Genomic DNA, 72,089 nt, shown 5'->3' on the forward strand with positions numbered 1-72,089 from the left:
TCTCCTCGACTTATGATAATAAATTACATAGGAAAAATAGAGTAATACCATACATTATGGGAACTTGGAAAGGGTTTATTGATGTCTGTTAATAATAATGATACAGTAATAGCCTACCAACAACGCAATACAAGTTACAGTTAAATGTTTGCCATCGAGTAAGTTTAACCTGTCCTCAGTGATAGATGAACTATGAAAGGTTACGTCAGGATTTGGGAGACTGAAGAGGAAAATAAATGTAAACACTGTCTGCTCCAAAACTGATTAGGCAACGTGGTCACTCACTACAATGGGCATTTTATAGGTATTTAAGATAAAGAAGGTAAATATACACTGGAATATTTCTGTACAGGCATTTTACATATTTACAAACATTGATAATAATATTTATATGCCTGTTAAGGTTGAAAATAAGCAACTTATATCAAAATAGCATATTTGCCCCCCAGGGTTACGCTGTAGAGTCATCTGATGTTGGTCTCCAACATGGCGCCCATGATTTGAGTTGGCCAAACCGGGCCAAACTCAACTTTGCTCCTTCTCTCTACAGTTTTGTTATAATCCTCACCTGTGACTTATTGATAGTTTTCAAGCTTTGATTGCTCAGAGAACGTGACATCTATGATTGTTTTAACATTATGTCAATGTAGGAAGACCATAGGCAAAACAGTGTAAATAGTAGACACCAATGTTTTCTGTTTTCTTTGAAGTGTATTATTAAATTGCAAACTGAGGGTAAAGCAGTGAGTTGTGTTTACAGTTGTTAAAATAAGGGTCTACAAAATAAAATTAAAAATGACAAAATGTAAAGCAGTAAATGTGCATTCAGTTTGGCAAACTTGGTGAGTGGATTGGCTACAAGTATTAATGGTTTCAGAAATTTTGCTTTAGGAATAACTGTCAGTGTTTAACATTCATAAGAAACTGTATAGGTAAATGCAGTGGATTAGTGCTGTGCTAATATACTGTACATTACTGCTGCTATGCTGAGTGTTGTACACAGATGAGCCACTAGAGGGAAGAGTTAGTACAGAAACAGCTGCATCAGACATGTACTTTATGGTCATGTCAGTGTCTCTCTCTAACACACACACACACACTAGCATGTACAGTATGTATTGGAAAGAAGCCCTTCATTGCCTGATACTGTCTAGAGTCACACTAGAGTGCCAAAGAAAAGAGTTTTGAGTGTGGAGTAGAAAACCTTCAGGGTGTGGACAGGCTATCTGGTTACTCCAAACTCCAAGAGGAAGAGAAGGTCAGAGAAAAACAAACTAACTGGTGTTGTGCGGCTGAGCGACAAGAGTCATAATGTAAGGCTAAGTGTCATGAGTCAACTGGACTGTGGACCTTCCAGTTATGGAGGAGTTTTGTGACATATCTATATATTATTAATATATCAATCTATTGGTCAACAAATAACATTTCTATAACATCAAAGGTTTTATTAAAGAAATGACTCCCTCGCAAGCATGCTGAGTCTCACTACACATAGTGAGAAGTTTTCATAAATGCAGCTAGTGTCTCTGATTACTAAAAGAATACAAAGGCTCAAAATCAACCAAGTTGTCTTTTTTATTTGAAAGTCCAGCATGAAAAAAAGCTACATAGATTGACTGCTTTACCAGTGTGAAAGTATTATTGTATAAAAAGGCAAGGAAAAAGCACACACCAATGCAGCCAAATCACACCACATTCTCCCCCACATAAAACTGCAGGCGTCGCAGCTAAAGTTAAAGTTCAATCTAACGAAGAAGGTGGGATTCTTGGGGTCAAAGTTCATGACTGTAATACCAATGAGAGCAAGTGTACTCATATGATCTCTGTCAGATCATAGAGGCGTTGAACTAAAACTCCCAAAGCACGTCCCGAACAGGAAACTCCCCCTTCCCACAGTACACACTCCCATGGTGTTCTCAAGCAGACTTACTCTTATGAGGAAACACACAGATATGCGCACACACACACACACACGCCTACACAGATTACACATACACACAGACACATAGTAGTCACACACACATGCACAGATGGTGTTCATGTATCTAATACAAATAGACAAATAGAGAAGAGTTGCATGACACACCCTCAAACACACAGACACAGACACACACACAAACACACAGACACACACACACACTCACTCACACACACAAGTTTTTTTGAATAGCTTTGAATGTTTGAGTAGATGATCATCTTGGGACTGAGTGACAATTATTTGATCATGATTTATTCCTTCACTTCTCTGGAGAAAGCACTAATAAAGAGTCATTAAAGTCAGTAAGTCACATAATATCATTCACATGGGGAAAAAAAAGAAACAGTGAAAAGTACACTCAAAACAACTTTATGCTCTCTTACGCTTTCTCTCTATCCTCTTGTTCATTGACTCTTACTCACACTTACAGATACACACACACACATACACACTCACACAAGCAAGTAGTTTGAGGAGGCAGCCTGTTGAATCCAGTGTGTGTCAGCATGTTGGTTAGAAAGCGTCCCGATATCTCACTCGCGGTGACAACACTCCTCTCTGACCTCTGCAGTCGTTTTCCGTGAAAACAGACGCCTCATCTGTTTCTCATCATCATGCACTCCCTCGTTCCCTTCCTCCAACTCATTCCCTCTGCTCCCTTCCTCCGACACCCTCTCTCCTCACTCTTCCTCCTCGTCGTCGGCCCTGCGCGTGCAGGCGTGTGCCAGAAGGCGGAACTTAGGACCCAGCGTGTCCAAGAAGTCCAGGGAGTCCTCCTCGATGCCCATCTGGCTCAAGCAGTCCAGCGACCCCACCGACGAGCCCTCCCCCTCGTACCCATAATCCTTCAGCAGATCATCCGCATACCGCCCGTCCGCCTCCTCATAGAAGTAGACCAGTTTCTGCCGGACAACATCAACAACAAAGACAAACATCAACAAAGACAGTCAACAAAACAGGGCATTTATTTAGGACTTTTTTGCCCATTGACCCAGTGTCGTTGTCCATGATTCATTTTTGTATATTTATTTACGTGAAAGGGGACCTATTTGCAAAAACAATAATGAACACTTTTAAATAGGATAATTAGAATTGACCCAGTCAGAGAAGATGGAATCTTGCCAAGTCAAAACTGTGTCCATTAGGGAATTGAAAGGTCAGTTTTGCCCTCTCAGGCATCATAGAGAGCAAAGAAAGACACTGTTATTGTCGACTTCATCAAACTTGTGACATCAGTCAGTCAACCTCTTATCAACTTTATCACAGTCTGTTTTAAAGGGGAAATCCGGTGTAAAATGGATTTTGGACATGCTTAGCATGATTAGCATCAGCTAAAAACATGCTAGTTTAGAAAGCATCGGATTAGTGTTTTATTGCTCCCCAATGAATGTTCAAACTTGTTATCCTGCTAAGCCCAAAATCCATTTTACATCGGATTTCCCTTTTAAATGAGTATGGGATGAGTATTTGTGTATTAACTGTACAAAATTGTTACTGGAGACTGCAACGTGCAGCACGTGAAAGTTTTGCTCACCTTGTCCAGGTAAAGCTCGTTGCTCCTCCACATATCAAGCGCCCCAGAGTAGTTGACGAAGCCTGCATCACCATAGAAACCCTGGCCATATTGTCCAGAGGTGTAGATGTTGGTATGTCCCTCGGTCACAAACTCCCGGTTGGAGGTCTGGAAAGCGTTCTCCTGGTACATGTGCTGCTGATCCAGACCCCCACCCATTCCTCCGCCCAGACCGCCACCCATACCTCCGCCTATTCCCCCGCCCAGGCCGACCCCCTGCCCCTTTAACTGGCTGTCCACCGCCTCCACGGGACTGGGGCACACCAGCAGAAATGGGTCTGTCTTCTGTTGAATGTGTAAACAACAACAACAGCACAGTTAACAGTCATCAGATAGAAGATAGTGAAGAAGTGATATGACAAAACAGAAAATGTTAATTGTTTTAAAGGATGCGCTTTCCCACATTTTGGTGCTAGACCCAAATTATGATTCCAGATTCTTTAACACCAATCACCTGTCAGTACCTACACCTACACCTTCCAGATTCTTTAAAACCAAGAATGTGTGTGTGTGTGTGTGTGTGTGTGTGTGAGTGTGAGTGTGTGTGTGTGAGTGTGTACGCGTGTGTGTGTGTTTGTGCATGTGTAAGTGCACGTGTGTGTGTGTGTGTGTGTGTGTGTGTGTGTGTGTGTGTGTGTGTGTGTGTGTTTGTGCATGTGTAAGTTCTCTCACCACTTCCTCTCCTGGGGCTTCTATGTTAGACTTTAGCAGCATGCCTCCGCTACCATCATCGATGTACAGCTTCTCCCTCTTAGTGGAACAGATGAAGACGAAGAGCAGGACTACAACATGGAACAATCACACTGATCATTTACAGTTTTTTTCAACTGCTTGTGATATAAATCTTTGCTTGTCACACAATTTTCTAAACATGTCTATCAAACATCATAACCCCACACCAAATCTGCAAAACCATACACTAATTCTCAGTGTTTGAATCAGTTTTCAATTTACTAAAAAACATTTTGCAAAACACCACACGCAATTTTCTACTTAACACACAAAAATCTAACAGGAAGTAACTTGATTTAATTTTTCAAACACAACCCATAAAAATGCCACACTAAATCACCAGTGCTTCACTCTCTCTCTTCACATGTGTAAACACTCATTACGCCATCCAATCATTGGCTTAGTATAGGTATGGACCCTTTCAATCTCCTCCTAGAAGATTTCCGGTTGAAATGTTCAGAACCAATGCTATACTTTGAAAGGAAAATTGCAGTAATCGGACTTTAGCTTACAGTAATGTTCTACAAAAAGTCGACTTTATGTAAAACATATCTTTTTTACTCTATTTTTGTTTCTCCCCAATTTACCATTAGCTCAATACATTTTTCTATAGACATACCCCGCCCCCATACACACACACAGACACACACACAGACACACACAGACACAAAGACACACACACACACACACACACACACTTTTCTTTGGAAGAAGCAAAGTAATTTGATAGTAGTCAGTCATTTCCGTCTTAGGCAAAATCAGCTTTTTCAAAACTCCATTTACATCTGGTGGTCATTGTATTTTGCTTTGTTTTTTTCTTGCTGGCTGTAAAATACTGTATTCGCAACAACAAATTATTTGGGGAAAATCACTATTTTTGGTTTCAATATTGCTTGCATTTTTACTGTATATTTCAACTTCTCTCTGTAGATACTATAACTTTCACTCTTCTATGGAAATACATATATAATGCCTATGAAAGACAGAATAGCTTTAGGTTTTGAGCAGTGTGTACATGATGTATCCAAAATGTCATATTATGACAAAAGTATTTATAATGTGAAGCGAATGTTTGCTTTAAAGATTTGCATTTCTGTGTTCATGTGTGTGTGTGTGTGTGTGTGCTTGTGGGTGCAATGCATTTCTGTGTTCATGTGTGTGTGTGTGTTTTGGTGGTGTATGTCTGTTTGAGTGGTGTGTGTGTGTTTGTGTGTGTGTGTGTGTGTGTGTGTGTGTGTGTATGTGTGTTAGGGGTGGGCGATATGGACAAAAAATAATATCTCGATATGTTTTGTGATTTTGACGATAACGATAATTAGTTGATATCCTTTAAAGAATTGTTTTTGTTAAAGTCTGAGTTACTTTACAGCCCATTCTTTATGAATAGCATCATTACAATAATAACCAATAACCAAACCTGTGACTTTTTAACCAAATCAACCAATGCATTGTCACTCTATGACACATTTCCAATTCTGCCCCCACTTGTGTGTGTGGCAATGACATGGTCTAGCCAGCTACATTAGAGAAGATGAATAGGCCTAACAGTTTCCCAAGAGAAAGTCTGAAGCTGAAGTTCCTTTCAAACCTTTGCATAGGATTCACTATAAAACTAAGCAGACCAACAGAGTAGGCTACATCTCAGTTATTTCCTTTGATGTTTAGTTTAAGAGCAATCATAGGCTAGCATTCCAATTTACAGAATAGAAACGAATGCGTTAGCTTATGGCTAATGTAAATGAGAAATCCCATAGAGATGCTAACGGTTAGCATAATCGGTAACCGTAGATATTTAGAGCGAACTTCAGTCCATTTACAAAAGAGTTACATAGTTCTTTGTTTACAACTGACTATTAAAATACTCAAAGGCTAATGTTTTCTCTCCATATAATACTGTGTAGGAAAAAACGTGACTGTCTCATTAATGCTACTTGAACAGAAGTAGCTGCATAAAATCCCAAGTATACTCTTGCTGCACAAAATAAACATTAGGGGCCCTATCATGACATTCTAAAGTGCATCGTCACTCGTCAAAATCCTATTCAAATTTAGTAGGATGTCCAGTTCACATTGGGAGGGGTTTCCTTATCAAAATTGGAGCGCATGGCGCAACAAGGTGTTCCTAGGTTTTGAGAACATCTGGCATTCCCTTTAACGGCGCAAAGCACGATATGTCAAATAAATGCATCGGTATTTTGGTATTCATCGGCGCATTTGAAGGAGGCTGCTTGCGAGACCGTATGGAATAGTCATTCTTAAACCATGCTTTACTAAAAACCTTGCATAGCCTTCACGCATTTGCACTCGTCTATTATTTGAACTCATTGGCAAAGTGAAACTAACTTCACCAAGGAGTCAGTCAACGACAAGACAGTTATATGCAGTTACTTTCACTATTCACTGACAATGGGTTACCACCGAAAACATAGGATGGAAAAAGCAACACTTACCCTGATGTTGCTCAAATGACTGAATAAAACAACATTTATCCTGCAGAGGAGTTGCTTATATCTTGTGACAGTGCGTCTTCAGCTGTGCTCCGTAGGCTACGTGTCTCTCGCCTCTCCCCTAATCACTTTTAACTGTTATTACAAGTTTGCAAATGATGGTGAATAACTACTCATCATGAGATGTACAGTATTTCGTAATATCTTTATTCTAATTATGTTTCCCATTGTAATTGTGCAATTTGTAATGCTTTGCATGGACGTGCGCTGGTGTGCGTTCATGAATGATAGAAGGATGGTGCGTGCACCTGCCAATATGACTGTTGACATGCGCTCTTAAAATAGCATATGAACAACTCGCCATTGACTTCTGACCAGGTTTAGGTGGTGTATGATAGCGCTCGTCCCCTCCCTAGGTTGTTAATTGGGCGCAATGCCTAAAAAATAAACGTGCAAAATACCAAATTCAACTTTCCGCGGGTAAATAACGAGTATTACGCCATGCGCTGGTGACCCAAAATACAGCCCTAGGCGTGCGTGTGACAACGTTGTGACCCACTAGTGATCACGTGACACTTGCTCTGCTGCAGCCAGGGGCTTTTCCCGCATACACCTCCTGGAAATGTATGAGTCTTCAATGCGTGATTTTGGGTGTTTTTCCCCCATAAGTAAATTTAAATACTCGATAATGTCAATTTGCACATTGTTAAAACAACAATCACGATATTATCGCAGACGATATATATCGCCCACCCCTAATGTGTGTGTGTTTGAGTGGGGTGTGTGTGTGTGTGTGTGTTTATGTTTGAGTGGTGTGTGTGTGTGTGTGTGTGTATGTGTGTGTGTGTGTGTGAGCTTGAGTACATGTCTCCTGCAAGAGTCACTCACCCAGCAGCAGCAGCAGTAGCAGGGCCAACAGCATGGCCAGCACTCCCCAGCTCCCCAAAACAGCCGACCGCTTCTGCGCTGCACACACCTCCTCTCCCGGCGTGTCTGTCACACACTCACACACTCTCACGTTGACCATCTGGACCTCCCCTACGCCCTGCAGGTCTCTGACCACCACAGGGACGTTGTAGAGGCCTAAGGGCAGAGCCACGGCCTGCTGAAGCACCACTGAAGTGCCTGAGAATGCAGAGAGAGGGAAACAGAGAAAGAGAGAGCGAGAGAAATAAAGAAAGAAAGAAAGAAAGAGGAGAGTGATTGATTATTTACAATCTGTCTTTCTATCCATCATGGTCACAATCTCAGTCCAAAAGACTGTCATCTGGTGAGGATGGTCAACTGTGGCCAACTGTTTTTATATGGAGGGCAACAAGGTCCCATGTTGGCACACTATATACTCTATTTCCCTGCAGTCACAGGAGACATAGAGTCTGTCTCAAATGGTGTACTTACGTGAGTACACTTTCGTGTAGTACACTATGTGCACTGTGTGCTTACTGGCGGAGTGCGCAAATTTTAACAAAATAGTATTGTCTCATATCAAACACTAACTCCGTGCACTTCACGGAAATGACGATCGCAAACATTTTAACATAACTTTGTTGGCGTCCTCAACTCGACAGTGACATGGTCATACTGTGTCAAAACATGAACCGTTTATGTTATAACTTGCTTGTACCTCCTTAAAGTCTGTTTTCCACTGCTGTTGCTTCAGCTTTCTCAACCGCGATTTCCACGAGTTTGAAAACGCTCCCTCCCCTTCCGCTATCTGGCCAAGATGGCGTCCGTTAAGGGCGAAAAGTGTCCAGCGTTGCACACTCAGCTTTTTGACCGTTATGAGTGCACCATCCGGGAACTTGCAGCGCCCTTCGTGTCGTTGGAATTGTCAGTGTGAACACCCTCATGCACTCAAATTAGGTATTGTAAGTGCAGAAGTACGCGATTTGAGACAGGCTCAAAGACTAGGGCTGTCACTTTACGTTCGAAAATCGATTGCACAATCGATTGGACCAAACAACACAAGTTTCGAAAACTAAAATAGGGAATCGATTTTAACCAAATATGAACACTATTAATTTTAAACGAATTAAACAAAATTCACAAACAAGAATATAAGAATATAAAAGAATTACGAAGTGCAGTAAGCATTGCGAAAGCTAAAAAGAAAATTCCCACCAATTTTACGCACCGGAAACAGCTGTTTCAATCAGCTGCTGTGCTGCTCAGGTTTTGCCAAAAATGGAGGACAACGCGATCAACCTGTGCGACATGAGAGAGAGGAGTGATAGGCCCTAATAACTTGAGGAGTTCGGTGTGGAAGTACTTCGGATTTTTGGTATATCAAACTATGGAGAAGAACAAAGCGGTAGGCTATGCAAACTGTGCAATGGAGTTCTACGTAGGCGAAATTTGTTTGACTTTTCTAATCGTAAACACGTACGTTGAAGCCTGCAGTAATGTTTGTCACTGATGTAATGGCAGGATACTCGGCTTATTGTTTTTCGAGAATGTAGCACTCCTGTTTGCCATTGTGCACGAATCTTCACGCCAATAAATCATCAGAAATATTGCTGGCTTGCGTCTACAAGCACCCTCTTTACGTTCGTCCTAATGCCTGTTATTTTTTTGTGGATTGGCCTATATTTGGCGTTGAAAATGGAAACGTCTTTAGACATGAAAAATCGATTTTACAATCGATTCCATGAACACTTATGTCTCAATAATCGAACAGGATTTTTTCACAAAAGTGACAGCCCTAACAAAGACAGCCAGCAACTTGCTGCTGACTGGGTGTTCCTAGATTATAAACAAGACTGTGCAGATAGATGGCAGATAGATCGTAGCCTGGCCACGCCTACCTACTCTCCTTTTAGGGAGATACTAGTCTGTACTAGTCTGGAACACAACAGTTCACTAATGCTTCCCTTAGGTCAGCAGACTACCTGCCCAATCAGCGACAAGAGGAGATGACGTTATAGATTCGAAACCGAAAGAGGCTGTAGTAAGAGGTAGTAGCAACGCCTGCAAACATCAAAAATTGCAGTGGGAAGAATGTGTACATTTATTTACAGCAAAGGTAGGCTCACATTGATTGTTTCCTGACTACCAATGGTGTTTTTTGTCTGTTTGTAAAGTTTAGGCAAAGTAGGAAGTAAAGTCAGGAATCCCTGATCGATGTGATTAGTATAGTATAGTATAGTATACTTTTTTGATCCCGTGAGGGAAATTTGGTCTCTGCATTTAACCCAATCGGTGAATTAGTGAAACACAAACAGCACACAGTGAACGTTCAAAGTAAACGATATGTCTACACCTGTCACCATGCTATTAAACGATTCGAAACGGTCCTCTACTGACCAGATTATACTGACCTCTATTCACTGAGTTTGGCTTGCCAGACTAGATAGATTGTACATCACGCCCAACATATTTTTTGTCATAGTGCTTCTTTCTCGCTAATTTCTACAAAATATAAGGGAACAAACCCTGAACATATTTGTTTTATATAGAAATGCCACCATCTATGAGCTGCTCCACCATCTTAGATCATTTTTTTGAGGTAAGTTTCAAGCAACGTACGTCATGTTGTCTTCACTTGGATTGGCTGTCGCATCGCTCAGCATTTGCATATAATACACTTCTTGAGATTATGGCCCTGCCTAGCTGGTGACATACACTTGTTGAGATTATGGCCCTGCCTGCCTAGCTGGTGACATTCATTTGTTGAGATTATGGCCCTGCCTAGCTGGTGACATACACTTGTTGAGATTATGGCCCTGCCTGCCTAGCTGGTGACATACATTTGTTGAGATTATGGCCCTGCCTAGCTGGTGACATACACTTGTTGAGATTATGGCCCTGCCTGCCTAGCTGGTGACATACACTTCTTGAGATTATGGCCCTGCCTGCCTAGCTGGTGACATACACTTGTTGAGATTATGGCCCTGCCTGCCTAGCTGGTGACATACACTTGTTGAGATTATGGCCCTGCCTAGCTGGTGACATACACTGGGCACACAACTGAAGCATTGTGTTTGCGGAGTGTTTGCTGTATGAATTAGTTTCAATTACAATCAATGAAACTGGCCACACCAGATGTGAGACCACTGCACACATTCAAAAACTATTTTTACGCTTCACAAATGAAATGCTTTTGGAATGTGAATGGAATTGAGTTGTATGCCCTGTGTAGCTTGTTCCAAATCATATGAAATGTAATGTCATTGTTGGACAACAAAAAATATGTGACCGAATGTAAAAGTCACAATGTCAAAGCTTCTCATCTGTTTGCCAGTTTGTCAAAAGGGCCTAAATCAAAACTTTGCTTCCATGGTAACCTGCAGCTTACCTTTGGCTTCCTTCAGTTTCCACTTGCCATCTGCCTCCTCTCCTAGTTCAAATGTGAAGGGCTCCCCGTATGGTTTGGCATCAGCATCCTCAGCGTGAAGCGTAATGGACCCGAGCTCACCCTCCTTCTCACATAGAATCTGGTCCGGGACTGTGATCTTCGGGTTGTTGTCGTTCACATCGTCAATCACAATCAGCACTGTCCCAATGCCTTGTTTTTTACCTGAGGGAGAGTGCATGGCACGTAAAGAACAGGGAGTCCCTTTACTCTTATCACTATGAAACAAAACCCTTTCATTTCACCCCTTATAAATGTCTTACTTTTGACCTTAAAGCCCTTCTATAATTAAGTAGTTTTTAAAGTAGAAATGTGCATAGATTAAGGGTGATTAAGGAGAAAAGCCTACTGAATTTACCCCTTACTTTTTTAATTTCCCCTTAATTTTCCCCCTTAATCAAGGAATCCCTGAATTAACATATACATCTTAAATTGTCCTTAATTACCCCCTTAACCAAAACAAATAAAGAGAACCCCTGACTTGATACCTTAAATATAAGATTAAGGGGTTTCACACTCACACTTTAAAATGGCATTTAAGGTAAAATTAAGGGCCTGTTTTACAAATAAGGACTTTGGTCCTGGTTTGGTATGTTTTCACAGGTAATTTAAGGTAAATTTGAGTACATCAATCTTCGTAGTGTGTTACAGGTGTGTCAGTAGGAGGTATCACTAAGTGGCATTATGTCAACACCCAACATAAACAGGAATAGCCAATCAAGAAGCTAAAATTATGCATGAGAAGATTCTTGAAAGATGCTGAACCTAATTTATTAAACAAAAAAACATTTGAAAGTTAAACGACTGCCCATGAGCATAATTTCAAAAAGGATAAATAATTACATAGAAAACGTTGCTTTTAGTGGCCCGCCTTCATCACCTGGAGGACAACTTGAACTAGCCAGCATTTTCAAATGTATTTCTCCACAAACAAATTAAATTGTTTTACAGCGACAACCACACCACACCTCTTAAACTCCTGACAGATTCCTGAAAGAAATGACACAGTCCCCTTTGTTTGTGCTCTGACAGTTTTACAAGGGGCTGACCCTTTTACACACATTCCTTACTCACTTGTGTCCACAGCTCGCACCGTGATGTTGTACATGCCGTTGGAGACAAATTTAGACTCTCGGTCGATCGTGTTTGTGGTCTTCAGCCCTCCTGTGTTCTCATCCACACTTATCCATGAGGCGGGATCGGTGTCTTCATAGTATCTGATTGGACAGGGAAATTAAATCACACCAGTAGTTAAGTGATGTTGACCTATAAAAAAGCATATGGTTGAAAATGTTCACAATTAAGTGATTTGTGTTCGGAGTATGTTGAAGGTTACACCAGAAGGTTACACCAGTACAACACATTCTAAAATGAATAGTTCCGGTCCTTAATTATGATTGGCTGAATCGCGTTCAATGCTGTTGTAAAACCCAGCACAACCCTTCACGTTGACCACATTTCATTCCATATTACTGCGCTACCACAAATTGATACAAAAGTTAGAGTGGCAGCATCTCGACATTGCTTGGCAGAAGAATGATTATCTATGAATACATTGTTACATTTCTCATTGCCATTCCCTTATTTTGTGAAATCTTGCCTGGTATATGTGGTATCCGTTTTAGAAAAGCAATAAGCCACTCGAGTCTGTAGGTTCCAGTGATTTTTAGAAAAGCTAAGGGGGGTTTTAGGTACTGACAAAGCCCCTTAGCTGTTTTAAAATCACTGTAACCTACGGCTTCTTGGGGCTTATTGCTTAAATAGAAGATAGAATATCATGATACGAATATCATGATCATGAATATTCCACAATGATTGATATTCTCTCCCCTCAAACACACACACAAACACACACACACACACACCAGAGTTTCCGCTAGAAAAAAATGGTGCCGGTGTTCCAGTTTAGATGGTGAGCAGTTTAACTGGTGATATTTGCATAAAATCAGTGAATATTCAACAAGACCCTGCCTACTTCTTAATCTGCTCTGCCTCCGATAGTGCAGGTTTAGGCTACATTTTCACGAAGTGTTTGCAAGTGAGACAATATAACGGATAGCCTATCGCTGAAAACATCACCAGTGTATGTCTAATACATGTCCGTTTAAGCATTATCCACAAATATGACACATACTGAATGAATGGAAAAAAAATAAAACTAGCGATTAGGCCTGTCACGATAACAAATTTTGCTGGACGATAAATTGTCTCAGAAATTATTGCGATAAGCGATAATATTGTCGTTCTGAGAATTCCTCGGGAAGAGGAAGACGGCCCACTTGTGTTTTTTTTTCCCCAACTGGGAAAACTGCAGCGGATGATTGTGTTTTAGATGCATATGCATGTTTGTTGTGTTGCCGCTTTTAATTGCGACTGTTTTCCAACAAATGCGACACACCGACTCGCACGCGTTCAGTGGTTCACCACGGGCATTCGGTTTAAATCCGAAATGCTCCCACACTGCAGCTGTCGCGTTTGGCTTAGAAACAATTCCATCTTTTTTGTCTTTATTAGGCGTAGCCTACTGGAACTCGCAACTAGCTTTCTCTCTGCCTAGTGCCTACCGGTATACTTCTCACGCGGCTTTTTAGCTGCACTCTGTGGTAGGATACGCCAGTAGTCCCGCCTCCCCACACACCATGCGACTGACAAGTGACTGACATGAGGGTTCACTCATCGTTACTCTAAGGACCCGAGAGAGGGAGAGAGAGAGACGAGGAAAACAAACAAGCAAATGGCATTTATCGCGGCCAGAAAAATTATCGAGCTAACTTTAATTATCATGCGATTAATTGATTTATTGAATATCGCGACAGGCCTACTAGCGATCCAGCTGGGATTCGAACCACGGATGGACAAGAAAGTTGATCAGATTAGCTTCCATATTGTCTATACCACGAGCTGTTGAAATTGATGCAGGATTTGTATGTATATATTGCACTTTTAGTCAAAGTTAACACAGGTTAACATATGTAAGAAATATATGCCCATGTTAACTGGTGCTATCACAATTTAACATGGGCATATGCAAGCCTCAAAACAACAAAGTAGGTTCATCTTTGCCTCACATACCAACACCTAACTGATGTACAACAAACTGGCATGTCCCCACTAACACTTTATTCCATTTTGGGGGTTAATAATATGAAACACGTCAGTCATGTGCAAATGTTATCATAACTTATTGTTATCTTAGTCTCGGTGAAGTTATGCAGTGAGCTGTGATTTGAAGTGAACATATGAAATTTATTTTCTCCGAGTTAGACTTTTATTATTTAATTTGTTGGTCCTAATTTGACGACAGAAAATGGTCATCATGGTAGCATATTTATGGATGACAAAACTTTGATGTAGCTACCGAGAGAGTTTGATGACAGATGATGCTGTTTCAGATTCCCACATAGCCTCAATTAGATAATAGTTTACCCTACTGCTCTTCAGCAGTCTGTTGCAAAACATTCACATAGCCTAGATGTGTTTGCTATAATGAATATCTTGATCGATTGACAAATAAGCTGTCACAACATAGGCGTACCCATTCAATTAATGGAAACTCCATGCTGTTGTAGAAATGCACAATTGACCTCTCCAAATCAGCGCGATTTACCCTTATAGGCTGGTAACGTTAGGCTACATGATCCCTACAGACACTTTCTTATTTTTAACCGTCAATAAGTATGAAAATTAGACCGGATCTGACTATTTGTGGTACGCTAGCTCTACCCGCCACAGTTTCTGTTAAGTTGACCAAATTCACCCGCCAGCGCACAAAACTACCCGCATTTGGCGGGGGGCGGGTGGTTAATTTCCATCCCTGTAGACCACCCTGCTAACCAGTTGCACCACTGGTTATAGACCTCTCCAGAATATATCCCGCCTCCTAACTTCCGTATCCATCCAACTTCCGGGCGTGGATTGTCTATGAGAAATAACATGGCGTTTCGAAATATCATACCGGTAAAACATCTGTAGGTAGCGAAGTTGAAAAAGCTGGTGGGCAGATTGGCCTACACACTTCTGCCATATAGTTTCCACTGGATTTGTTGATTGTCGGTGCCGTTTAAGTAGTATACTATAGACTATACTACTTAAACGGCACCGAAAATAAAAAAAATCCAGTAATTGGACCAGTAATCGCCTCGTCGAGGAGGCCCTAACCCTGCAGATCATAGACAGAGAACGCATAGGCCTACTGTATGCTAAAGAACACTTTGCATGTCCAGTGTACACGGAGAATGACAGTGTCTTGGAGCGGCCGCAGCCCCACGCAACTCCACTTCCAATGTCACTGATTCCGACAGATACGCCCGACTGCTTTTTATCTGGTGGTGGTGGAGTTGACCGGACATCTGAGGCTTCAGACGTTAACAATTTATCATCATCCATCGTGTCTGGCCTCTGAATTTTTTTAAGGCTAGTCTGCCTGGGCCTGGCCATGTTTGAACCGCCTCACTCATTTGTTCGTTGTTTAACATGGACGTTTTAAGCCGCGTGCGCTTCCTATTTGAAATGCAGCATACTGTAGGCTATGCGTGTTGTTTAATAGCTTACTTTTCAAACAGTAGAGCCTGTTCATTTAAAAACATAGCCAGAGGACGTATAATATAGGCTTACATAGTAAGGCTTATTCTCAAATTCAGATTGCGTTAGGGGACGGGATTATTAGCCAATTTCAATCGGACAATTTGACCGGAGAGATTTAATTTTGTCGGACATTTCATTTTTTTTCCAGCCAATGTCCGGTAATTACCGGACAACGGAAACCCTGACACACACACACACACACACACACCAGGGATGCAAACAGAGGTATAGTCAAAAAGGAGTGAGATTATCGAAGCCCACGCCCCCGCAGGAAATATCATATAATTACATTTTGCCACCACCTCTGCCATCCAGGGCTCACCCTATTCACACAAAAATGTTCTCTATATGAAAATACACTGTCCCAGTTCCTTGGCAGTGATGCAAACACATGTGAGGTGAAAAAAGAGAGAAACATGACCAAACCAACCCCCCCCCCTCGTAAAAAAAAAACAGTCTAAGATAGTTCCAGAAATGTATCTTTATGGATATATAAAACCATTATCATTGTTATGGTCTTGTTGTTACACAATTGAAACTAAAGCAGTAAGTGAAAACATGCACATCGGTGGACTGCTTTACTAATGCAAAATTGCAAACTATTACAATGATTTCATTGCATTACTCAGCATGGTTGCACAGTGCTTGCATGAGAAATACTTCCCAAAAACCTTCCCTAATTGTAAGGATGCCATATAGGGATGTAAATCACAAGTTTCATCACGATTCGATACAATTTTGATTCTTTAAGCCAATGATTGGATTATTTTCGATCCTTCAAATTTTTTAGCAATTCCATGTGTTACTGGGGTCTGTTGTTCATAGGAAATTATAGATTTTGATTAATTTTCATGGATTCAAAAATGCCAAATATTATAGGCCTAATTATAGGCCAAATACTGAACATTGACTGTGGAATCAGGTAACACACTTTTTTCTCTTTTCCTCCCCTAAAACCTCCTGTCACTTGCCAGATGCTTTTAAATTTAACATGGTTTAACTCATATGTTGCAGTCGAAGTGAAAGGACACTAGCCTATTTGGAATATTCTGCAGGCCTGCTGTTCCTTTTATGAGAGCAATTTAACTGACTGAACAAGTTTTCATCAGGCTATTGAATGCTATATGTGAATGTTATATAGCCTACTTAATTTACCATTAGCTAGATTAGAATGGTTCTACACGCAGTTGTCATATAAATGCAGTGTTTTGTAGTAGGCTATTCAAAGCATTTCACGTTCATCACTCGTGGTGTAGGCCTATGTCTTAAGTAAAGGAGACATATTATACCTCTTTTTAAACAAGTTAGAATAGGTCTATGGGCCATACAAAACATGTTCATAAAGTTTTTTGCACAAAATCAATCTCACATAAAGAGATCTCTGCAGCCTAATTCTTGCCAGCTTCAGTCCCTTTCAGAATGAGCCGTTTTAGGGCTCCGTCACTTTTATGCAAATAAGCTATTGCTGGCCACGCCCCACCTGTCAGATGTTTACCCTGCTCGTTTTCTTCACGTGAAAACCTCCACCACTCGGGTGAAATTGACGGATTACAGAGGCGCACTCCAGCCCAACATGTTCGACCCAGAGTCTGACCCAGATCAAGATGAAGAGGAGCCACCTGCAGAAACACCTCCACGAATGCTGCAAGCAGTTGCTGAATGGTTTGTTAACTTTTTAAATCAATGTATTTATCCTCCATCTGTGCTATGTGTCATATTAGGCTTGGCTATTAGCCTTGACCCTTTTCAGCCTGTTACGAAGTAAACGTAATGTAATTTTTAGTGACATAAAGCCAGTCTTTTCACAATATTTAACATTTGCTTGCATTTAAAAACTTCACTAGATTCACAGCACTTGATTAGCTTATATTAGTGTGGTGAAACTGACCCGAGGGGATTATTGGATTATTGAATGATTGACTGCTGTGGAATGATTGACTGTTTGATTGACATGTGCTGGATGTAATTGCGCTCACCTGAGAGCAAGGGTACAAGAAGGGGTGGAAGACGTGCGGGCGAGAGAGACTGGGGAGACTGTTTGTGACGGGCACTCGGGGTGGGTGCTGTTAGTGGCTTTTAGTGTCACCGGCAGTGAAGCAAGGGGACGTGGGATTTAGTAAGTGCCTTACGGTCTGGTCTCCGCGGCCAAAGACTGGGCCTTTGCTCCGCGGCCAAAGACTGTTTTGTTCCGATTGGGTTCTGCTACCTCTTCCGACAAAGACTGTTGCTCCGTTTGTTATCTGCTACGGCTATAAGGACTATTTGCTACTTCCTCTGCCAAGGACTATTTCGCTCCGTTTGCTATCTGCTACTTCCTCTGCCAAGGACTATTTCGCTCCGTTTGCTATCTGCTATTTCCTGGGCCAAAGACTGTGGCGCGCCGCTTACTATTGGCTACTCTACCAAATATTCTGCTGGACGTCTGCTCGTTCTGGGCTGCTCAGTGGAACGTTTCCTTGGCGGGACTTACCAAGCCAGACCCTACAGGGGGGTCTTGTCATCAGAAGGGGGAAGTCTATTTTTATACAAACATTGTGTGTATGTGTGTGTGTGTGTGTGTGTGTGTGTGTGACTGAAGAGCTCTTTTCTATTTTATTTTAGTATTAAAGCCTGTGACCAGATTGGCCGACCTGCAAGTATAGCCATTAGAACTAAGCAAATATTTTCCCTCTCCTCTATTGGTTTTGACCAGCCGGTCCTATGTGGTGTGCTGTGTGTCATGTTTTGCCTGCTGAGTGTGGAGATGTGTAGCATGTAGTGGGGAATGCTCCTGTTCATTTGGTGTCGTGCAGTAACTTATTTGCAGTGTTGTGGGTTGGGGGGGGGGGACATGGTGTTTGCTGAGTGAGGGTGGTTATATTTATTGGGGAGGTATCAGTCCGGGTAGGCCTATACAGTTTTAATGAATTGTACTCGTTAATAAATATTCCCTTTGGTACTGTACAACCTGCATCCCTGTGCCTCTCCCTTTACATTACACCGGACCATACCGGAGGAACAAAGGTGGTGGCAGCGCCTAAAATATACCTAGAGCAAATAAATATTACACTGGTGGCAGCGGTGGGATTGTTGCTTTAATATGGATGAGGTGCAGGGAGGAGGTGATGACGGTGGCCGTCAGGCCCAGGCCATATCCCGCCCTGTGTTCATGCCAGAAGTTTATACTGGGGTGGGCCGGGAATGGTCGGATTGGATAGAACAGTTCGAACTGGCATCTACAGTGAATGGTTGGGATGAAACTGTGAAATTGAAATTTTTAGCATTGTTGCTGTCTGGTCGTGCTCGAGAAATGTATAATGGTCTTTCTGTTGTAGCAAAGGCTAGCTATGCCACATTGAAAGCAGCAATGACTCGTTCTCTAGATCCCTATAGTGACGAGTGGAGCAGGGTAGCCTTTGCAGATAGAAGGAGGTTGCCTAATGAGACTCCTCAGGAGTTTGGTAATGCTTTGCGCAGGCTTGTAGTTAAGGCCTACCCCTCTTTAGATGACCAGACTCGAGATCTTCTTGCGAGGGACCACTTTGTTACTCATGTTGCTTCTGGAGATTTTCGCATTATCCTTCGAGCAGCAAAACCACAAACTTTAGAGTTAGCAATACAAAAGGCGACTGAAATGGAAATTCTCCGAAAACTTGAACAAACCGGTGTAGCGCCTGATGCTCGGGTGAGAGAAGTGACTGAAAATAAAAATAAAATGGAGGCACGGTTAGAGGCCTTGGTAGGAGTAGTAGAGGGCCTTTGCCAGGAGGTTAAAACAATACAGTCATCTGTGCAAGCCTTACACCGGACACCTAACACCACTTCGCCCGGCTTACCACCAAACAAACCACGGGCGTCCAATGCTGATAGGGGGGCATTCTCCAGCAACCGGTTAGGTCGTGGGGCTACAAAGCAACACGAAGGGTGCTGGGAATGTGGGTGCAATCGGCATCTGCGCCGCGATTGCCCGTATGTCCAGGGAAACTGAAGGGGGCGGGTATAGCGGCCCAAGTGCCCGCCCCTTTTCTTGTTACTCAAACAGTGGCCTGTAATAAGACCAAGGGAAGCCATGTCGCCGCCAAGGTGGCAGGCGTGGAGTCCCTGGTGTTGGTGGACAGTGGGGCTGATCGGTCCATAATTCCCAAAGCACTGTGGCTGAATTTCACTAACGGGGGTTGTGGGTTGGAAGAGTATCGGGGTAATGTGTCCGCTGCTAATGGGGGCGGGATGCATATATTGGGGTTGTGGCAGACTACTTGCCAATTTGATTCCCTGGCCTTGGTTGCTGATTTTTTGGTGGCTGATATCCCCTCCTGTGATGTTTTGTTAGGTTTTGATTTTCTGTCTAAATATGGGGCCACGATCGACTACAAAGACCGGGTGTTTCGCCTGATGGGGAAGATTTTACCGCTGCTGGTCCCTGATGACCCTGCTATGCCCCGTACGGTGGTCATAAAAGCGGACACTGCTGTTCCACCCCGAAGTGAAGCTGTGCTTCCTGGCATGGTCCTGAGTTCGATCAGCAGTGGTATGCAAGGTATGTTAGAGCCATCTGCCTCCTTGTCTGATCACTGTGACGTGTTGGTGGCCCGGGTTGTTTGTAAAGTAGAAAATAATGTTGTTCCAGTCCGCGTCATCAATGTCACTGATGAGGAATTAGTTTTGAAAAGGGGTATGAGGGTTGGCACCTTACACACAGATATTGAGGTTGGGGGAGGTGTTGATGTCAATGCTAGCAATCGAGTTGCCTCTGTGCCTACTTGGTCTGTAGAGACTTTGGTTAAACAGCTGGGGTTAAATCAAAAGGAGTTGGGCGTCTCAGAGCAACAAGCTGTTTGCCAACTGCTGTCCAAGCATTTGTCTGTTTTTAGTACAGGGGATACAGATCTGGGAAGGACCCCTCTTACAAAGCACACCATTGATACTGGAGATGCTAAGCCTGTTAAATTACACCCACGTCGCGTCCCACTCCACTTGCAGGGCGAATGTGCAGAACACATAAAGCAGATGCAGGCGAGTGGTATTATACAGCCCTCTTGTAGTCCATGGGGCGCTCCGGTGGTTCTTGTTAGGAAGCGGGATGGGGGGCTTCGCTTCTGCGTTGACTACCGGAGGCTTAATGACCTGACAAAGAAAGATGCGTATCCCCTACCTAGGATTGATGACGCCCTTGACAGTTTACACAAGGACTGCTGGTTCTCGACCCTTGACCTGGCCAGCGGGTACTGGCAGCTAGAAATTGACCCCAAAGATAAACCAAAGACCGCTTTCATCACCCGCCAGGGCTTATTTGAGTTTAATGTACTAAGTTTTGAATTGTGTAATGCCCCCAGCACATTCCAAAGGCTAATGGATGTAGTTCTAGCAGATTTACAGTGGACCACGTGTTTGGTTTATCTTGATGACATCATAGTTTTTGGCCGTACATTCTCTGAGCATTTGGCACGTCTTGATGAAGTGTTGTTTAAGTTGCAACAAGCCAATCTTAAGGTTAAGCCCTCAAAATGCAATTTGTTTTCTAAACAGGTGCAACATTTGGGGCACATAATTTCTGCTGAGGGGGTAAGGGCCGATCCAGCCAAAGTACAGGCTGTTGAAGATTGGCCTGTTCCTAAGAACCAGACAGAGGTTCGGAGTTTTGTTGGCTTGGCATCTTATTATAGACGTTTTATAAAAGGATTTGCTGAGATTGCTCGCCCCCTACATCAGCTGACCGAAAAGGGCAGGCGGTTTAAATGGTCGGAGGCATGTTGTGATGCTTTTGAACATCTTAAGGTGAAACTAACATCTTCCCCTGTATTGGCTTATCCTGACCCCTCGCGACCCTTTGTACTGGATACTGATGCCAGTGATGCTGGCATTGGGGCTGTCTTATCACAGGAGTATGACGGTACTGAGCATGTTGTAGCCTATGCTAGCCGAGCATTAACAAAACAGGAGAGGAAGTATGCCACTACTAAAAAGGAGCTACTGAGTATGGTGACGTTCACAAAATATTTTAAACATTATTTGCTGGGGAAGGAGTTTATTTTGCGTACGGACCACAATTCTCTTAGGTGGCTCCATAATTTCCAGGGTCTGGAAGGGCAGCTAGCTAGGTGGGTGGAACAGCTGGCAAATTTTCAATATAAAATTGTCCATAGGCCTGGGAAATTGCATGCTAACGCAGACGCCCTCTCTAGGCTACCTGCGTTTGGGGGCGATGGCCTTGATACCCCCGGACTGGTTCCCACCCCTAGCATGCAGTTCTCCCAGGTTCATAATGTGTGTGTTGTTCAGGAAGGTACTAGAGGTAAAATAACTCAGGGATGTGGTGGTGGTGATGAGTTGGTGAAGGCCCAAGATGAGGATCCAGAGTTACGGCTCTTGATTGAGTTGAAACAAAAAAAAAAACAGGATCTTCCTGGTGATGTAGCCCTACAAAAGTATGCCCCCGTGTGGTCACAGTTGCACATTATGGACTCTCGTTTGGTCCGGATACCCCCAGCCAACTCTGATGCAGCATCTCAGGTACAGGTTGTACTCCCGCGGGCCCTTGTCCCTCAAGTTTTGGCACAATTGCATAATGCCCTCACTGGGGGTCACTTAGGAGTGCAGAAGTTGCAGTGTAAAGTCAAAGACCGCTTTTACTGGCCGGGGTGGTTCAATGATGTCAAGCAGTGGTGTAGGCAGTGTGCAGACTGTGCCTCCCGGAAAACACAGGGACGTGTACCCTGCGCTCCTTTACAGACAGTAGCTGCGACAAGGCCATATGAAAGAATTGCACTTGATATTTTGGGCCCACTGCCAGAAGCTGTGAATAAGAACAAGTATGTCTTGGTTGTCGGGGACTATTTTTCTAAATGGACAGAGGCCTTCGCATTACCCAATCAGGAAGCTGGCACTATTGCTAAGGTGTTGGTGCAGGAGTGGGTTTGTAGGTTCGGGGCACCTCGTACTGTTCATTCGGACCAGGGAAGGGCGTTTGAGTCTAATCTGTTCAGGGAGTTATGTCGACTCTTGAACATTCATAAGACAAGAACTACTCCATATCATCCCCAATCAGACGGCCTCATTGAAAGGTTTAATCGGACGCTGCTAACAATGTTGTCTTTGTTTGTGGAAGACAATCAGTCTAATTGGGATGAGCTCCTTCCCTATGTGATGATGGCGTATCGCAGTAGTGTGCATGCAACTACGGGTTTTAGCCCACACAAGGTGCTGTTTGGGCGAGAGATGGTTCTTCCCGTGGATATCATGTTAGATGTGCGTGTGGGAGAATCATTTTCCTCAGCCAGTGAATATGTGACTCGGTTAGCTGAGACCTTATCATCAGTGGCGGACGCTGTGAAGCGACATCAGGCTAAAGCTTCGTGTCAACAAAAAGCCAATTTTGATCTGAAAGCCAATTTCCAGTATTATTCGGGTGGGGAGCTAGTATGGGTGTTAGATAAAGCACGGAGTAGGGGAGTGTGCCCAAAATTGCAAAGGCGCTTTAAAGGGCCTTTTAAAATTCTTGAGAGGGTCACTGAGGTCTTGTACCGGGTCTCACCAATTGGGGGTGGGGGGTCAGAAAAGGTGATACATTTCAATCGTCTCAAACCCTATCTGTCTCCCTATCCAGAGCTAATGTTGACCCCAGGTGACTCGGGCTGCCCAATGCCATCGGGCCAGAGCTCTAGCGGTGACAGAGTTGTTCAGGAGATGGCAGTCCCCGGCAAGCAGATGCCTCCAGTTGTTCAGCCTCGGGGCTCGGGAGTGGCTGCAACATCCACAAGGAGTGAGCAACAAGCTGTGGAGGCAGTTCCAGGGCCGAGCCTTGGGGTATTCAACTCGCCAAACTACACGACTGGTACAGATGCTGGTGTTGGCCTCGAGCACTTGCAGGTTCGACATCAATCCCACCCAGCAACGGGCCATGGGCAGAGGGACTCCGTTCAACAGGGGCGCACCCAGCGAGAAAGGAGGGCGCCTGTGTGGTCAACGGACTATGACTTCAGTAACTGACTCGGGGGCGAGTCTCTTCCTTCAGGGGGGGGAAGAGTGTGGTGAAACTGACCCGAGGGGATTATTGGATTATTGAATGATTGACTGCTGTGGAATGATTGACTGTTTGATTGACATGTGCTGGATGTAATTGCGCTCACCTGAGAGCAAGGGTACAAGAAGGGGTGGAAGACGTGCGGGCGAGAGAGACTGGGGAGACTGTTTGTGACGGGCACTCGGGGTGGGTGCTGTTAGTGGCTTTTAGTGTCACCGGCAGTGAAGCAAGGGGACGTGGGATTTAGTAAGTGCCTTACGGTCTGGTCTCCGCGGCCAAAGACTGGGCCTTTGCTCCGCGGCTATCTGCTACTTCCTCAGCCAAAGACTGTTTTGTTCCGATTGGGTTCTGCTACCTCTTCCGACAAAGACTGTTGCTCCGTTTGTTATCTGCTACGGCTATAAGGACTATTTGCTACTTCCTCTGCCAAGGACTATTTCGCTCCGTTTGCTATCTGCTACTTCCTCTGCCAAGGACTATTTCGCTCCGTTTGCTATCTGCTATTTCCTGGGCCAAAGACTGTGGCGCGCCGCTTACTATTGGCTACTCTACCAAATATTCTGCTGGACGTCTGCTCGTTCTGGGCTGCTCAGTGGAACGTTTCCTTGGCGGGACTTACCAAGCCAGACCCTACAGGGGGGTCTTGTCATCAGAAGGGGGAAGTCTATTTTTATACGAACATTGTGTGTATGTGTGTGTGTGTGTGTGTGTGACTGAAGAGCTCTTTTCTATTTTATTTTAGTATTAAAGCCTGTGACCGGATTGGCCGACCTGCAAGTATAGCCATTAGAACTAAGCAAATATTTTCCCTCTCCTCTATTGGTTTTGACCAGCCGGTCCTATGTGGTGTGCTGTGTATCATGTTTTGCCTGCTGAGTGTGGAGATGTGTAGCATGTAGTGGGGAATGCTCCTGTTCATTTGGTGTCGTGCAGTAACTTATTTGCAGTGTTGTGGGTTGGGGGGGGGGGACATGGTGTTTGCTGAGTGAGGGTGGTTATATTTATTGGGGAGGTATCAGTCCGGGTAGGCCTATACAGTTTTAATGAATTGTACTCGTTAATAAATATTCCCTTTGGTACTGTACAACCTGCATCCCTGTGCCTCTCCCTTTACATTACACCGGACCATACCGGAGGAACAAAGGTGGTGGCAGCGCCTAAAATATACCTAGAGCAAATAAATATTACACTATTAATTATAAAGGTGTGCGTGTGGAAATTGTGGGGCATTGCCAACTGAGGCAGAGTATATGCTGCCAGGAGATTCCACAGGTAACATTTCTAAGCTACAGAAAGGCCTGTAGATATGTCACCGTGTTACTAACTTATTTACAAATGAGCTAGCGAGTATGCCATATTACTCACTCATTTACGAATAATGCTAGCGACTGTGCTAGCATAGCACTCACCTTACCTTACCATTATAGATCACACAACGTCTGCAGCAGCTGGAGGAGATCCCTCAATGCATAATTGATCATCCATGTTTATACCCGGTGTGCCTGAATGTTTATTCTCTTCAGAACGCACTGAACATCTACAGAGCTGACCATGGGGCCTTACGGCTCCGGGGAATAGAGCAGTACGTGTTATTTATTAGGCTACTTATTAGTTTTTCCCAGTGTTCATGAGAAGTGATAGGCTACCGTTTTTATCAGCAAAAGCAGATGTTAGTCTATGTTCATAGGTCACTAATGGCTAGGCTTGGGTATCGAATATCGAGTATTGGTTGGAACCGGGACTATCTTTGCGATTTTCCCGGAATCGTTCAAAAGTTAAAATTTCGATTCCTAGTTTCGATTCCCAGTCTGCCGACCTTCATGAAGAAGAAACGGCTGAACACCAACGAAGAAGCGCATAGTTTAATAGAATTAAAATTCATGGAGAAGGTCAGACTATTTCATTCAGAAAGCAGGGTTCCCGCGGATCCTTAAATAGTCTTAAATACAACTGAATTTTCGAAAGAGAGGTATTAAATGTGCGTATGGGACCGCCAGCGAGTGCAAGAGAGCGAGTGATGTCTCAATCCAGTTTCGTGTATTTAAAACGCAATTGTATAAGTGACTAGGCTATTAGGCTACGGGAGGAAGTGTAGTGGTTGCAGAGTGAAGATGTTTTTCATGGGTGTGGTTAAAGGAGTGAAAACAGTAATAATACAGTAGGCCTATGTACAAAATAATATGCCTGACGTTTTCGTGGTGTAGCTGAGGCCAAAGAGATATACAGGTAGCCTACGTGGAATGAGGAAGCCTACGGTAGAATGAGCAAGAGAAAGAAAGAGCGATAGGTTGGCCATACGTTTGAATTTAGGCCGGACATATGGATTTTAAAAGCCCTGTCCGGCGCAGCCTCAAGCCGGACGCTCATTTGTTCTCCTTTTTGGAGTTGCGCTTGGCATCTAAAATCGTTGCTCGGACGCAGCATCGTTTCACAAACTATGGACGCGAAGACTGTTGGTCAAATTATGTGCAGTGTTTCGCAATTAGGAGGAAATACTGTATATGTTAAGTTGATCTGTTTGCATCTTTCCAGCGTGTGTTGCTGGCCTAGCCTAGGGAAGAAAATATCTGTCTAAGTTATAATAGCCTACCTGTAATATCTGCCATCAGCTTGCTTGCCAGCGTTTCCCAGTAGGCTAGGCCTACTTCGCAAAAGTTGTGAACTATAACCGCATATTTTTTGAATGTCGGCGACTGGCTACATAAAAACGTGTGTTCATAATACGTGCGTGCTTGAGATGAAACCAGCGGTTTTCAGCAGGATCATGCGAGGAGGACCTGTCTCTTAATTAATTTAAAACAAGTCAATGGTTTTACAATGTTTCAGTCAAGCTTTGGTTGGTTTAGATACAACTGGTATGCAAAATGTAAAGTAGTGGATTAACTTTAATTTGCTGTGCTGCATATTGGACAATAGATGCACATAGTAAATTATATAAAGTAGGCTTATTCAAATATGTAAATAGCTTAGTCTAACTTTGAAAAAAATATTGAAGGGAATCCCGTCCAGTGCACATGTCTTTGGCAAGTAGCCTAGGCTACTACAGACACAGGTGAAGATCAGTCAGCCTCAGCAGTAAGCAAAACCAAATATGTACAGCCAGCTTCAAAAGCAAGCAGCTCAGACCCTAAAATTGGCCATTTATAGCTTTGAAGGTAATTCACACACAATTATTTTTCTTTCGCCAAAATATATTTGGTAACTTCTGTAGACATCCAAAATGGGGTGGGGGTTAAAATTAGTAGGAAAAAAACCTATTGCATAAACAGTCATATATCTTTTTGCCGTGGTATAGTCTTAAGTTTCATTTAGATGTCTTGAAAAGGTCTTAAAAGTCTTTAAATTTGCACTTGGAAAATGTGCAGATACCCTGAGAAAGACCGTTGGTTAGCTAGCTCATTTAAAATATCCTAAAAAAAATTTGACCCAGCCTCTTAAAAAAATCGTAATCGAGAATCGCTAGGAACCGAAATCGAAATAAGAAATCGGAATTGGAATCGGAATCGTTCAAATTCAAACGATACCCAACCCTACTAATGGCCTTACACACCAACACATGCCCCAATTGTTGTTGTCTTTCTTTTTATGTATGGCTATTGTCTGCAAATTCAGCAGGTATCAAACATACACACATAAGACATTACAAAATATATTTATTACAGAAAACAGAAATAAAACATATTTCCTTGAAATATGACAATTGCATATCTTGCCTACAGGAGCTTTGTCAGTTGGTGTTGGGGTTTCCTTGGACGCAGAATAAGGGTCGTCAATCCGTCATGTGTGGTCCTGCATGTTCGTCGGGAGTTTCCTGACAGCCAAGGACAATACGTGGGCTTCAAACTGCCTCCCCTGGATTGAAGCGAGAAACGTAGTTGGCGATCACCTCCTCCTTCTCTGGGTGCTCAAACTCTGAGGACAGGTCCGGAGGAATGCTTATTATCAGGAGTTCCTCCCTGTATGCTTCTGGGTCCATAAAGACCTCGCCCATGATGAAGCCCATCAAGTGTTCCACATACCCTGTGCAATATTTCACAAACACTTCTGTAACTATGTACATAGTTTGTAAAGTATTTCATTGTACATTTATTTATTGTTTTGTTCATTGTAAAGCCACTATAGTGCAATAGCATACATAATGAACAGATCTTTTATTGTTGATAAATAAAAGATTATGTAACTTACGGAATGTTGTCTCAGTTTTGATGGGTTTCACCCTGCACTCTCCCTTCCTGTACTTTGGGAAATGCATCCTGTAGAGAGGGTCCCCAGAGGATGAGGTGGCCTGGTCTCGTGCCGCATTCTCATTGTAATGCAGAGCAGCCAGGTAGAGTCTTGCGCAGTAAAGAGAAAACCAAACATGAAAATAATGGCATGCACATAATATGTATCATTACCATCTGTGCAATCGAAGTTCCCGTTACCTGCAAAGCATCCCAAGGAAAGGAAACACCACATTTTTTGGAGCAAATTGCAAGATCACACTGTGAAATGACTCTAATGATGAGGTCTGGTGGTGGGGGCTAAGCTTAGCAATGTCCTTGAGGACTCTTTTGGCACTCTGGTCTTCACTGGTAGAACGCTGGAGTTCCTACAACAGACAAAAAACATTGTTGTTCTATCACAAAACCATGATATGCCAACAGTTGCAATGGGCCAATATAACCAAATTAGTTGAATCCATATGACTGACTTCCAATACACTAGTTCTGATTGTCAACTATAAAGGACTTGTACAATGTGTTTGAAGTGATTTCCTATACATAACAAAAGATACCTGTTGTCAGCCATTTGTTCTTGTCGCGGGTTTTGCGAACTGGATGCAGACAGGCTGGGAAATTGGAGTCCTCGTGGGTGTGGACGTCCCGGACATGGTTGAGGATGGAGGTCCATTTTGCCACCCTCTCTGGTCCTGACGCAGATGTTGCCGCAGTCCAGTAAATGTGATTTCTTATGGCCCGCATCCACTTCTTCAGCTTCTGGCAGTCTTTTATTTTGCTGATCTTCTCCAGCTGTTTTGAAAGTCCTGGAATTAAAAAAACATTTTCACTTTTGATCCTCAACTCTTTCAGATCATAACTATAACATGCCGCAGGTCTAATATCTAATTGTCAGATAGAAAGATTGAAGTAGTTGAAAGGCAGCTTTTTCTATAATTCTAGAAAGAAAATGCTATTTCGCAATTATTCAGGCCAGTGTTTTCAAGTTTTGTCTTTTTTAAGAGGGGGTGGACTATTGCATGTTTAAAATGACTTGGTTCTCGGCCAGAGATAAGAGATGAGCTGAGAATACAGGGAGGATGGAGGGACCAACACATTAATATATGTTAATCACAAATAATAATAATAATAATAATAATAAAACACCTTTTTCCATGTGCCAGACGTCATAGTACTGGTTGATGCCAGCTTCCCTCAGGAACTTTTGTATCTGCGGGTGTCGGTCTGTCACTATACAGTCAAGGGTCACCTTGCGCCCGTTCAACAATGCAAGGCTTCTCTTCAGGCCCTCCTTCTCCATGTGGTAGCTACCGCCTACCTCGTTGTTCTATGAAAACAAATCAGATGCATGTGTCTATACGTAGCAGGTGCCACATGGGTAAATAAAAGCTTCTTACAGTATAATTCATTCCCACTCACCTGAACCAACTGAACATCAATCACGGTGTTGGTTTTCAGGTCCATCACGGTGTAGCTACCAAATTTCGCGGAGTGGCCTTTGAAAACATTTACATAGTAATATAGTTTATATAGTAAAAAGTAACCTAAGGCACGTCATTACATAGTAATTGTTGTACTTCACATATTCAAATACCTGGAGAGTCAGCCCTCATGTTGCCACCAATTATGGCATTTTCCCTACTAAGGCGGAGCAGCATGTCATCCTGAGAGGCCTTCCATTTGGTGAGAATGGCAGGTTCAATATAGGTGCGCGCATGCCGACGAAAGGTGTCGTAAAGGAACATTTGTAGGTGCATAGCCCTAAAGACCTAATAGTAAACAGAGATAGGAAAGAAAAGGGGTTGTTGAAAACATTCATGTAATTGCACCTAAAGCTGGCACTACCTCTGTATTATTTATCATTTCATGCTTTATTCAACAACTATGACCAAATTCACTTACCCTTTGAATTTTAAAGAATGAGGCTCCACTCACATAGACTGCCACAGAGAGCTGAACATTGCCAGCTGGTGTGTTGTTGAGTAGGGGTTGCCTGTCCCAGGTTCGGCGGTACTCACAATGGGGGCACTGCTGCACCACGGAGATGAATGTCCCGAGCCGTCTCGTTTGAATGGTGCACGGATGCTTGCACACAGGACACACCTTGAACAGCTCCATGATGCAGGTCTCGTAAACTATATATTTACTCACTTCATGGATTGGAGTAGATGGCATATCTCTGTAAATGAATAAATAAAGAAATAAAACGCAACAAGTGATGGTACATAATTGGGTACAAACAAATGACAATAAGTTACTGAGGTAACAGCTAGAGGATTAACCTTATCAGAAACATTTGTGAGAGATCATACTTTGTACCTTCACTTCTGAAGTGAGGCTGAAGAGTCCGCAGAGAGAGCTGTGTACCAACAGTACATTTCAGAATCTCTGGGTGATCTGTTTGACAACCAATTTCTCTTGTTGCCGGAAACTGTGAAGTGCAAGCCTGTAGGAGGAAAGAGAAGAGGGATGAGAGCAGAGAGATGAGTAACATTTTGATACATTGCATGGGTACAGTACAACAATTTATGCTCAAATTCTGACAAAAAGCTTGCATTCAGCAGCTACAAAGCCTAAAGACTGATAAAACGTATAGCTTCTTGAGGTCTTGAATTTCATCTTATCAGAATTTCATCTTATCAGAGCATACACTCAGTCATATTGTTTCACCATGAGTACCAATTGTGACAAAAACCCTTGTACATGAATTCTAGAGTACAGGAAATGCACGTTTACTTTGAGCTAAAAACTGAGCCTACAACTTCTTGCACTATGTCGGTAATATATCTCTCTTTATTTACAACAGCAAACATTAGCCTAGACTAAGAGCTTTTACTGGCCACCTTCATTGTAGATAACATGACCATATCTAGCTCATCATCAGTAAGGACAAAACGACTACAAGTTGTGACAAACCCTGCATCTTAACTGAAATAGAGCTATAGGGGAAATGTGCAAACACTGAATAACGTTATAAAGTGAGGCTACAATCGCTAACATTAGCTTATACTAAGGGCTTTTAGCTGTCGGTGGCCTCCATTGTGAATAACATGACAATATTTAATGGAGGTCTAGCTTCTAGACAACATTTTAACAATCATTACTTTCAGATATTATTGACTGGGATTGTCAAATATGACTCGATCGGCTGTGTGCTGCATTTGCAATTTGGAATGGAGGAAATGCTCACTCCAAGCAGATGCAGGGCTAAAGTTAGCCGTAATGTTTGCGTTAGCTTGTGCTAAATGGCAAAACACAAACAGCCTAACGTTAGTTCATGCTTAACTGCGATAGAAACACAAAAGTCATTATTTGAAAGTACTTACATGTCTCTCATCTTGTGACTTGCCACGAACAGTAGGTACAGATCCCTCTGTCAAACGAAGTTTGATGGCTAATCCTGCAGTGTACTGTCCTAAGTTTTCAAAGCAGTCTGTCTTGAAGTGATTCGCACACACCACAAAATTTTTCCCGACTGTTGCTGGAACATGGCCATCGAAAATGAAGTGGAGCCACTTGGTTCTTCTGTCGTCTTTGGCTGGGAGAAAGTGCAAGGATTTGTGTTGATCTGTGCAGCCAACAACACAACACTTCATGTGTGACTTGCTCTTGCTTGTAGTCATTGCGCTTGGTGTCCGTGCTCGTTAAACCAGCAAACTAATGGCGGATCTTCAACTAATTGGGTGGGTGGGGCTATATGGGGGTTGAGAGGTGAGGGGTGGCGCCAGGGTGGTTCTATGCAAATTCCCTTATTTTGACGTCAGGTTAAGGGAGCCAGAAAATGGCTCATAGAAGCCTATGATTCCTGACACCAAAATCGTTCAACTGACTCACAGAAAACGCATGGATGGCTTTTTTGCACGCGTGGAGTGTTGTTAGGAGCAGTAGAGACCCAAATGGAGGTACAAAAGGATGCAAAAAGTGAAATTTGCATAAATTAGGCCTACGTTTTGACTCTGTGCTGTTTTTGTTGATGGACGGCGCCGTCTTTCATTCAGTTTTCCTACCGTTTTAATTAATGACACACGCAATTCCGTGGTTGAAGTAAGGAATTGTTTTTACCCGTATTCTTGCAATTCCCACATAACATTAAATACTAGGCCTTGGTCACTGACAGGAATAATTGTATTATTGTACGGTTCCGGATGATCAGTCAGATGGCAGCGTGTTGCGTGTTAAAACTTCCACCTGAAGTAGCTATACTGCGGAGGTAAGAGCGCGAACTGAGAGAGTTGCCTCCTAACGGAGCCTATATTTTCTTAGCTGCTATCAGAACGATACACTACAGCTCCTTTGCTACATGATCAAAGATGAGTGGAGGTCATCAGAAGTACATTTACCAGCAGGCCCATATGAGAAACGCTCTGGTTCCTCTTGTAGCCTGCGGTAGATGACGTGAAAAAAAGCTAGAGTCGCCGGAAAGCATCCTTGATGATCAGACTCAGACCCCCCCCCATTCAAAAAAACTCTTCGGATCTGCACGATTCACACAAGTCACCCAAACGGACGTGAAAAAAGCGGGAGGCGCCGAAAAGCGCCATGTTTGCATCCCTGACACACACACACACACACACAGACACACACAATCTTTACTCACACATATCCTACACACTCTTTCTCTCTCCCTCTTTCTCTTGCTCTTCCTCTTTCTCTTTCTCTCTCACACACACACAGACACACATCCTTACGTGATGCCATTGCTGTTCCTAGTCTCTGGATCTACGGCCGTGTAGGTGCCGATGAGTGTGCCGTTGGGGATGTTCTCCTGGACTCTGAGACGGAGGAGGGGCGGCGAGAACACAGGCCCCTCGTCCTCGTCCCCCACCGTCAGCTCCACAGGGACCTGCATCCAGGCACCACTGCCCACCAGAGGAGCCTCGTTCTCGGCCACCATCTCCAGCATAAGGTGACCTCCTTCCTCATGATCCAGAGGCTAAGAGAGAGGGGGGCAGAGGAGAGACATTGGGGGGGGGAAGGGAGAGGGGTAGAGGGAGTGAGACAGAATATGAGAGAGAGATTTTATATGACTTAAATATTTTATATGATGTAAAAATGGAAGTGGTGAACATTGCCAAAACAATTCATGAACAAATCAACAGGAACCCAAATCAAGCGTCACCGGCATGTATTGAAGATACTGAATTTCACTTTTGATGAACAAGCTGCCATGCTATGGCATCCTGAGCACAGCAGTGAGAGCAGGGTGTGTCTGTGCATCTGTGTGTGTGAGAGCAGGGTGTGTCTGTGCATCTGTGTGTGTGAGGGCAGGGTGTGTCTGCGTCTGTGTGTGTGAGAGCAGGGTGTGAGAGGTGAGCTCATTTCAGCATGCACATCCGAGATGAGAGAGGACCTATTAATAACGGGTGTTCTGAAGCCATAACAGAGCTGTACAATCGTTAGCTGTAGCCAGCTAAGTCAGAAACGCAAACGGTGATTAAGAGCACAGACAGTACATTAGAGATAGGCAGACAGTCACAGCTGAACAGGGCTTTTAACTGCGCAGGTCAACACTGAACCAGACCCCAAATCAGAATTTCCATCAAACCAGAAACTGTAATTCAGTAGTAACTTTTGTGTGTGCGTGTGTGTGTTTGTGTGTGTATGTGTGTGTGTGTGTGTGTGTGCATGCGTGTGCATGTGAGTGTTGTGTGTGCATGTCTCACTTTGATGACGTAGAGCAGGCCCTCATTGGTTTTAGGGTCTGTGTCCACCCTGAAATATCCTTTTTCATTTCCTTTGACGATCTTGAAGACTACTTTCCAGTTGGGTGTTCCCTTCAGGTCCTTGTCCTCCACCGGGATCCGCAGAACCAGTATGTTAGCTTTGTTCTCCTCAACTCGGGCCTTGTACTGTCAGACACACACAGCGCACACAGAGATGTGAGAGTCAGATAGATAGTGTTGTCAGATAAATGTCTACTCTGAAACCAATTGTATTTTCTAATTGTTTAATTGTATCTCCTCATTGAAAAAGCTTCTTAGCTTATCTGCTAAATGGCTCTTTCAAATACAACACAACAATGACAGTGCTGCCTTCTGAAACCAATTATGTCCAATGGCCTGCACCACACACACAAGGATGGTTTGACGCTGCTGTTTGTTAAACTTTGACCCGCAGGATGCTGTGGCAAGTAAAATTTTGCAGCGAACCCAGTAGCCAGTGCAGTGTAAATCACTGACTCTGAAAGTCTATCGGCTGACGGTTGATTATGCCTGCAGGTGGTCCAAATTAGCAAATTGAAATGGATGGGACAGTAAGAACGATGTCTAGGGTTCACTTCCTAAATCTCCATGAGGGAGTTTCTATCTCGACTCTTTGTTGAACACACAATAATATTATTCAGAACTGCTGTTTGTGCTGCCAACCAAAACTTCACTGAGAAATGCACACAAATCAAGATATGACACAATGCTGCAATAAACACAACTGGAATGTGTTACCACACACCAACATGGAATGAATCCAATGTACTGTTCCTGTAATCTGAACTGTTTTGACATGAATGCCCTCAGAAGTAATTATACCTCAAGATGCCAGCTTTCACTCAATTTAAGGGTTTCCTTGACATTTATTAAGCTTAGTCCTAGGGTTAAAGATATTCACTCTAATTCTCCTATATGGTCTAGGACCAGCATTCTTCCATGTCCAGGAAACAAACCACTTTCAACCACAGAATGATTTTTTTTTACATTTCATATGGTTTGATTTTTAAGTAAGGTTGTGATACTAGGCATGAGAGCATCTCTATTTTTTTGTAGGTGTATTTTGACGTTTATGAGGTGTATCTACTTACCTTTGTCTCAGAAAAAGTAGGGGCGTTGTCGTTAATGTCTGTCAGTGAGATGGTAGCAGTCGCTGTGTTTGACAGACCGTTGGATGCTCCACCCATGTCTCGGATCTCCACGGTGACTAGGTGTTTCTCCTGAGTCTGGGACAGAGGAACAACAGGACTGGGAGTGTAAGCACACACATATTCATCAATCAGCTGCTGGAAAACATCTTTTGAAACAGACAAATGTGTGTGCTTATTCAAGATTCATGACTTGCTTTCCATGTCACAGAATTTTGTGCATTTGTACAAAAATGGCCAGCTCTGGAACATTCTTTGAGTTTTCTCTCCAGATTATTTGACATTCTTTTTCTATTCTTACGCTTACTTGGTTTTGGGTTGGGCTTTGTGCTCACTCTGGTGACTACATTACTGTAAGTGCTCTTCTAAACTTCTGTGCACTATGTGGCCAGAGTTTTTCCCCCCATGGCAGACACAAAAGAATTCAGAATCATGATTATATTATGTGTTTGGTTTTAGCTTGTGTACAGACAAAACATTGTGTGTGAGTGTGTTTGTGTGTGTGTGTGTGAGAGAGAGAGAAAGAGCGAGTGTGTAAGAGTGCGTGTGTACCTCTCTGTCCAGAGAAGCTGATTTGGTAGAGATGATTCCGGTGAAGGAGTGTATGGAGAACAGATCCGTGCTGGACAACAGGATGTATCTGATCTTGGTATGAGACGTATTGGGCTCATCATTATCAGTGGCATTTATTTGGCCAACCACAGTACCTGAAAACACACACACACACACACACGGGATCATATATGGAAACATGATTGTGCTTGAATACTCAATAAGTGGTACATTTTGAGTTCTCTTGCATATGTGTGGGTGTGCATGAAAATATTTATTTCATTTTGTGCTATGCGTTGCCTTGAACAAGGTCTCACCGATTTTACTGTGTTCTTTTACACTGTAGAGTAGGGACCCAACAAATTCTGGTGCGTTGTCGTTGACGTCCTCGATGTGAACTGTGATGGGTAGGGGGAGATCTGTCTCCTTGCGGGTAAATACGTTGAAGACTCGAGCTGTAAACTATGGGAGAATGAGATGCTATTATACAATAGCTCTGACAATGCCACTATACAATATCACATGAACTATGGTGTTAACAAACTCTGAACTTTTTTCAGCTTTCAGCTTTTCCTGTTTGAAACAGTGGGGGATGCTGAATGCTGGGGTGTTGCTCAGATAATTACAAATATCTATATGTTGTCTAATGTGCTTTAGTGATAACTTCAATTAGCAATTCAGTCAGGACCACTTTGTCCAGATAATTAACTACTATTTGCACTATATGCATAATATTTCACTTGGCGGTATAGCTCTGTTCTGGGAGCCCCCTGCCACGTGCAAACATGGAAAGCCTACGGCAGAAGGATGGAGAAGCAAGCTACGCCCCCATAGAGTACAGAACATCAGATAGATAGATAGATAGATAGATAGATAAGGGGAAATTCAAGAATCACACATCAATGGCAGCACTAGACACTGATAAGTCAGATGTATGGGGTGGAAGTGGGTTGCAAAAAGGCTTGCAGAGAAAGTGGCAAGACTAAGCAGGCTACAGCAGCAAAGGACGCCTTGAATGATGTCCAGCAATAAAAAAGCGAGTCATCAGCGGTGAGTGAAAAGCGGTGGCCTGCCTGAACTCATGCTATGCTCCATTTGTTGAAGATGACAGAATTGAGAATTTCCACATGGCAGATGTTCAATCAATGGGAATGTATTTCCCATCCGTATCTCATTTTGTGTGCGTGTGTGTGTGTGCATCAGCACACTGACACTGATTGGATTTAGTGTTCATTTCGTCACCTATTTTCAATTTAGTCTTAGTCTTGTGACGAAATGTCCTTTTTAGTCTTTGTCATATTTAGTCATTCAAATATCATTTTTGTTAGTCAAGTTTTAGTCAACTAAAAGTCTCGTCATTTTAGTCTAGTTTTAGTCAAAAGAAAACTAAAGCTATCTTAGTCAGTTTTAGTCAAAACATTTTAGTCTTTTTTATAACAAATTATTTCTGATTACCATTTCAGTCAAATAGTGTTTCACACATCTCAATTTTCTAACAATATTGTGTGTCCACAGGGCTACTCGTCTGTTATAATTACTCATTCTGATTTTTTGTCAGTCAGTATGTTTACATGCACAGGTAAGTCGAGCTACAGTTATAGCTCGGCTGGGATTTGGCCATAGACAGTAAAAGATTTGACTGGACCACTGTCATGATCTTCATAGACCAGTTTCACAAAGTGTGGTCCGGGGACCACTGGTGGTCCGCAAGCTATCCCAAGTGGTCCACGAGCAGACGTGGTAAAATATAATATAGATGAGTTGTTTGCAATATTGAACCAACTTGTATGTAAATTCAAACTGTTCTACAACACTGTCTATGTCAGATATGCCAGTTTAAATCATATGAATCCTCTGACACAATTAAGCAAAGTGCAAAGACAATAAGCAAGGTGGTTCAGTGAGTATTGTGTAGGCTAATATACTGCTAGGTCTATTTTTTATTTTGTTTTAGCTAGGTGGTCCGTGCGTTTCTTTTTTATTGATTAGTTAAGTGGTCCTTCATCTGAAAAAGTTTGAGAAACACCGTCTGTATGAATGTTTTACTCCGCCACGCTAGATGGCGATATGCGCCCAAACGCAACACAAACTCTCCATCTAAGCTAACTTGCTAGCGAACTTTCCATATTAGCTTACTTGCTAGCAAACTTTGCATCATCAGTTACTAGTTAAATAGTTGACATTACTTTCTGAAAATTTTCGTATGGACGTATTCTGGGGGATGTTAATTTGTATATGTATGAGAGAAGCTTCAAATTCTAGGTATGTAGCATTGTGGCATAAAGCCTAGGTAGTTAGCTTGCTAACTCTGGCAGAAATCTCCGGTGTTCTTGTTCCATGTAGTTTCGTGCCGCAGCCACAGGGTTGCAGCAACAGCACGTAGACTAGCCTACAGGAAAGCTGCTGCGCATGAACTCATTCGGAATATTTTGAAAAGGTAACAGTTATTCTGTCTTCTCATTTTGTAGACGAAAATGAAGAGAGATTTTATCTTAGTTTTTATTTCATGCAAAACATTTTAGTCTCGTCTTTTTTCGTCAACAATAATGCATCTTAAGATAGTCTTAGTCAGTGTTTCAGGACATTAGTGCAGTCTCGTCATCGTCTCGTCTTAGTCATGGAAAAAAAGGTTGTTGACGAACATTTTTCCTCTCGTCTCGTCTGACGAAATTAACACTAATTGGATTCAGGTATGGAAGAAGTGAACAGAAAACATGCAGGGCACTCCTAGCAGTGACAGCACTTTATTCACAAAAACCCAAAACACAGAAGCACACACGCACAAACACACACATGTGCACACACACACACACACACTCACATACACACACACGCACAAACACACACACATACACACACACACACACACGTTTGAAATAGAGTTCACAAAACATGATACAACTCTTACAGTAAAATAAAGACACAACACATTCAACGCAGTGGGGTGGTGTGTGCGCGTGTGTGTGAATAAATAAAAAAGAGTCTCTTTCTCTCTCCTGCATGTGCACACACACACACACACGCACACACACACACACACTCACACACACACACACACGCACACTGCACAACACAACACAACACACAACACATATTTAGCTGAAGAGTTAGCTTAGAGATTCATTTGAGTGAGAGAAGGGGTGGGGGGGTAGAGGCATCCAGTCTCAGCAGCAGAATCAGAATCTGGAGATGGGACGCAATACTCACGACAATCACAGGGAATTCCTCACGGTCCAGTGGTCGGTGGACCCTCAACAAGCCGCTGCGCTCATCGCACGAGAAGACGTCCTTCGGGTGAGTGGTCACGCCCGGTCCGCTGATGGTGTAGTACACTGTCTGGTTCTGACTGGAGTCCGACCCAATCTGAGAGAGAGAGAGAAAAACAGAGGGAAAGGGAGAGAGAGAGAGAGAGAGAGAGAGAGATGGGGAAGTTTAGAAATGTGTTCATTAGAGTATTTTATTATTATTTTTAAAAAGATGTTAGTGTCAGTGTCAGGCCATTGTATAGCACCATTTGAATGAGATATTGAGAGAGAGGGAAGTGGGTGAGTAAGAAAGAGAGCAAGAGAGAGAGAGAGAGAGAGTCTCTGACTCAGCTAGGAGTGTTGCACATTCACTTTCACATGTGCTCTGGAAGACACTGTTCACAGAATGACCTAAAGCGCACTGATGTGTCAGGAGGGCTAAACCACTGACCCCAGCAAAGTTAGCCAACTGTTGCTAACACTGAGTGACACTTGAGTGACAAATACAAATCTCAAACAACCACAGACAACCACACAACACAAGTAGACAAATCCAGCAGTGCTATTGCTCCAGGATGTTACTGTAAGCGTCTGTGGTAAAGCTGGCTGTGTTGGTCTCTCACCTGTTCCAGGTCCTTAGGGTACGGAGGCGGAGCGTTCTCCTGTAAGTAGATAGGAGGAGGACTCCAGCGTCTCCTGAAGCGCCGCAGAACGCCAGTCTTCTGCTGGGGCACGTGAGGCTACACACACACACACACACACATAAATATGGGGGGGGGGGGGGTACAGACAATAACACAAAACACATGTGTGGGTGTGTGTGCGGACATACAAAGGCATGCATAAACACAAATAGATGCAAAAACATGCAGGCAAACAACCACATGCAAACATGAGCATACACATGTACACACACACACACAAATACACACACACACAAACTCTGAAGTTCATACATACACACACACAAATCGTGTCACTGCTTCTAACAAAACATAAGCTTCCCTGCGTGTTTGACACACACTTGCATATAGTGCCTATGGCATATGGTCTTGGTGTCTAGAGTCAGTCAACATCAGCAATCTCTCCATAGGCTGAGCCAAGGGAAGTTCATCAGTGGCAGATCTATAAATGTGTTACACATGTGCTTTGGTGAGCTAAGCGCTTGGTGTTGTGCCTACAGGCAAAAAGGGACTGCAACAGTTTCTACAGATTGGAGCCCCACACCTCAGTCTTAAGGCCAACGTCCACTGTCAACACCAAAGTTTAAAACTTGTTCTATCTCTTGAGCGTCAAATCCATTGACGAGAATGCCGCCCCCAATGGGCGTTGGCCCTTATCTGTGTGTGTTTAGGTAAAGTCTTTAGGAACAGCATTCCTGCCATACCTCCTACTTTCCCTCACGGCGGTCTGGCCAAGCAGACAAGCCACATACTGACACACTGAGTCATGTCTCTTCAAGCCCCCAATCTATCTATCTATCTATCTATCTATCTATCTATCTATCTATATGTCTATCTATATGTCTATCTAGTGTTAAAGCATTGGCTGTTTTTTTATTTTATGATGTACACAAGTGATTAGATGATGTAGAATTTCAATTCAGATCTGAGAAATGCACCAGATGGACTAAAAAACTGCAATGAAGATGATAATAGCTTGATTTTCAGAAGCTTTTTTTCTTAAACCACAGCTTTTTTACATTTTTTTTGTCATTATGCATTCATTTAATGTTTATTAAGATGGTTTAATGTTAATGTTCCAATTCCTTTGCTCCCATTGTGGTGAGCCTGATGTTTGGTATTGACAAAATCCAGCCTTGGAGCACACGTAAAAAATGGGGGGAAATCTTTATAATGTTATAAAGAAAACACTGCTATGGTTAGAAATGTAAGTATTTCTCATTAGTGCACCATGTTACAGTAAATGTATCACCTCCCACTGTATGGGCCGGCTCTCATACCTGCTCAGTGTGAGTGAGAGTGACATCTACTTTCCAGCGGTGGTGCCTCTGGTCTTGGGCCCACACACAGAAGGACTTGCCCTCCGAGGTGACCCGTGTGACCCGTGCCGTCACAATGGTCCCGTCCGACAAGATGGCGAAGTCAGGGTCACAGACGGAAAAGTAAAATCTCCTCGCGCCGCAGTCACCAACATTGACTGCCCACAAAAATACACACACACACACACACACACACACACAGACACAGACACAGACACACATACAGTACATACATGTGAGAATGTCCATTCACAAACTCTCACTGAACTAAACAGACACAGATCTGAAAATAGTATCAGTTTCAAACAATGGATTCATAGTATTCAGCTGTGCTTGAGGGCTGTGAGAGCAGCATAGGGTGTTTGAGATGTACCTTTAGAGACGACATAACCTGCCTTCACCTCAACTGGCACCTGCGCCTGGATAGTGGAGGGAACACAGCATTGTGCACACTGGAACAGGACCTGAGAGAGAGAGAGAGATAAGACAACTGAATCAGTAGAGTACCAGTTTTGTTTCATTGTACCAGGCCTATGTCAAAAGCAGGCTCGGATGAAGCTGGGAAGGATTAAACACATAGTTAAACACACAGTGTGCACCTCCACATTAAATCCATTCCACTCACGTTATCTGTACATATATATGTATATATGTGTGTATGTATATGTCTATGTATATATATATATATATATATATATATATATATATATATATATATATATACATATTATGTTTCTGTGTTGTTATTGTTATACTGTGATATAGTGTACACCTATGTATATGTATATGTCTACACATAGACACCTAGTTTTTCTGTGTCTTATTCCAGACACGATTGTCTTATTTGTCATGCCAATAAAGCAGGGCTCCAGACTAACTTTTTGCACTGGTTGCACTGGTGCGCCTAACTTTTTTTCTTAGGTGCACCAGCACATAAGTTAGGTGCACCCAAATTTTCAACCACATCGCATTTAACACCGCAGCAGGTTCACTTTTTTCCCTTTATTACTGTCCTATATAGGTTGTCCTATGACTTATGATTTACAATACAAGAAAAGTAACTTAATGAAGTGTTGGTGCTTTAAGTGCTTCACTGAGCTGAAATGTAAACTTAAAACATCTCAAGATGAATTAAATAAAAATAACAGTGAGTAAATTAACAGTGCATGTCTTTTAAGGGCTTCAATTCTCATGGCTCAATGTCTTACATACTATCCTTCATGATCTTTAGGCCTTGGCTAAACCAGCTTGCCATGCTAGCATCTTCCATAGAAATGTATTTGAGCACAATTTAAAGAGATGTTCCAAGTAGCCTGGGGGATTTTTATGTGATTTTGCAATGATGATTGCAATAATCATTTGACAGCCCCACAATGCAATTTACTTTTTAATTTTAGTATTTTTAATTTTTCAATAAGAACATCACTATGGTTAATGCAGTAACGAAATGGTAGGCCTATTATTATAGGCTATTGCAATGACTTGCCATGCTCGATCTAAATGTGTCCATTCGATTCACCGTACACAATGACCACAGTTATACATGCAGGGAATATTCGGGCTTTAAATGTAGCAGCGATATTCGGTTTGCGCCAAATACCGGATTGAATTGATTGGTGCCATCAGAATGAGTTTACACAACTCGCGCGCAAAACGAATATTGCTGTTGAAAACCGGGTTACTCCCTGCATGTAACTGCGGTCAATGACGCACTCCTTTTCGGCGATATCTGTATCTCTCTCGTTCGGGAAGGCCTTGTATGCATTGTTCGCAATTTTAAGACGTCTTTTTATCTGCAATGACTCCTATAAATTTGGCGCAAGTGGCATTCCTGTACGTTGGGTTTACGTGCAAACTATTTTTCTAATGAATAATTATTTCGGACTGAACTTGGTGAAGGGAAGTTTCATTAGGCCTATCGTAGGCAACGATAAACTTGATCATCATCTCGGGCTCGTCTGATCGGTTTGCTGCTGCCATATGGGGAGAGGGTACATTTATCTCGGCCTATGTGACCACACTGTAATGCACATATACAACTACATCCACACTGTTTATCTGACGGGTCACTGACCCCTCTCTCTTTCGCTCTCTCTCTCTCTCTCTCTCTCTCTCTCTCTGCAGCACACGCATTTTCAAATTTACACACAGGCACTGGGCCACGGCCAATCAGAGGGGAGGTCCCGCCCTTCTCTATCTGTGATTTGTTTAAACCACGATATTGGCCAAATATGTGTCTGTTATTGAACCAAAGGTAGAGAGTTTCAATGCGGACACGTTTTCCTCTCTCGAATAGCTGATCGCACCGGTGCGACCTCCGATTTTTTTTAGTCGCACTTTTGAAAAGTTAGGTCCCATATGCGACCAAATTGGTCGCACTCTGGAGCCCTGTAAACAGGGTATCTGCACATTTTCCAAGTGCAAATTTAAAGACTTTTAAGACCTTTTCAAGACATCTAAATGAAAAAATTAAGACTATACCACGGCAAAAAGATACATACAACAACTTAAAACTGTTTTATGCAACAGTTTTTTTTTTTCCTACTAATTTTAACCCCCACCCCATTTTGGATGTCTACAGAAGTTACCACATATATTTTGGCGAAAGAAAAATAATTGTGTGTGAATTACCTTCAAAGCTATAAATGCCCAATTTTAGGGTCTGGGCTGCTTGCTTTTGAAGCTGGCTGTACATATCTGGTTGTGCTTACTGGCTGAGGCTGACTGTTCTTCACCTGTGTCTGTAGTAGCCTAGGCTACTTGCCAAAGACATGTGCACTGGACTGGATTCCCTTCAATATTTTTTTCAAAGTTAGACTAAGCTATTTAAATATTTTAATAGGCCTACTTTATATCATGTACTATGTGCATCTATTGTCCCATATGCAGCACAGCAAATTAAAGTTAATCCACGACTTTACATTTTGCATACCTATGCATACCTATATCTAAACCAACCAAAGCTTGACTGAAACATTGTAAAACCATTGACTTGTTTTAAATTAATTAAGAGACAGGTCCTCCTCAGATCCTGCTGAAAACTGCTGGTTTCATCTCAAGCACGCACGTATTATGAACGCACGTTTTTTTTTTTTTTTTTATGTAGCCAGTCGCCGACATTAAAAAAAATGCAGCTATATTTCACAACTTTTGCGAAGTAGGCCTACTGGGAAAGGCTGGCAAGCAAGCTGTTGACAGATATTACAGGTATTATAACTTAGACAGATATTTTCTTCCCTAGGCTAGGCCAGCAACACACGCTGGAAAGATGCAAACAGATCAACTTAACATATTTCCTCCTGATTGCGAAAACGTTTGTTTTCTTTTTCTGTCAGTCCGTGGTTCCTTCCTTCGCAGCAAATTATCAGACGAGTAACAGAATCACTGCCAGGGTTGCCAACTCTCACGCATCTGGCGTGACACTCACGCTTTCAGCTCCAATCTCACGCTCTCACGCACACTCAAGAAATGTCACGCCAAATCCATTCTTTTTTTTTTGCAATCCGTTCATTTTTTGTTGATGACTAGACTAGCCCACAGCATTGTTTCTAAATGACAGGATACGAGTTTAAGGCATACATATGTCTAGACCAACAGCAGGTAGGTCTAATATCCGCCTACAACGTTCTCAGCGCAGTTTTCTCTGATTGTTGATTCGCTGACTAGGCTATTTTAATCCGGTCCGCGACACCTTCACGGAACACGCTGCTATTTAGACATGAGGCAGACCGACATAAAGTGTGGCCGCCCATTCTTCTCTAGGAAGTAGGCTACTCGCGAAGTATCCTCACAGACATCACATGAAATAACTTTTTCTCATCTTTTATAAGGTGCTATAGCCATTTACTGCTAAAAACGGTTCGCGAGAAAAATAAATTAACTTTCAAGAAATAATCATATTAGGCTACTATAGCTCTGCGCTCATTTCAATTCCTATAGGAGGAATATCTCACAAACTTTTCGTTCCAAACATGACAAACCGTAAACCAGAATAAACAGCAGACCTTACCGAACACAAAGGTGTAATGCAATCCCCTGTACAATAAGCCGTTCCAGAGTATCCGGTTTTGAAATGGTAGCAAATTTCTATATGGTCTCCAATTTTGGGCTTTAAGTGTCTTAAAACTGAGCTGTGCTTAAATACCTACATATGTGTAAATATTAAAACCAGAGGATATATAGCTCATGGCTAAGAGTTTGTCGATGTAGCTATAATGATTTGTTTTCACAAAATGCTAAGCATGCATGTATTTAAGTGTCTTAAAAAAGTGTGCTTAATTGGTCAATGCATAATTTCATAACAGGCCAAATAGAAAATAAATGTTAAATGTTAAATATACTGTAGCCTAGACAAAATATTAAAATCAGATGATGTAGGATAGTATAGAGTTAGATAAAGTTGGATGGCTCCAGAACTCACACCAGTGGATTGGGTTTTAAAGGAGCCACACCACTTTTATGACACTATAGCTGTTCTGTTGACCTTTAGATTTGTTGCTACTGGGCATGAAGGGCAGGCCAATTATGAGTTCTGTCCAACATTGATGGTAGGTTTAGAAGAAAAGTCAGCACATTTTAATCATATTGCAATACCAATAACCGTGATCATTTTGGTCATGATTTTTCATCAAATGTTCATACTGTATCTCTAGTGGCTGGTAGATTTTGGAATCCACCAGCCACAATGGTAGGTGGAAAAAAATATTTTAGGCTATTTCTATCCCTGATACATACGTACACTCATACACACATTCATAAGTCTCAATCTGTCCATTTCTTTCCACAAAACTCGCCAGAAGTCACCATTTAAGGGGTTATTTTTCAATTTTTTCTACTGAGCTACTACCTTTTTCAGGTGGGCAGGGGGGCCCTTTTCATGTCTGTGCCCAGGGGCCCAGTGGCTCATAATCCTTCCATGCCACAGGGTTAAAACACTGGTCTTGTTTTCAAGTGCAATCAATAATTTAATTGTACATTTTGAAGAAACTTAAATCAGGGATTATACTGTACATAGCAAAAAAGTCAGGGGACAGACATTTTTTAAAATTAGGTTTAGGGAAAAATTTAACGCACACGCACTATGACTTCACAAAATCTCACTCCAGCCAAACACCCAAAGTTGGCAACCCTGCACTGCGCATAATTTGACCAGCAGTCTTCACGTCCATAGTTTGTGAAACCATGATGCCCAGCGCAACTCCAAAAAGGACAAATATGCGTCCTGGTTATGGCTGCACCGGACAGGGCTTTTAAAATCCATAGGCTATGTCCTGCCTAAATTCCAACGTATGGCCCTATCGCTAACTGGCTTACCAACTCTTTTCTCCCGCTCATTCTACCTCACGTAGGCTACCTGCATATCTCTCAGGCCACGGCTACACCACGAAAACGTCAGGCATATTTGTACATATTATTACCGTTTTCACACCTTTAACCACACCCGTGAAAACATCTTCACTCTGTAACCACTACATTTCCTCCCGTTGCCTTATAGTCACTTATACAATTGCGTTTTAAATACACGAAAAACCGGATAGAGACATTTCACTCGCTCTTGCACTTGCTGGCGGTCCCATACGCAAATTTAATACCTCCCTTTCAAAAATTCAAGACATCCCATACAATTTAAGACTTTTTTAGGCCTTAAAAACCGAAAGTTGTATTTAAGACTTTTTAAGGATCCGCGGGAACCCTGGTAAAGCATTTTGAATTTGAATTTAAATTTGAGAGAGAGAGAGAGAGATAGTGGGGGGGGGGGGGGTTGAGAGAGAGTGAGAGAGGTTGAGACAGAGGTAGAGAAAGGAGGAGGACCAGCAAGAGAGTGATGTCATATCATATGACTTAATGTGGGTGCATCTAGCAACGATTTGAACAACCCATGACAGCTTTAACAGCACAGTATTAGACTATACATTTACAACACAGATCACTGAGTCAGAGGAGCCACTCATTTATCAGGGTGTAACTGCTCTTAGCTCAGACCTATCAGCAGATAACATACTGTAGGGAGGGAAATGTGACATTGAATTTCTCAGTCACAGGTTTTCCAATTAACACATTCACACAGGGCACAGCTCCTGATGCTTGCATAAAAACATTCATGCACACACTGGTGCAAAGCATACATGCACATACACACACAGACACACACACATGCTGGTAGGACACACTGGTATGAACTAGGGATGTAACGAATACCGGTGAAACGGTACACCGCGGTAAATGTTGACAATAACAATTACCGTTTTCATTTCAAATATCAGAATTATCACGGTTAATTACCACGGTGTGGAAACTGTGTGTTTAATCCTTCCCAGCTTCATCCGAGCCTGCTTTTCACATAGTCCTGGTACAATATTTATTACTTTTAACTCATAATTTTGACTCCAAAGCGCTGGTCCGGCAAGACCAGTGAAGACAAAGACTTTTTAGGACTGAGCATGCCGACAACCTTTGTCTCAAGTAGCTTTACTTAAGCTGCCTATTACTTAACTACACTTTACTTAAACTATCTATTTAAACTAGTTTGCTGTAAGATAGCCTGGAGTGAACCCAGACGAACCTGTTAGCAAATCTGAATGTGCTCTGCAGGTCAGCCTGGAAAGGATCACTTTGATGTCCATTCCCAAATTACCAAAAACCCAGGATCCAATCTCAATGGTGTGCATTCGACACAACCAGTGGCTGTGCTGATGGCGACAGATATGGACGTGTATTTTATTTGGAATTCAGTAAACAACTGCGTTTATAACCTTTACTTACAAAAATGATGTGTTGCACTTCTGAGATAATTTGGTTTAGTCTAATTTACAGAGTTTAATGTACCAATCTAAGTTTAATTTCACTGCTGCTTACGCATCTAAGTCATACAATGTGAAACCGGAGTCAATGAGATCCTTCCCAGATGGACCTGTAGAGCTATTTTAAATTTAGTTCAGGTATGTTGGGTTGTCTAGGTTCACCCAAACTGATTTTAAGCTATATTTTAAAGCTATTGTCCCTTTGAGGCTTTTATTTTTTATAATTATGGTTTTTTTTTTATATGAAGCACATTGAATTCCCTCTGTGCACTACATAAAGGTTGCTTTGCCTCACTTTGCTTTACTCCCTACACCCTGGGCACAAGCCTCTTAAACGTAAGCATCTGGACTTTAAAGCAGTTGCTCTAAAGCAATTGGACTCTAATTTGTTCTGTAGCATTAGGTGTGGAGCCAGAACAAGCATTAGAGACATGGACAGATAAGGTTCACCATGCACAGTAAAACACAGAGAAACCTGGAACACTGCAATCTATTGTTTGAATTGGTTTGTGTGTGTGTGTGTGTGTGTGTGAGAGAGAGAGAGAGGGGGGGAGGGAGAGAGGGAGAGAGAGAGTATGCATGCAGGAGGTTTGTGTGGGTATGAGCATCTGTCATTCACTGTAAAAATCTAACTAATATTTTCTGTGTCTGTCTGACGTGGTTAAGTGTGGGGGCAGGTAATCTCTTACAATATTTTTCAGATTATCTTTTTGTCTACAAGTCTACAGCTTGTCTGCTTGCATGCCTGTGCGCATGTATGTGTGTGTGTGTGTGTATGAGAGAGAGAGAGATAGAGAGAGTTCTGTAAATTGGATAACTTTTAAGGAGAATATTTTAACACTGTCTTATTCATCACATCATGCTACATTCAGTTCATTGTCACACTAAGACCCAAGCTGAGCATAGACTTAGCTGCTACATGTCATCTAGAATGAATGATGTCATCTGACATGCTTTGATAGTATTTCACAATGACATTTTTTTGGTTGACACTCCAAAAATACAATGGTTTAACCAACTTGAGTGTTTCTGATTTGAATAGACTTGTCATTTTGCCTGGCCTTTACTGACTAAGCATCAACATGTAAAAGAATGATGATACAACCATGCAATAGCATAATGCTCTAGTTTTACCATTTGGACTCTATCTCTCTCTCTCACTCACACACACACACACACACACACACACACACACACACACACACACACAAACCCATAGTTGACCATTCACAAAGATTTCATGAGGAAAAAGGCTTTACGCACCAACCAAAACAGTTAAAAACACATACATTCTGGAACAGATACCCTGCATCCTTTTGTATCTCTAAGAGTGCTTCAACGACTTGCACTGTTGCTCATCATAACACGAGTCTATCAGAATAGCGTCACCCGTTGGCACGTAAGTGGTTGAGTATTAACCCGTCAGAAAAGCATTATAACAGTCCAGTGTTACATTCCAGTCCATCTGAAACATCAGCAGGCCAGACCTGGCCACTCTCCAACTGGAGGTAGGTACTTCCCAGTGTCCAAACTTTGTAGGGAAAACGCAGTTTAAGATTAAAGTGGACAAGCGGACAATTCCCACAAAGCTGGCAATATCTAAATAACGGCCACAACCGTAACAGGATAAAAAAAAAGGCCAGTAGTTTCCCAAAATGCACTGACCGACGTACTGTAGTCGACAGGTAGCCTACAGTTCTGTGATAAACCATTAATTTAAAACAAGCTAAATATTGACTAAATACGAACAACCGCATAAACTCACCATATATATCAGAATACTGTAGAGTATTGCACCCGTAGACATGTTGAGGACACCACCATACACCATTTGTCTAATAAATTCCTAAGCATAACAAAACCGTTGCGAAGTATCTCTCAGGCTGAAGTCCACTGGGCGACGTCCGGGAGGGGAGGCGGTAGGCTTTTCAAGCCATTCCAACCCCAAGAGAGGGTGTGGTGGGGACAGAGAAAGCTAGTGCCGGGGGCGGCAAGATAGCGGAGTGGTTACCTTCAAGGCCTGAGTAGACTTTACAGGTTCAGCCTGAACACTGTCTTATCTCATCTAAAGTAAACTCCACCCCCATTCCGTCCACTTGCTCTCCCTCGGTGAATGTGTGTGTGTGTGTGTGTTGTTTCTACAGTGAGTGCATGTCCCCACACTTTGTGTAGCCTACAGTGCCAGCAGGCCCGGAGTGGGTAATCGGGAGAATTCCCGGTGGGCCGCTTCACTTTTGGGCCGGTCGAGGGAAAAATATTGACATTTTCCACATTGATCTATCTTCTCTTAAAGTTGGCTACACAAGTTCACATTCTATGCATAACACCGCAGCCTCTGCATGTGTTGTTCTCCCCTCCCAAGAAGAGTTGGTTGGGTCCATATATAGCCCGTCTTTTCGAAAAAGTTTTCTCAGATACCATAGCCGTGGTGATAAGCGTCAGGGAGGATGGATGGTACAAAGAGGCCATGAGGGACTGAAAAGGCCAGGTAAAAAAGACGAAAAGTATTGGGGGAAAATGCTGCCAAATGTGCCAAGCTTCCAGATACAGCTTCCGGACAGACACAAGTGGCAACTGGTAAAAAGATATAGCCATGATTATTAGCGGCGTAATACTGGACGTTTAGCGTTGTCAACCTATTCGCAAGCAACATATTAAATGAATTAAAATATTTGCCTTTTTGTATCATCCAATATGGCTATTCATATACTTTGCAAATATTATGCAAATATGGATAACAAATCTCAAGCTTGATCTGTGTATGCAGTTAGCCTAGGCCTAAAAACAAAAGTAGCCTCTGAGCAACAGATCAGTCCCCCGCTGAAAATGATAAGCCCGAAATTAGCTATAACCAGGGGCGGAGCTACGTGGTGGCCAGGGGGGGCCACGGCCACCACTGGTCAAAGCTTGGCCACCCTGCTGGCCCCCCCAGCTCCGTTCAGTGAAAAGTAAAAAAAAAAAAAAAAGCCGTTTTCGACGGCACTTTGCCAACACTTTGCAAAGCAGGGACTGAACCAATTACTGCACTCTATCTACGACCATTGGCCCAGTCAGGAAGTGTAGCCCACGGTTGTGATCAAATCGTGAGTAGGCCTAGTGCAGCAGCAGCAGCAGCAGCGGGACAATTCAAGTCATCTGTTAAAAAACACTTGACTACTACTTAACCTCAGTAACAACAGGTGAGTTGATGATGAGTTGGAACATTAATGCTAATAAGATGTTAGAATGTGTCACGAATCATAGCCAAGTGAGCTGCGTTAGGCTGTCCTTGTTAGGTAGGCTCTGACATTGACTTGTGGGGCTGATCAGAAATAATCGGATGGCCACGGTAACGCTGTTACAAAAATATTTCGATAAAATTTGGGTGAAATGCAAGCATATTAGGCACATATCTCCGGATGGCTCCAATAAAAGTAGCCCAATAGGGCCTAGCCTAGGCTACTTTATAAAAAACATAATTTGCTGACTGCGTGGTTCTTGCCATACAGTAGCTGGTCAGGCAGAGGCAGGCTGCTTTGCCTGAGTTCTTTGTTACATTGCTCCAGAACTGTTCATTGCAGCGAGATGAAACCTTAATTGCGTGACAGAGCAGAAGTGGGGCTTTCCAACGAGACACAACACTTGCCTGTGCGATCAAGTATGAAAAAATAAATAAATAAATCAAATTGATTCATATTTACAGTTCACCTGCGCACCCATTACTCCCGTTTGAATTACTCGAGAACCCGTGATCGCATAGATATGGCAAGCATATCAGAAGAAAGAGGAGACACAGGACTATCTATTGGTACAAAGTATATCGATGCTTCCTGGCTATAAAAACAGACAACGTGACTACAAAACATCATGTACAAAAACCAACGCTGCACACTCATTACTCTCGTTTGAATTAGGCTCTACCCCAGAACCCGTGATCCGATCGGATAGATAGGCCTATGCCACGCATGTCAGATGAAAGAGGGGACACAAAGCTATCATTTGATACCAAGTACATAATTCTGGGTTAAAAAACAGACGAAATGACATCAAAATAATAACTTCATATAGCTCGACTTACCCCACGTTTTTGTACGTTTTTGTAAGCATGTTCATAATCCAACGCTTTCATGTGTTTCTCTATCGCAAAGTATGTTCATAATCCGGTTTTGAGATCCCAGCAAATTTCTGCATGGCATCTAATTCGAGACTCACATTGCATCCCAATTTATTCGACAAAGAAACACCTTTTTGCCTTCACTTTGTTCATGACAATGCAGTAAAAATGTGTTTTAGAATCATCATGAGTGTACACACAGAACACGCAAACTCGGGTTCAGTCAGGTAAGATCAGTTTGTGTCACAGATATGGAGCGCAGAAAAGTCATTTTTCATTACTAAATAAAAGAAATGGCATTTATTTCTGTGAGGCGCACACCACATGTCTGTAAATTGTCAGCCCCAAACCCCCTCTCCACCATGGTTCTTATATTGCCAGATTCAGGACAGTCTGCCCTACACATACATGAAAGTCATGTCCAGCTGACAGACATTTCAAAATAAGAATGGTATAATACGCTTTTTGTCTTTGTATTATTTAAAAATCAAAACCAAATCATTGCAAGTATTAATATGAATTGGTGGCAGATTTGGGTAGCCTATTCTGAAAAATATAGCATGTGTAAATGGCACTTACAATGACCAGGATAAATGCTTAACTAAAGGTAGTGAGAATGGCCAAAAATAGAGTAGGGCTCATAGGGCTAAATAAAAAAAATGGCATTTATTTCCGTAAGGCACACACCACATATTTTTCACATTTGCTCAGCCCCAGAGAATGATATTGCCAGATTCAAGACAGTCTGCCCTACACACACATGTGCCAGCTGACAGTTTGCAGTGGTGAGATACATGTCAAAATATAAGAATTTTGATAATACACTTTTTGTATGTTTGTATGCGTGCTATGCGTGCATGTTTATTGTGTTCTTTTACTGTTATTTAAACAGTTTGACGGTGGACAATTAAAGAAGAAAATAAACCATCAGTAACTGCAAACCAAGGCCTTGTGTATTTCCTGAGGGAGTGACACAAATGTCAATCAACATCTCAGTGTCATCCAAATGCAAAGTTCCTGTGTCACTGCACATAGTCAAAATGCTCAGCCATTTTGTCAATGTAAAATTTTCACTGTAAGCATAAGCATTACTGTAATTTCAAAAGTAAAATGTTGCACATCACTGTATAATATCATAATACAGTAGCCTATGTGAGAGATTGCAGACAGGAGGATTGAGGTTTCATATTTACTTTATACTTTCACCATACTGTCACTGCAATATGTTGCTTACCTATAGCATTTAAAGTAATTAACTGGGGTTAGGACGATTATAAGGGCCCAGCACTAACACTGGGCCTACAGAGAGCCCCCAGGCCTTATGGACACACCAGCAAAATCAGACAAATCTATTCAATGGAATTTCTTTATTGTTATTATACTGGTGTGCAAAATGACATATAGAAACAGCTGAGCTACAACGTAATTTCATTCTATAGAAAGATAATGGTAAAAAAAAGTGTCTTATAGTTTTTCTCAGTCACTTTGGTGCTTTGGTACATCACTATTAGGGGCAGCCGTGGCCTACTGGTTAGGGCTTCGGTCTCGTTTCGAACCCCGACCAGTAGGAATGGCTGAAGTGCCCTCACTGCTCCCCGAGCGCCGCTGTAGCAGGCAACTCACTGCGTCGGGATTAGTGTGTGCTTCACCTCACTGTGTGTTCACTGTGTGCTGAGTGTGTTTCGCTAATTCATGGATTGGGATAAATGCAGAGACTAAATTTCCCTCACGGGATAAAGGATAATATATACTTATACTTATACACTATTAACATTTGCAGAGCAGTTAGTGCATTTCTCAAAACAATTAGTGAAAACAGCAAAACCTAGTGGATAACCTGCAAAAGCATGTCACTTGCTCAAAATGGATAGTCCATTCCTCAAAAGCATTCATGTCAATGAAACTGCCAGTGTCATCAAAATGAGAAGTCTTGACACCATCGTTTATGAACAAGATAGTCAAATGGCTTTGTCATGTTTTCATTATGACAGTTTATTCTCAGTGTTTTCCAATGCAAAAAAAGGTCAGAACTCGGTGACACTACCTGAACATGCTCAAGACAGCGGTATACACTACAGCGATTTGAAAACTACAGTAAAGTTACACATTGCTATAGTTAGGGGAGTAAGTGAGTACAAGACACTGAATACGTACGTTTCACATTTTTACTGTATATGCTCTTAGCAATTTCACAGCATTGTTACAGAATTTGATAACTAGTTCAACAATTTTGTATGATGACTCAAGCAATCAAAAGAAGACTATTAGTTTTATTGGGAACGACTATTCAGCATCCATAAGTATTTTGACTGACATGACATGAGCAAATGATAATGTTATAAGCAGAGAATTGTATGAAAGCAACTGATACATATCCAAAAGCATTTGAAGGAGAAATTGCTACTATGATGTGCACAAATGACTAAATGTTGTGCAGGTTGAACTAATAGTCATGAGAATTTTCATTCTGATCTGAGAAAAACACCAAAGCAACTGAGAAAAACTGTGACAACCTGGCAGATATGTCCATGGCTTGGGTCATGAATACCTATACAATGACTCAGAGGCCAGATAACGTATTTCAGTCAGATAACAGGGGGTGAAAACAGGTTGTCGCTGACAGATAGAAGAGACCGAAACAGAGCGTATCGTTATATCATGAGGGTGGGAAGGGCAAGACCATGACGACCTTGAAAAAAACAAAGGAAGAGTCTCAAAATCAGCTCTGGAGGTTACAGGAAACCTGTGAAGGGATTTAAAGATTGGTGTGACGTGGTTCTTTGGTACGCAGACCAAGGAGAGCTCATAACAGTCATCTAGCCATGTGTGTAGAAGTTGATTGAATAACTGTATAATAATTGCAGAAGGGTTCCATTTTCCTTGTATGGGAGAATATCTCCGTTGGTTTGACAGCTCCCCTGTATATGGGTGTGTCAATGCTCAGGGCATAGGGTTCAGAAAGAATAACCTCACATGCCATCTGCAGGTTAAACACTGAAGCACATAACTTGCATAATAAAAAATATTATTTGTCATAAATCTGAGGAGCAACCATCAGTTCTGTTTTTGGTTCTGTGGGTCTTGGTGGAAAGATTGACATGACCTTACTTACTTACTTACTTATCTACAGGGCATTGTAATTTTATGAGTTTGGATATTCAGTTCATGATTTACGTAGTTATTCAGAAATTCAGAGAAACTTCCCATCAGTATTTAGGAACGTCAACAGAAGAGTGAGAGGGTGTGTGTGTCTGTGGATGTGTGTGTGAAAGAGACAGAGAGAGAGAGAGAGATTGGTATGAGAAGTGACCACATTTTAACACAGAGGTCAGAGATAGCATAAGAGCACATCAGCGGCTATTCATAGCACATGGGGCTATTGAGCATGAGAAGCACACACCCTTAACCACAAGGGTCTGGAGTTCTGTATCAAAATGCTGTCTCTCAAACTTTGGAGCTCAGACCCATAAAGAAATCAACACACTATGGAGTACAGAACTTCTCCACCCTCTCCATGTTTGAGTACTGACTGCCCACTACTGCTTTACTACTGTTTTACTACTGTTTTACTAATGTCCACAGCCTAATGTTTTTACTACTGTTTTCCTGCTACACATGTTTTTCATGCTATATTAGCACACATGATCAATGGTTTCTGCTACAATACTGAATGGCTGTAACCCTATTACCTCAACCTGTTCTTGCACTGACATAGTTTTTTATATTACCTTGTCTACATTATACTTTACTCTATTTGTCCATATTATTTATGCTGGTCTCTAGACCTTATTATTGCACTGTTGCACTGTTGTTACTAATGTTGGACTACTTTTTGCACCTTCACCATGACACTCACTCGCTTGAGCACCTTACCATGCACACATAAGTAAAGAACTACTGTTGGACTACTTTTTGCACCTTCACCATGACACTCACTCTCTTGAGCACCTTACCATACACACAGAACTACAGGACTACTGTTGGACTACTTTTGCACCTCACCATGACACTCACTCTCTTGAGCACTTCACCATGCACACAGAACTACAGGCCCTGTCACTACAAGCGTCTCATGCTTGATTACCCTCAAGCACACTGGATTTTTTACATTTAATTTATATAGTATATTTAGTATTTAGTTTTGTTAGTTTTTCTTATCTCCTACTGTCTCTATTGTACAGTGGAGTTTGGTTATTTGTTTATACTTATACTTATATTTACCATTTCTGCTGTCTGATGTTGTGTGTGATGTCTGTATGCTACTGAGACCCACTGAATTTCCCCCTGGGGATCAATAAAGTATCTATCTATCTATCTATCTACTTTGTTTAGGACACATTTTGGCTGTTGTGTTACAAGTCCAGTTCAGTTCTCCTCCACACACACACACACCCACGCACACACACACACACACACACACACACACAAACAAACAAGCAGCATAGAGAGAGAGAGAGAGAGAAAAGAGAGAGAGGGAGAGAAAGAGAGAGATCCAGAAGTCTCCTTAAAGGGAAAGTTAGTAAAATCAAAAAGGAAGAGCAGGTACACTACAGTATATTTAGTTCTCATTGTGTTCCCATACTTCATTCACTCTCTGCAGCAGCAGACTGCGGAGAACTCACCCCAGGCTGGAGGGAAGGAATGTTTTAGATGCTCCCTACGCCAACTCGGCAGAAATTCAGAAATGTCACATAAATAATTTGATATTACAACATTGCACTCTGTGTGTGTGTGTGTGTGTGTGTGTGTGTGTGTGTGAGGTTTGTTCTCATAGGGGTGTCGAAATATCAGTGAAATACTAGCAACACAATGAGAGTTCATCCCAGTGATATACAGTAATAACAACATTGCCAAACTGGCAGACAAAGTGAATGAGAGAAACAGAAGAATAGCATTGGAGGCAGGCCGTAACGTCACCCTGCTCTAGGTATTCGTGTGTGTGCGCACAAAACACCTCTGGTGTTGGTACACAGTCTGCAAATAGAAAAATGGAAAACTAACAAAGTAGCTGAAATCAAGTGCGACCAAATTCCTTCCAATCGACACATCACTTTATGACCACAGAAGGAGAATAACACAATGCACAAGGACAGTGCAATTATGGGATGCAGTGGGAGCAGACTTCCTTGTGTGTGTGTGTGTGTCTCTCTCTCTCTCTCTCTCTCTCTCTCTCTTTGTGTGTGTGTGTGTTTGGGGGGGCATGTGTGTGTGTGTGTGTTTTTAATTTCATTTAAGTAATTCAACTCTCCCTCCTAAAATAATTATTTTAATACCCCTGGTGGCCAAAGACTGACTGCAACATTCAACCAATGAGGTCAGATTTCAGTCTGTTCCTTCTGAGAAACTGAACATGAACTCGTTTGGCAGTTCAAGGAGGTCTGTTATAAAGTTGTGTAAACATGAGTGATTTATCTTTTTAGGACCCTTCACAAACCAGAGCTTTACCAAAAAAATGCATCTTAGCATTCTTTCTCAAAGAGCCGAGAAATGGCTCCCGGCAGTCATGCTGTCAACGCCATTGCACACATATGTACACACACACAAACTCTCTCTCTCTCTCTCTCTTTCTGTCTCTCTTGCATCCACCCCCACACACATACACACTTAATATACATTAGTTATTGCTCTGAAACAGAGTGATGTCACAAAACGTAAGTTATTCACTAGCATCCCAATTTCACACACTCCTGCAACATACACACCCAAGGCAGATAAAAGAAGACGAATGAGTGGGTGTGCATCATGCTACAGATTTGGGAAAGGTGACCAATTAGAGACAACAGAACAGAATTCAAGATCGCTGACTTGTGAGTTAGTCATCCCAGTACTCTCACCCACAGACTGACACACACACACACTCGTGTTCACACCTGGGTTTATGAGTGACGTGTCTGAAATGCGCGTGTGTGTGTGTGTGTGTGTGAGTGCGTGCGTGCGTGCGTGCGTGTGTGCGCGCGCGCGCGCGCGCGTGTGTGTGTGTGTGTGTCTTTGTCTGCCTAAGGGAAGACAATAACTACTGTCTGGTAACTATTTGTGATGAGTCTCTGCAATTAAGTCATGAATGAGTCATGCAGTGACACATACACACACATACAGGCAGACACTGTAACTGTATGCACCCCCCCCCCCACACACACACACACATTTTCTTTATCTAGGGGTCATGGCATGGGCAGTTCATCTTCCTTTAAAGTTTACAGTACAGAAAAAAGATCACTATGGAGAGCTTCTTCACTTATCAGGGTTTCGTAACTCTCGGCACCCCCACACACACACACACACACACACACATCCCTTCCTCTCCCACTCACTCTTCCTATTCATGACTTTATTCATGATATCTTTTCCGTTTTTTTCTTAGGGTGTTTAAAATAATTCACCGTTCCTTTTCTCTCCCTCTTGGCTGTCTATGCCACCTTTTCTCTCTTTCTCTCCCACGCCCCCTATCCTGTGGACTCTCTTTCTCCCTTTTGGTAGAGGGTGCAAAGCACACCAACCATGGCTGTGACTACGTGTGTGTGTCTGGGTTTGTGTTTATGGGGGTGTGGGTGTGTGTATGTGTGTGTGTATGGGAGTTTGTTTGGTTGAGAGAGAGCTCAAGTTTCACTCTGACCCGTTGCTATGGTGAGGTGAGGTTTGTTTTTACTTCAGTGGTTCACAGACAGATGGCTACAGGGAAAGAGAGAGAGAGAAATGGAGAAGGGGTAAGAGAAAGGGAGAGAGAGAGAGAGAAATGGAGAAGGGGTAAGAGAAAGGGAGAGAGAGGAAAGGAGAGAAACAGAAACAAAAGACAGAGGGGGACGGACATTAAATTTGTAGTCAGACTGACAACAAATGAATGGAACCTATATATAGAGAGAAAGAAATGAATGAAACCTATATAGAGAGAGAAAGAAATGAATGGAACCTATAGAGAGAAAGTTGAACAGAAAAGCTGAGGAATAGGAGAAGAGGGGAGATGCAGATAAGGGAGAGAAGAATTCAATACACACAAACAGGTAGAAAAGAGAAAGAGAGAGAGATAGAAAGAGAAATAGTGAGAGAGAGAAAGAGAGAGAGATAGTGAGAGAGATGTCAATAACATGGTTTATAAGAGATAAGGAAATAAAATATATGGCCACAGACTGACAAACACACTAAGCATGTGTTTATTTTCATCTTGTTTGGTGAAGTATAGTTTCACCAGTAGATGGAGCCACTGGTCATTACGTAGCATTCAGGGGGGAAAGTACTGTACAAGGAATTTACTGTTCTGTTCTCACACTATTAACCTGATCCTGTTCTTTTGTGTGTGTGTGTGTGTGTGTGTGTGTGTGTGTGTGTGTGTGTGTGTGTGTGTGTGTGTGTGTCAGTGTAAGAGAGAGAGAGAGAGACAGACTTTCCCCATGAGTTCTTTCTGCATGTCCATTCTGATCTTTATACTGCAAATGTTGGCAATACCATAGTTTTTGTGTACTTGTGTACTGTTCTTTTTGAAGTTTACTTTCATTCCACACAAATTAACTTGCGACATGTAAATTTGTGAACAAGTCAAACGTCCTTATTTGGTTGTTCTTCATTAGGTCCTATATGGAAACCAACATTGAAGGAAGCAATGAAGTACTCAATACTGTGTGATACTATGTGGTTTAAATTATTACTGTCTGCTAACTGAAACTAAAAACTTGATATGAATCAGAACAGTGTCACCTTGTGCTGACATTGTCACCTAAAACTGGTGAAACCACTCAAGCTTATGGTCACATGCCATCTAAGTTCCGATTGAGCAACCTTCTGACACAAGTAGGAGTAGGGTTGGGAAATGACATCACCACAGCTGTCATTCAGCCGCAGGTACAACCCCTAACAAAAATTATGGAATCACTCTATCTTCATTTTTTCACCAATCTTTTATGTTTGAGAAAAAAAGACAAATCACAGATACCTCAAAACTGTGAACAGATGAACATGTTGGCTTTGTTTAACATAGCTATATAGCTATATGTGCTATAGCTATATATATGTGTGTGTGTGTGTGTGTGTGTGTGTGTGTGTGTGTGTGTGTGTGTGTGTGTGTGTGTGTGTAATTATAGACAATTTATTTTTCAGGTCATGTAATGAAAAAACAAATTTCACTCAATCCAGAGGAAAAAATTATAGAATCACAAAACCTAAAATCATCATAATTAGTACTTTGTTGCACCTCCTCTGGCTTTATGATAGCTTGATTTCTCTAAGGCATAGAAGGCTTCACTAATGTAGAACAACAGTATTCTTCAGATTTCAAATCAGATTTTAACTTTAACACAGGTTATGTTATTTACCCTCTGATATCTGAATAGGGCCCCTCAATCATATACCACAAGTTATTATTCACCCGTGATATCTAGGGCCCGTGAATCATATACCACTGGTTATGTTATTCACCCCTGATATCAGAATAGGGCCCTTCAATCATTCCTGCATTTTTGCGTCTGTGCCCAGGGGTGTATGTATAATCAGACGGTAGAAGTTGCTACTTGTCTCAATGTTGGTCCACTGTTTGATCAACAACAACTGTGCAACTCAGTTCAGCTGCTGTTAAGGAAGTGGAATGGCAGTTTCGTGTTGCCCTGGGGTCTCTCTTGTTTCCCTGTGTTTCTTTGGCTCAGTTAACCTTTTGCCTTGCATTTTGTGTCACAAAAAAGTAAACTGTCACACTTATTTCAATACAATTCCCAGCATCCATTTACAGTGAACATGGTACAAGACAACCTTATATTGCTACTATATAAAGCTACCTATTAGCTATGACAACTGATATCAAGCTACCTATTAGTTATGACAACTGATTTTCACAAGGGTAGAACAAAGTCTTCATTAACAAAATCAAATAGTTGTATGAAGGATGTACCCATGGGCTCAAACTTGCTGAGACTGGAAGACGTACAAAGATAAACAAAGGTAAAAACACTTCCATTTGACTGCAGGGAATCACTCCACTGTAGCATAGAAGTGTAATGATAGATTGAGCCTAGTCAGTAGCTTTACAGTAAGTACCAATTGACTTTATTGTAGTGAGATTGCCCTCAAGGCTATGCTATATACTGTAGGCTACTATTTCTTTGCAAATGCATGTTCCAGACCTCAATTGATGCCATTTTGGTCCCCAACAAAAAGTTGCACTCATTATCATCCAAAAATACAGTCTATATTCATTTTATACAGAAATACTCCTTCGAGGTAGAGTATAATTTCTGAAATGCATAGCTTTAAGCTTTGGAAAACAAGTCCCAGATATTTTATGTTCACAAATGTATTATGACATTTACGTACATGTAATATGGCACCAATACTGTTCAAGAACGCATAGAGAAAGACATGAAATAGTTTAGGTCTAGAAGATGTAATGATAGGCCACGTGAGAAAAAGCAAAAGTAAATGTACACGTACACGGGGGATAATAAGGCATGATTATTTCTCAGTCAATTTTCACAGCATGACTATTTCACACGGTGCAGAAACATCAACGCCAAGGAATGTCAGGATGAGTCATGATTGTTGTTATCCCTTAGCAAAGGGACAGAACACAGGGCGTGTCTGGGCGAGGTATCCAACACACCTGTAACACCTGAAACACTCACTCATCTTTGTCTCCAACCTGGCATGAGAAGCAACGAAGCAACACAGTTAGTGTGTCTAGCCCTCCTTCATGGTTCTCTCCATAATCCAAAATTGTGGGGAAGACAAACTGTGTGTGTGTGTGTGTGTGTGTGGTTTGGGTGTGTATTTGGATATATGTGTGAGAGTGAGTCCATGTGTTTGTCAGCGTGCGCCTGTATGGAAACTGCTTAGCACAAACCACTTGCATAATGGTGCAATCTGAATTTAGTCTAAGCCAAATGAAAACGACCATGTTCACGTTTCTCCTTTGTGCAAAGACTACTGTATTACCGTAAACATGACAGGCTTAGTAGAAGTGGAGGAGTATGTGATAAAACTTTATACTTCAATATAAATACCGTTGGTCTTCCACCAGACCCGTTGGCTATCCCAGCTCCTCCCTGGTCACCTCTGGTCTTTTTCAGTGAGGAATATATGAGATAAAGGCTAACATGAAGAAGTAAACTATGTTCTTTTTTAAGAAAGTATTATTTGGGGGGGGGGGACCTGTCACGGCTTTATTTTTTATTCTTTTTTTTTTTCCATGTACGTTTAAAACATTCTCTATTTTACCTTCTGGTTATTTATTCCTCAGTATGTCATCACTGTGTTCACCCCTCCCTGTATCTCCTCTGCCAGGACAAGGTCAGACATGCTGCTGTGCAGAACGTAGCCAAGGAGACGGGAAAAGTCCGAGGGGAGGGAGGGGAAGGTGGGGCGGGCGTGGCAGGCAGGGCGTGACTCATGCTTGCTTTCCTCTTTTCTAGCCCACACTTGCATTCTTTCAGTCTATCCCTCGCAAAGAACTCCACAGCCATCTCTCTCTCTCTCTGTTTCTCACTCTCCCTCCCTCACTTTTTCTTTCTCTTTTTTTCTCACCCTCAGTCGCTCCAGGACACACCTCAGCTTCATGCCACACCCCATGTCTACATAGGCTGTCCAAAGGCAAAGGAAATGAATGGCAGCCACCGGTTAACATAAACATGTGCACACATGTGCACATAAATGGAAGTTAATGCATGCATAATAACACATTTCCTTTTTTTAAATTCAAAACCAGGTCAGAGGCCATTTTATTCCGCCCATACTTAAAGCAACACCAAAGAGTTTTTTGTACCTTGTTTTCCAAAATCTTTTCAGTGGTTCATCAACTTCAGTGGTTCATCACCCCTCTATCAGCTATAACCGCACTATGCAAGTTTTCCAGATCGGGTAGCGGATCTGTAGTTTGATAGAATGAGACATAAGAAACTACAAATTTGACTTGCTTCTGATGTCGTATCGCACTTTCATAAAATCATGCAACATTCTCTACCTTGTCTGTGGACACTGTTATTTCCAAAGCCAGTGCTGGATAAACAAATAGCATGCGTGCAACAGAGGAAAAGTGCTTTGGTGTTGCTTTAAAAGATGCCATGTGTGAGAAGAGACAATGTTTTAATTCACTCCAATTTGAAGTGATGAGTGATCTGACTTTCTCAAGTCTATCTTTGTGTTGATGTGTAGAGTCTGATTCACTCTGAATCAGTTGATTGTGTCCAGGGTTTGGTAGAGAACTGTACCCTTCTACCCAGGCCTCAGTGACATGTGTAACCTACCTGCTTCTAACTTTACAACAACAATTCAAAGGCACTCAGTGAAACTATAAACATAAAAAGAAATTGGATCAAATCAGGAAGTCTGAGAAACCAGAGATGCAGGCTACCTGAAGGAGCTTGTGGTTATGTGGCTATGTGTGGGAAGTTCAGCAATGTAATACAGTACCATCCAGAATTATTGGCACCTCTGCTAATCTGTGTGCCAATAATTTGTGTGCCAGATTATTAAAAAATAATCTGGTTGCCAATAATTGTGTATACTGTAAGTTTAATTCATATACTGTTTTGATCCCGTGAGGGAATTTTGGTCTCTGCATTTATCCCAATCCGTGAATTAGTGAAACACACAGTGAGGTGAAGTACACACTTATCCTGGCGCAGTGAGCTGCCTGCACACAACAGCGGCACTCGGGGAGCAGTGAGGGGTTAGGTGCCTTGTTCAAGGGCACTTCAGCCGTGCTTACTGGTCGGGGTTCGAAGTTCGAAGCGCTAACCAGTAGGCCATGGTTGCCCACAAGTGTTTGAGTGTAACGAGACCTGTGTCGATGATGATGCTGCACTTTAAATAACAATAAATTGATTTTAATTTAATTTAAAAATTATCACCAAATTGGCTTTGAAAATAACTAGTCAAATTAATCACTAGTTAATCACAACAGTTAATCATCTGTTCATCAAAACTAGTTAATCTGAGTGTGCATCAGCAACAACACAGTGCATTGTCAAAATGTGTTTTGAAGTTTTTAAGGTAAAAAAACACACATTGTGTTGCTTTAAAGTTTGCAGAGTGAGTGTTTCCATGCCAATCTGATTTGCTATGCCACGCCTAGTTTTCAATAAACACTCACAAGCATGTTTGCATTTACACACACACAGACACACACACACACACAAACAGTACCAAGCAGCTAGGGTGTGTCAAGGTATTGCTTCATCCAGTTTTACTGTTTTGATACAGAGTCATCTTCAGACTCACTATAGTATCTCTCTTTCTCTCTCTATGATATAGATTCAGAAGTAGTATTTATTTATTTATTTATTTATTTATTTATTTATTTATTTATTTATTTATTTATTTATTTAACAACTGCCCCTTGCCTTATGGCATTCAGTTCACCTGCTGTCTTTTCCTGCTGTCCAAGTAAGACTGCCATTGCCATTTTTTCTTGTTGTTTTAGATTTCAGAACCCTGAGATTAGGCGTGTAAGCTTGTCAAAGACTTCCTTATGGTTGTATATTTACAGTATCACAGTGGAGAAGAAAGTGCACCTCTGTCTTAAGCTCACCTTTCATGCAGTGACTACATATTCGTTGCTCTCTTGGCAACCAGGATTTTCTTAGTCTGTCTTTTTCTACGGCTAGACTGTCACTGAGTCTGTACAAGGTCAGGATCTGTCTCTGCTTTATATCTCTAACAGTAAAGAGATATTCCCTCAATTGGTATTCAGATTTTATGGAGGGTAACATTCTAATTTGCTTTGGTTTGCTCTCTCTCTCTCTTTCACACACATACAAAAATACACTCACATAGACTTTCTCTCTCTTTTCCACACACACACACACATTCCCTCTCTCTGTCTCTCTCTCTCTCACTCACACACACATACACACGTAGTAGGCTACACTCACCTGGTTCACCAACTTTCAGTGACGCAAATTCCGCCAACACCCTGTAGGGGTGTGTACGCTGTTGCAGACGCCTTTTGTGCACAAACTTTTACAGCATCCTTTAACTTTGTGTGGACATCTCGTCTCGTCAGTTTACATGAAACGGACTAAGAGTGAAGAACAGCCACAGGAACTGGTATATGATTTCAGAAAATAAATTTCCCGTGGCAATGGCACGGGCATCAGCACCCGTCACCGTGTTTATTCTATTTTTCACCTTGTCGGTAAGTAAGCTAGCCTATGGGCTAATGTTACTGATATGGTCTTTTAAAATGCCTATATTTCAGATATGCTTCCTGCCTTCGCTGTATTGTTATGTCAAACTAGCAGTTGACTTACAGGCTAGTCTAAACACAGTCCAAAAGTAGCATATTAAATAGCACTTTGTAGCCTGCGCATAGGAGACGTGTCTGGAGGCTATCTATCAACGGGGAATCTTTGTTGGTGCAGAATAGGCTAGTCTTTAGCCTATCTAGGATAGGAAGAATGAGCGGAAAGAGGCTATTCTGTTTTACGACACTAATTAGGCCTAGGCTTTGCGGATTGCAGTAATAGCGTTTTGGTGGAAAAATACAGATTTTTCGGTGGGTGCGGGAGAGGTCAGAAGCAGAGCCGGACACGCACCGGTAAGGCCAGTTCCACCGATGTAGGAGGGATGTCTCTCTAATCCAGGTGATCTGACTACACAGAGCCTGTTTGTTTTGTGCACTCAGTTGCTATGACAACCAGGTGTAGCCTGTCCTAAGTGGAAGAGTGAGGGTGTGTGAGATGCCTTTGTTAACTTCTGTGGGAAATAGGCTGACTTCTCTGTGGCAAGGGTCTCTCTCTTGTGTGTGTGTGTGTGTGTGTATATGAGAGAGAGCTTATTTAAATATTGAAACGTTCTAATGTATAATAAGCCTAGTCCTTCAGACACTTAAAACCTTTACACATCCAAAACGTGCTTATAAATTATATGAGCAAATTATATATTGTGGGCGGTCGTTCTTCCTCCAAGTTCGGTCCTCTAAGCTCAGAGAGCTTTAGGGTTCTATGCAGTATCTTAGCTGTTCCTTGGACTGCACTCTTCTGGATCGAGATCTCAGATGTTGTTTCTGGAATCTGCTGGAGGCACTTAGTTTTGGGGGTCACAGCCAGCTACATTCATATTCCACATCTTGTCCAGCTCTTCTTTCAGTCCTTGGTATTTTCTCAAGTTTCTTGTGTTCCTTCTGTCTGATGGTGCTGTCATTTGGTATTGCCACATCGATCACCACAGCCTTCTTCTCTTGTCTGTCTTGCACTATAATTTTCTGCTGTTAGCCATTACAAATTTGTCAGTCTTTATCTTGAAGTCCCACAGGGTCTTAGCTAGGTCATTCTCCACTTTCGGGGGTGTATCCCATTTTGACCTTGGGACTTCAGCCGTATACTCGGCACAGATATTACCGAACACTATCCCAGCAACTTAGTTATGGCACTATACACATTGTATATTAATGTGTACAGATATACAGTATAATTCACCTTGTGTTACTTGCATGGCCTTATACAAAACCCTAAGCACAGTTTCACAAAGCAATAGCAGGTTGTCATTAGAAATGAATAACAAATGAGTCATTAGAATATAGAGGACAAGTTCTGACGTTTAGTTGTTTTGTTTGGCTTCTGGAGTCCACTATTGTTGTTAGACCCATTTAGTATGAGCAAAACCTGATGCTTGAACTTGGTTCTTCGCCCAGGATTTGGTTAAGCAACTCAGTGGACCAATCTGTCAAGGATTCAATCAATGAGTGTTTCGATGACATTCATTTAATTATTAATTTAGCAGACACTTTTATCTGAAGCTACTTAGTCAAGTCAAGTCAAGTTTATTTATATAGTGCATTTCATACACAGAGGTCATTCAATGTGCTTTACAAAAGCAAACAGTAATAGCTAATAAAATCATAGAAGGGCAATAGTCAAAGAATAGTTTAAAAAGTAAAGAATAAAAAAGAAGGTAATAGTGCATAAAGACTTACATATATAAATTATAGAATTATAGTACATAAAGACTTACATATATCAATTATAGTACATAAAGATTTACATATCTCGATTATATTTCACAAGGGCCATTGGAGACTTTGACGTTGCTGATAATGTTAAAATATGTTGTCCAAATATAAAAAAAATGTTAAAAGCATCTTTTGTTTGTCACAGCACTTGGGTTGAATCACAGTTGTTGTGTGTCACTGCACTTGTATTTGCATGTGCATGTGTATAGCCTATGTCTGTATTTTTGCTTGGAAGAGATTTAGGTAGATGTGCTGATGTATAAAGAATAATCTGAAATCCTGTACAGTGTACACTTATTTAATAATAGATTTACAATCCGGGACTGAAAACCAAATGATTTTCATTTTGGTTCGTTCTGAGCAAAAACATTATTTTTCCATTCCCATTCCAGTGTTCCTCCTCTAACTGGTAACCGGATAAAATGCATTTTATCTACTCATAGTAGGCTTATCTTATTATACAGGGGAGACACTGATTCATAAAATGTGTCCTGTATTAATCCTATAAAGGGTCTGGGGAACGTTGTGTGGGCAGGTGACTTTCCAAGCCTATGGACTTTTGCATAATATTCACAGAAAGGTTAATTGGAACGATCAATACCGTAATTAACCGGTTATCTAAAATTGAAAATAGCTTTCACTCTGGAACAAATGAAATTGGTTTTGTTCCTGTTTTCAGATACGTCCATCCAAACATGTTGTACGTCCCGTTTTCATTCATTGAACCGTTTCTAATCCCTGATTACAATAAACATGTAACAAAAATGACAATAGAATTACCGTTATATGTTTACTGTAAGCTTCACATAGCGCTTGTAGTGTGTAGTCTGTCATTGATGTTAGTCAGGTGTGCTATAATATGTTTTATTAAGGCAGTGAGACCGAGACCAGTGTAGTTGTAAAGTCTCTGTGTGTGTGGTATATCATAATACAGGAATGTCAGTAAATTCTCACCGCAAATATGTCAATATTCTCTCCAGTCTCCTATTATGAGTTTGCCCTGGATACCGTGAATTGTGTTTGTAAAGCGAGTGTGAGAATGTTGTCTTAGACTTAGTGTGAACTGTATGTATTTGTTTAATGTGTGCCTTTGTGTATGTGGTCTGAAACAGGTGGTTGTGGCTGAATGGATTATTCCCCCAAAGGTGCTGACTGAAGGCCAGGACTACACCAAAGATGACTACATCTCCAAGGTGTGTCTATCTCTGCCTTTTTCTCTCTGCAGGCACACACACACACATACTGTACACTCTTGCAAACTCACACACACACACACACACACACACACACACACACACATGCACACATACTGATCAATATATTCACATTCCCCTAGTTAAATACACTATAAACCCAAGTTTAAATTATGTGTTGGTAATAACAGACACAAACAACTATGTCAGTATAAACATGTAACCAATGTAATTACCGTTTGAATGATTTGCCACTTCATTGAGAAAAAAAAACATAGAAATAAAATGTGTCACGAAGATAGAGGCACAGGCAGACCTTTCACAAAATCCAGTTTGTTTTTGCTTCCTTGTTTTTTTGTGTGTTTGTTTTATTAATGGATTGTTTGTTTGTTTCTTTGTTATATCAGATCCGCTCAGATCAGGAAGGTTTATTCAACAAGCCGGTCGTCTATAGCCTGAAGGGTATTGGGGCTGACCAGGACCCTGTCAATGTGTTTGTGGTGGATAAGACCACTGGAAAGGTCAGGGTCACCCGCATACTGGACCGGGAAGAAATCCACGAGTACAATGTGAGTGTAAAATCGTCTTTGCTCTTGAATTTAATTGAATTTTACGTAGGAATAATGCTTGTCTCAAAAATGCGAAACTTTTTGAAGTTCTTGTGTGGACGGGGCCTAAATGACCAAATCTAAAAAACCCTCTGTCCTTTACTGTCTTATACAAGGACGGTATGGCATACTGTAGTATAACAATATGCTGTGTTTCTTGTGAACACACTTTTGCTTTGTACTGTATATGTCTTTACACAACGATCAGACAGTAAACCTTCTTATGCTTGGTCCTCTAGCTCACTGGAATAGCTTATTTTACGGATGGCTCAATCGCAGAGAGCGACCTCAAGCTCAAGATTAAGGTGAAGGATATCAATGACAATGGCCCTGTGTTTTCCTCCATTCCGCCTGGCTCAGTGGAGGAGCTCAGTCCCAGAGGTGAGCAGCACCCTTTCACCACAGTTATTCACTATGCTATACTATATTTACTATACTGGGGGGGGGGGGGGTTGTTTATGTGTGTGTGTGTGTGTGTGTGTGTGTGTGTGTGTGTGTGTGTGTGTGTGTGTGTGTGTGTCCGTGCGTGTGTATGTGTTTCTGCGGTGTGGTGTGTCCACTGGGTCTGCTCACTTTTGTAGAGTCACCCTTCTTACATGATGAAACTGCTGAAGCTACCCTCTTTTGTAGAGTCACCCTTCTTACATGATGAAACTGCTGAAGCTACCCTCTTTTGTAGAGGCTTGATTTTTCCTGGTCAATCTCAGTTTTGCTCTTCTGGGTTTAAGCCTCAACACCCTGTGGCAAGAACTACATAGACAGAACCAAATTAATTTCAAATGAATCTAGACGGCGCTGGGTTTGAATTCATTGAATTCAACATGGAATTTTAGAACCTTACATTGTTGCGGAACAGAATATTATTTTAGAATGTTCAAGACTCCCCTGCTGAAGCCACGCCTGTAATGATTAATTTTAGGGCTGTCAAAATAACTGATTCATTTCGATTAATTAATTTGAGAAAAAATAACTGATTAAAAAAAATAATGCAGATTAATTGATTCCGTATGACTTTTGACCCCGAGCTGTTGTAGTCAGTAACCATTAGACTGTAAAATGAAGGAGAGAGAAGAAAATGTGCTGCTTAGATCATTGATTGGAACATTTACTTTTAAAAAGGTTATATCTGTGGCCTGAAATACCTTGTATGTGAAAAACAACTTCTTCCCGAAGCACTTTTGAATTTATTTCCTCAGCATATTAGGTCATATCATAGATTATTATGGCCATTATTAAAATAATAAGAGTTTTTGAACTTTAATGTCACTAATGCTGATTATTCAATGATTCATTTGAATTTAAATATTTAAAATACTTTCACAGCAAAAATTATATATGCGATTAATTTAGATTAATTAATCACAGAGTATGTAATTAATTAGATAAATTTTTTTAATCAATTGACAGCCCTAATTAATTTAAAGGATTCATTGGATGAATTGTGGAAATTATAGGTCAATCATGGAGAAATTATGGGTCAGTAAGGTCAGTTATGTTAGTGTTTGTGACACCCTGCTCGTCCTGCTCCCACCACAGGTATGTCCATCATGCAGATTAGGGCTGTAGACAAAGACGAGCCGAACAACCTCAACTCTAGGATCAAGTACACCCTAACCAAGCAGGAGCCTGCGGGGGAAAAAATGATGTTCTCGATCACTTCCGATGGAGAGCTGCGTGTCAAAGAGCCTGATCTGGACAGAGAGGTTGGCCTACACCCCCCTCCTACACACACCTACACACTTACACACACACACACACACACACACAGGAAATATATGGCATATATAAAAATGGCTTCACAGAGTCACAAATTGGCTCGTGTTGTCATTCAGTACATTGTTAGTGCAGGAGCAAACAGCAAATCCTTTCTTTGGTTTCTTTCCCAGAAGGCACACATGCAAACATAGAGCCTTTGCATAACAGCCTTTGCTCAGTGAGGCCGGTACCAATGCTTTCCTCTGTTTCCCCTCTCAGCTGACCGCTTCCTACGGTCTGACTATAGAGGGCGCTGATCTCTACGGAGCCCCTGGAGGAAACACTGGCACGGGGATGGTCATAGTGAATCTCGTCGACGTAAATGACAATGTGCCAACCCTGGCACTAGACGAGGTAAAGAAAAACAAACCACAGGCCAAAATGCAGAGGCGTGGAGGAAATATATATTTTTATTACTTATTTTGTTATTTATTTATTCAAGGATACAAGTATTCAATAATTCAAAAACTACCTGTGCTAAGCTATATTATGTAGTATATGTTATACTGAAAGTAAGGCTCAAAATGGCTCGCATTTGTTATTATGGTAAGGCTCAAAATGGCTCGCATTTTTTATTTTGTTCACAAAGCGGCAAAGCAACTGATTAGATCAGCTGATCTCAGTTTTCAATTGATCAGCTGCTCAGCTGTATCAGGTACTCTCCTGAGTGTGGATGGTGGGGGGGGGGGGGGGGGGCTTTGGGTTACAGAGTGTCCCATTGCAGTACGGCAGCTTGGGTTTCTGCCATACTTTCACTTTCTAAGCAGATCATGACTGTATCCAAGACACTGCACACTCAACGTGTGTTAACATAATTGTTTATATTGTCACAGAAAGAGAGAGAGAGAGAGAGAGAGGGACAGAGAGAGAGACAACTTGTTGAGAGAGAATAATTGGAGTATTCATGTCATATGCTGGCATAATATGTTTATTTTGGAGCAATATTGAGCGACTCTGTCACTGTTATTCAAATACTATAAACAACACACTGCCAGCGCCAAACATATATGCAAAAAGAGGAGAGAAGAAAATGTTGACTTTTATCATAGGTGTCTCAGTAATGGGTAGATTAGGAAGCACTTTAGCCAGTGAAGTCAAGGAGAACCCAGCTATAATATTTGCATCTTTCATAAAATCATTTGCATATTTCACTGTCTCAATATGTATATTGAGTGTATCTGTGACTTGTCTTGTATACTGTATCGTTTTTCTTTGTGTGTGTGTACGGAGGACACCCTCAAAAATGAGATGGCCCATCTCAAGGGGTTTATCCTAATAAACTTAGTTTCATCAAATAAATTGACCCAAGCTATGCTCATGTCATTTGTGAACTGTGTGGGATTAAATAATTGATCCCATCTGTAGTTAAAAAGGCCTTCCATATGTATTTGGTCAATATATGTTGTGTGTGTATATATATATATATATTAGCTGCATGGTGTCTCTAACTGTGAAGAGTGTCTATATAGTACTGACCGTGTGTGTGTTCTGCAGTATGAGGGCAGTATTGAAGAGAACACCAAGAATGTGGAGGTTATGAGGATCAAGGCTGAGGACCTGGACGTTGACGCTGTAAATCGGGAATTTGAGTATGTCATCGTCACAGGAAATGAGGCAGGCTACTTCAGCTTGGTAAAGGACCATCACACAAACGAGGGCATTCTGATGCTCGATAAAGTGAGTCTTACTTATTCATTTGGGAAATGCTTTTATCCAAAGCGACTTACATATTATAATTATCATGTCTTGCTCAAAGGTGGTATCTAGCCCAGCTCCTTATCCACTACGCTACCACTGAACCTTACCATAGCACCTACACACACACACACACACACACTCACACACACTTTATACACAGCACCTAACCATGCTCTACTCGTTTCTTGCAAGTCATCATGTGAGACCTAACCCCTTCCTTGTCTGTTTCCTGTAGGTCAAGGGGTAGAGCAGTTTGATGGCTGGGAAAAACTCATTCTAATGCAAATGTCTGTCTGTGCTGCACTGATATAGATAAGCACATGTGCTAAATAAATACATATCAAATGTAAATAGGAGCAACAAGCACATTTCACTATGAGTGCTTGAAGTCGTGTTACACAGGCCATTGTTTTGAACAGAGTTGCCAGTCAAAAACAGGACTGGTTTCCACATCCTACTGTATGTTCTGTTTGGATGAGTGCA

At 41.9% G+C, this 72,089-nt stretch overlaps 3 protein-coding genes across 3 annotated transcripts in view; 1 reads left to right on the forward strand and 2 right to left on the reverse strand.

Annotated features, from left to right (window-relative positions):
* Window positions 1–1,557: 1,557 nt before the first annotated feature.
* Window positions 1,558–49,428, reverse strand: dsc2l (desmocollin 2 like). Its single transcript, XM_076278037.1, has 16 exons — window positions 49,099–49,428; window positions 40,907–40,997; window positions 40,495–40,691; window positions 39,155–39,271; window positions 38,494–38,649; window positions 35,604–35,748; window positions 35,287–35,441; window positions 34,678–34,812; window positions 33,548–33,733; window positions 32,573–32,817; window positions 12,156–12,298; window positions 11,025–11,246; window positions 7,619–7,855; window positions 4,224–4,333; window positions 3,513–3,836; window positions 1,558–2,880 (listed from the first exon to the last, which is right to left on the reverse strand). The coding sequence occupies exons 1-16, from the start codon at window positions 49,162–49,164 to the stop codon at window positions 2,659–2,661; spliced, it is 2,751 nt and encodes a 916-aa protein (XP_076134152.1). The 5' UTR covers window positions 49,165–49,428; the 3' UTR covers window positions 1,558–2,658.
* Window positions 27,217–32,565, reverse strand: LOC143116740 (uncharacterized). Its single transcript, XM_076278038.1, has 10 exons — window positions 31,211–32,565; window positions 30,204–30,330; window positions 29,787–30,063; window positions 29,479–29,653; window positions 29,304–29,380; window positions 29,031–29,211; window positions 28,442–28,690; window positions 28,089–28,255; window positions 27,850–27,998; window positions 27,217–27,684 (listed from the first exon to the last, which is right to left on the reverse strand). Exons 3-8 carry the CDS (start codon window positions 30,057–30,059, stop codon window positions 28,233–28,235), a joined length of 978 nt encoding a protein of 325 aa, XP_076134153.1. The 5' UTR covers window positions 30,060–30,063; window positions 30,204–30,330; window positions 31,211–32,565; the 3' UTR covers window positions 27,217–27,684; window positions 27,850–27,998; window positions 28,089–28,232.
* A 14,879-nt stretch (window positions 49,429–64,307) lies between the features above and the next one.
* Window positions 64,308–72,089, forward strand: part of LOC143116738 (desmoglein-2.1-like) — a 25,135-nt gene continuing 17,353 nt past the window's right edge. Inside the window, exons 1-7 of the mRNA XM_076278036.1 lie at window positions 64,308–64,537; window positions 67,465–67,545; window positions 67,953–68,114; window positions 68,393–68,534; window positions 69,690–69,856; window positions 70,128–70,262; window positions 71,403–71,585. Coding sequence (XP_076134151.1) covers window positions 64,454–64,537; window positions 67,465–67,545; window positions 67,953–68,114; window positions 68,393–68,534; window positions 69,690–69,856; window positions 70,128–70,262; window positions 71,403–71,585 — 954 coding nt within the window. The 5' untranslated portion in view covers window positions 64,308–64,453. The remainder of the gene's footprint in view (window positions 64,538–67,464; window positions 67,546–67,952; window positions 68,115–68,392; window positions 68,535–69,689; window positions 69,857–70,127; window positions 70,263–71,402; window positions 71,586–72,089) is intronic.

Source organism: Alosa pseudoharengus, unplaced genomic scaffold (genome assembly GCF_046254945.1).
Source record: "Alosa pseudoharengus isolate Yale_2024_CS ecotype anadromous, Long Island Sound unplaced genomic scaffold, YU_APseudo_1.1 YU_APseudo_1.1_scf_11, whole genome shotgun sequence".
Lineage (NCBI taxonomy): Eukaryota > Metazoa > Chordata > Actinopteri > Clupeiformes > Clupeidae > Alosa > Alosa pseudoharengus.

Excerpts from the sequence above, each read along its gene's own strand:
- dsc2l (XM_076278037.1), bottom strand. The coding sequence starts at position 49,164 with ATGGTGTATGGTGGTGTCCTCAACATGTCTACGGGTGCAATACTCTAC. Across the intron at positions 40,998-49,098 it reads ACAGTATTCTGATATATATG|GTCCTGTTCCAGTGTGCACA; the intron begins GTGAGTTTATGC and ends TCTCTCTCTCAG. Across the intron at positions 7,856-11,024 it reads GAAACTGAAGGAAGCCAAAG|GCACTTCAGTGGTGCTTCAG; the intron begins GTAAGCTGCAGG and ends CTGCATTCTCAG.
- LOC143116740 (XM_076278038.1), bottom strand. The coding sequence starts at position 30,059 with ATGCCATCTACTCCAATCCATGAAGTGAGTAAATATATAGTTTACGAG. Across the intron at positions 29,654-29,786 it reads CATTCTTTAAAATTCAAAGG|GTCTTTAGGGCTATGCACCT; the intron begins GTAAGTGAATTT and ends GTTTACTATTAG. Across the intron at positions 29,212-29,303 it reads TTGATGTTCAGTTGGTTCAG|AACAACGAGGTAGGCGGTAG; the intron begins GTGAGTGGGAAT and ends TTGTTTTCATAG.